Source organism: Patagioenas fasciata, chromosome 11, assembly GCF_037038585.1.
Source record: "Patagioenas fasciata isolate bPatFas1 chromosome 11, bPatFas1.hap1, whole genome shotgun sequence".
Classification (NCBI taxonomy): domain Eukaryota; kingdom Metazoa; phylum Chordata; class Aves; order Columbiformes; family Columbidae; genus Patagioenas; species Patagioenas fasciata.
This window is the reverse complement of record NC_092530.1, coordinates 7,713,417-7,781,641: the sequence shown is the minus strand read 5'-3', so window position 1 is coordinate 7,781,641 and position 68,225 is coordinate 7,713,417. Positions and strand designations below refer to the sequence as shown.

General features: G+C 51.8%; 3 protein-coding genes and 1 long non-coding RNA gene across 8 annotated transcripts; 3 read left to right on the top strand and 1 right to left on the bottom strand.

The window, feature by feature from the left end:
* The first annotated feature begins 15,143 nt into the window (after window positions 1-15,143).
* Window positions 15,144-32,850, top strand: TMLHE (trimethyllysine hydroxylase, epsilon). 3 transcript variants are annotated; one of them, XM_065846503.2, is made up of 10 exons: window positions 15,144-15,279; window positions 15,500-15,725; window positions 17,201-17,323; window positions 20,534-20,717; window positions 22,348-22,524; window positions 23,220-23,499; window positions 24,616-24,735; window positions 27,815-28,051; window positions 28,749-28,887; window positions 29,964-32,850. In XM_065846503.2, exons 3-10 carry the CDS (start codon window positions 17,321-17,323, stop codon window positions 30,093-30,095), a joined length of 1,272 nt encoding a protein of 423 aa, XP_065702575.1. In that variant the 5' UTR covers window positions 15,144-15,279; window positions 15,500-15,725; window positions 17,201-17,320; the 3' UTR covers window positions 30,096-32,850. The 3 variants fall into 3 exon arrangements, with proteins under 3 accessions (XP_065702575.1, XP_065702577.1, XP_065702576.1); XM_065846504.2 differs by lacking the exon at window positions 15,144-15,279 and adding an exon at window positions 15,293-15,364; XM_065846505.2 differs by lacking the exon at window positions 17,201-17,323.
* Window positions 32,851-42,118: 9,268 nt separating this feature from the next.
* LOC136106329 (uncharacterized) lies at window positions 42,119-49,853 on the top strand. Of its 3 annotated transcripts, none has more exons than XM_065846641.2 (5): window positions 42,119-43,565; window positions 44,251-44,658; window positions 46,060-46,164; window positions 46,849-46,886; window positions 47,718-49,853. In XM_065846641.2, exons 1-5 carry the CDS (start codon window positions 43,511-43,513, stop codon window positions 47,901-47,903), a joined length of 792 nt encoding a protein of 263 aa, XP_065702713.1. In that variant the 5' UTR covers window positions 42,119-43,510; the 3' UTR covers window positions 47,904-49,853. The 3 variants fall into 3 exon arrangements, with proteins under 3 accessions (XP_065702713.1, XP_065702710.1, XP_071669485.1); XM_065846638.2 differs by having other exon boundaries at window positions 46,843-46,886; XM_071813384.1 differs by lacking the exon at window positions 46,060-46,164 and having other exon boundaries at window positions 46,843-46,886.
* Window positions 49,854-57,160: 7,307 nt separating this feature from the next.
* Window positions 57,161-65,101, top strand: LOC136106094 (uncharacterized). The gene is made up of 10 exons (XM_065846161.2): window positions 57,161-57,485; window positions 59,202-59,546; window positions 60,536-60,805; window positions 61,320-61,436; window positions 61,996-62,097; window positions 63,157-63,279; window positions 63,497-63,589; window positions 63,893-63,985; window positions 64,260-64,317; window positions 64,936-65,101. The coding sequence occupies exons 1-10, from the start codon at window positions 57,437-57,439 to the stop codon at window positions 64,985-64,987; spliced, it is 1,302 nt and encodes a 433-aa protein (XP_065702233.2). The 5' UTR covers window positions 57,161-57,436; the 3' UTR covers window positions 64,988-65,101.
* On the bottom strand, window positions 61,699-66,283 carry LOC139828830 (uncharacterized). Its single transcript, XR_011740828.1, has 2 exons — window positions 65,710-66,283; window positions 61,699-65,092 (listed from the first exon to the last, which is right to left on the bottom strand). It is a non-coding gene; the product is annotated as an uncharacterized lncRNA (long non-coding RNA).
* Window positions 66,284-68,225: the final 1,942 nt, after the last annotated feature.

The window sequence follows — 68,225 nt, the reverse complement described above, 5'->3', positions numbered from 1 at the left end:
AAAGAGGGATAAGCAAGTAGGAAAAAAATCCAGCCCTTCCTTGTGTTTTCCTTTTCAGCCTTCCCTAGTCTCTGGAAGGAAAATGCCCTGCAAGAATTCTGACCCCAGGACATCTCTTGGTCACTTTGGTGTAAAACCCCACTGTTCGCAGCGATGCAGCTTCACAGCAATCTGAGCTGAGCCCAACCCACCGGGCCAGCCAGAATCTGAGCTCCTCACTCAGCCTGCAGCACCGCGGAGGTGTAGTCATTGACTGCAATGTGAGTTTTTCTCTGAAGATGGAGCCAGGCAGCATAAAACATCAATAAAGAGCTCAGGATGCATCCCTTTAATGAGCTGAGATTGTAACACGCTGACGGAGCTCACCAGAAGCTGCCCATTCTGTCAGGAGGAGTAGATCCTGCTGGAGAAGTGTTAAGTGGGTCCTGCTGACTCATTGATGCAGATGGTTCCATCCTCGCATGGACGGCAGCAAGGCTGGAGATGCCATCTCCAGGGAGAGCAACCAGCACAGCGCCCAGGTACCTGATGTGTGAACCCAGCAGGAGCACAAGCAGAAAAGCAAATATATATATATATATACACATATATATGTATTTATTTTTCCCCATGTTCCATTGTGTATAGCAAATGCCAAGTGCTGGGCAAAGTTCACGGCATCCCAGTGCATCAACGAGCTCCCTGTGCTTCCACAGCAGGTTTTCTTCTACAGAAAACAGGTTTGTCCCCTCGAGGTCCCCTACAAAAATCCACATTGCCCTACCAGCAGAGAAAACAGAGCAAAGACATGATTAAAGCAGCAAGTGCTGCTCAAAGTGTGTGACACAGCGACCCCGACCCTGAGCCCCTCGGGAACCTGAGCAGGGCAGGGAAAGCCAGACGGTGCGTTGGTTGTAGAGATATTGGGGGATCTGTCAACACAAGCATTTCCTCACTGGGAAATTGTCAACTCCATCTTCCAGCTCCCTGGAAGGACTGGTAGATGCCTGTGCACACATTCTGCCAGTGGTACAAGGTCTGGGAGCTGGATCCCTCACACCGTACCAGCCAGCCAGCTGCCTGGGACCCATCCATCAGCAGATGAAGGGTGCAGAGCTGAAGGCTTCTCATTCCCTTTAGGAGCAGGCTGGCTTGGTGAGCCAAAGCGGGAGCTCTGTGCAGGGTGCCATGGGTGGGTGATGTGTGTTTTCCAGCCCAAAACCCATTGCTACACCCACCAGGGAATCAAGTACCAAATGGTTTGCACCCTCCGGACCCTGAATGTCCCCAAAAAGCCCGTGGAGCACCACTTCCTCTTGCCAGGTCTGACTCTGCATTCGCAGAACACGTGGTTTCATCTAACCTGTGTCTATGTGGCACATTCAGCCGCTGGCTTGATGGTGACACGATGCTCCCACAGCCGTCTCTTCTGTCCCCAAGTCCTCAGGGTCAATTCTCTCCCTGGTTCCTATGTCTCACGCTCACAGTGATGCTTCTCCACCACGCTGATCTTTTCTAGGAGCAGTCACCAGCTACTATTCCAGATCTTCTTTGGGCTTTCCAGAGGTCCCAGACCAAGCTCTACCACTTGTATCAGGTATCCCTCCTGCAGGTGATGAGCCCAGATGTGCTCAGCTCTCCACAGACCAGCCGGCCCATGCACCCAACAGCAGATCTTCCACCTCTTGTCCCCGTCCAAGCCCAGACCTGAGCATCCTCCCACGCCCAGGTACCACTCTTCCCACTCCAGAACAAGCCTTCCCCTGCCCCACTGAGCAAAACTCATTCCCCATGGAAGAAGGCAGAGGGAAGCGAGGCAGCTCCCCACAATCTCTTCGCCTTCAGCACTTTGAGTTCCCGTTTCAATGTCACTTTAACTTGAGCGCACGCGAGCGCAGGGGAGAAAGGCTTGGTATTAAATTGCCAGTCTAGTCACATGTTGCCTGGGATTTGGCCGTAGCTAAGCAGCATCACCCCCGCATTCACTTTTTTGGCTGGTGACTCCTCTGCTCGGCGTAAGGCAGAGCCAGCGAAGAATAGGAGAAAACGGAGGGGGAAAGATAAAAAAAATAAGGCGAGTCATGGTGAATGTCAGGAGCTCCTCGGCTGCGGGTGTGACAGCGATCCTCCCCCTCCAAACTCGCTCCGGGTGAGAGCCAAAGAGAGAGGATTTCATTAGGATCTGGTAGCAGGCTATTTTCAGAGCTGACATCCTACCCACAGCTAAAAATAGCTGGTCCCCTCCACGCAAACCAGGGTTTCTTTTCTGTTAAACTTTAATAAACCTCAGCAAGGCTCAGACCTTGCTTTCTCCCCACACTTTGCTCCATTGCTTGCTCCACTCCCTTCCATCATCCCTTTCTTCCCCCCTTTGCCATCCCTCATTTCCTGCTGCCCAGGTGTCCTCTCCCATCTAGTCCCGGCTTGCAGAGACCAGAGCGGAGATGTCACCGCAGTGGGGCTGGGGAAGCAGAGGGCTGGGTTCAACTCCTACCCAAAAGCAGCATCCTGCACACAGACCCAGGATTTTGGGAGGCCAAGCAGGCAGCAAGGGTTTGAGATGCCTCCAGCATCCCTCCAGAGCCCAACCCCGCTCCTGGATGCACATCAGAGCACCCCAAAGGGAGGGACCATGCGCTGCACCCTAGGAAGGTGCGAAACCGCAGACAGAACGAGGACAGAGCCAGCCAAGCTGCAACCCCCATGGCATCATCTCCACCAAAGGCGAATGCTTGGCTTTGGTGCCCGATGCTCACACACAGAGAACCCGGGGTACACCTCCAGATTGGACCCAGAGGGTCATGGCATGAAGCTGTCCCACCTGTAGAGGCCAGCGCCAGCCCTCAGCCACAGTCACCTCCAAGAGGGCTCTCCTGAAAATGTCACCTAGCCTAAAAACCGCGTCCCTCCCCTGAGCCCTGGGAGCCACCGCTGCTGCTGGCCCCCCTCTCTGAGGGGCTGCTAACAATTCCCTCCCTTCATTAGCACCGCCACCTCGCAGGTATTTATAGGAGGTATTTATAGCCAATGCACCTATCCCCTCCTCCCAGCTTTGTTAAAGACAACACAAATTTAACACCTTCCCATGCTCCTCTTGACTCCAGCCCAGCCTGATGGCCCAAAATCCCGTGGTTTGGAATATCCAACCCATGCAGAGACCTTCCCTGCTAGGTGCATGCACCCTCCCTGTCCCAGTCCCAAATCTTCCGTCTCTCTCCGCTCCTAGCAAAGTTGAGCCCCAACAGAGTCTGCAGCTGGTCTGGGCTCTGCTGCTATTAGGATGGAGCGAAGGTTCATCAATAGACGCTTTTTCGCCTTGGCCCAGCTGCCCAAATCAGCCAGGAGTGGGTCCATCCCTGCCACCTCAGAGCATCCCTTGCTCTGCTTCTCCAGACACCCCAGCACCTCAGGGGCACGGGCCAAGCTGCTGGGGGACATCCTGGCACACCATGGGGACATCCAAGATAATCAGGGCTGGTCTGATCGGCTCAGCCCAGTGCCCACCAGCACGATGGGGTCCGCTCTCCTTCTCCCTCTGCTCCGTGCCAGGCGTGCGCCGGCCCTTCGGAGGCTCTGGCCGCCGGCCAGCCAGCCATTTCCTGGTAATCTAATAGCTGCAGCAGATGAACTCAAAATGCATTTCCTGCCACCGTGCTGTAAAATTTTTATTAATGTAAGGAGAGAACACAGCTTTGGCTCTCGCCGGCCAGGGCCGCAGCGGGGAGAAGAGCAGCGGGGGTCTCAGCAAAGCGGCTGGGGCCAGGGGCCACAGGTATGGCAGCAGTGCCGAGGGGATACTGCGGGAAGGTGGAGGCACGGGGCTGTGTTCCCCACCCGCAGCATGGGGAAACTGAGGCACAGGCAAGGGCAGTGCCTCACATGGTAGTGCCCCAACTGCCTTCCCAGGCCGAAGGACCGCTGCGGGAGGGTTTTGCAAGGCAGGCTCAGCCCACTCCGATTGTTCTCACCAGCCACTGGACCCTCTATCCTTGAAAGCCACCTGAGACAGGACTGTTGAGCTGTGGGTCCTTCTCCCTTGTGGTCCTTTCCCTGGGGGCACCTGGCTCTGTGAGGATCCCAGCCAGCAAAGACAGCACAGAGGGGATGGAGGCAGGGTGAGAGGAGCTGGTGTGCCCTAGATGGGCACCATGGTGGTAGACCTGCCCCACATGCCTGCCTGTCCTCCATGCAGCAGCTCATCCACCTCCTGCCTCCCTTCATGGCCTGGGCTGACCCCTTCCCGGCTGGTAAAGGGACATCCCAATTAAAATCACCCATTAAGGTGCTCTTGGGTAAGGAACAGCCTCTAGTGACCAGTAAATAGTGGTCACCAGCTGCTGAGTTTGCAGGGGGAGGGAGCAGGAACGCTGGCTGGGGAGGAGCAGGGCGCTGGAGCTGGGACACGCGTGACCTCACGGCTCTATTTCAGCAGCGGTCACCAAGGGCTTTGCGAAGGACCTGCAGGGCCAGCAGCCATCTCAGCATCCCCTCCCCATCCCCTTCAGCATCCACCTCCACACTCACCCCCAGCCCCAACACCCCACCCTGACCATGTCACCATCCCAGGGTGCCCGGCGGGTGACATGGTGACATCCCTGTGGTGAGGGGGAGCCGGCAGCCCTGGGGCCGTGGAGCTGGAGCCGTTTGCACAGCCTTTTCCTCACTCGGAGCCTGCTTCTTGCGCCAAGGCAGAGCTAAATTGGAAAAACACACACAATGACCTCTTGTGGAATGTAGTATGAATATTTGATAGATCTAATGTAATCATATCCAATCGATACAGGCAGGAATATCTCTCTCCCCCTCCTCCGTGCTCTCACTCTGCCCTGTCCCTTCCTCTCTTTTCCTCTCTCTCCATCGCTCTCTTTCATTAATGCATTCTCCACTTTACATTATTTATTAACTTCCTTCCTTTTTTTTTATTTAGAAAAAATAAATTAAATAACAGTGGTTATGTGGAGGCTCGGACGCTCCTGCCTAAGCGCTTTTGGGCCAGACAAAAACTTTGCTGACCTTCTCTCCCCTCCTTGCCTTCCTCTGACAAGATGGAGAGGCTCTGCCCCATGGCCATGATCCCCTGACACCCCGTCTCCCACTGACCCACAACACGGCCCGTTTCCTACCTTCCCATAGGCACCTGCTCTGGTGTGAGTCCCAAAAGTCCCCTGGATATGACCCGTTGGACATGGCACAGCAGAAGATGCTCAGACCCTGTAAGCAAGGCCCTGAGGTGCAGGCAACACCTTGGAGGTTGAGGGTCTCCAGGTCGGGCCAGAAGGGTGGCTTGTTCCCACCTCCAGCACAACAGGGGACAGAAGATTGCTCCCACGGTCCCCAAACTGAGCCCGGCTGGAGCCAGAGAAGCGGGGAGGGTGATGGTCAGACCCATGGTGAACTGGTGCTCTGCTCCAGGGTCTTGCAAACCCGGCTCATCCATCCTTCACTGTGGTTCCCAGGAGAAGCATCTTCCAAGACAGGTTTCAGGCCCCCACCGACAATACCCCCCAAAAAACCCCACATTTCTGCAGTGACTGGAGCTCGTCCAGCTGCAGATCCCACCCACTAGGACTTGGTGTGGTGGGACCCACAACCAGGAGGAAAGCGGGGCTGAGCACACAACAAGGAGGGATGTTATTGCACACTGACACCAATAGGAACCCCAGCACCATGCCCCCCCTCCTCGGCAGCCCCAGAGCTGGTGACAGAGAGCAGAAAAATGCTTAAAGCCCCTGAATGAGCCGGGAAAGGGGAGGAGGAAGATCCCCATACAGGGCTGAGCTCTGCCCCAGCTGTTCCCAAGGCTTCCCAGAGCAGCTGGGCAGGTCCTGGCAGTCCATGGATGTTCCCCAGGGATGCTGTTGGTCTGTGCTGTGTTACCGGGGCGGGCTGAGCACAAAGGTTTGCCTGGGTGGGGACAACCACACTGTCTGTCTTTGTGCCAAGCGCCCCTGACACCAAGACCCACCCCCCCAGGGCCACTTATTAGGACAAAGAGACCCTGGGCTTGGAGAGCCACATTCCTCTGCTCCAAGCCAGACCCAAGGGGCCATGGAAAGGCTGGGGCAGGGCCAGGCTCTGCTGCAGGCAGTGGGAAAGTTGGGGCAGATGGGGAAAGGGGTTGTGCAGCAGCCAAAGCAGTGGCCTTGGGGGGAAGGGTATCCCTGGAGTGGTGGAGGGAGCAGAGGGGGTGAGGCCAGGGATGTCCCGAGCGGGACAGAGCAGAGGGGGACAGTTAGCAGGCAGCTCTCCGCAGTCATGCTGCCTTCAGTGTGGGCAGAGCTGCCCTTGCTCCAAAAGACAGCGACTGGTGGAAAGGGGGACCTCTGTGTGCCACCCCTCTCATCTCCTGCCTTGGAGGTGGGTGGCACTGGGCTGTCCCTTGCTCAGGGATCACATCCAGCAGAGTTGGACACCTTGCAAGGAGAGACCACAGCGTTTTGTTGGGCAGTTTGAGCTGGGGAGCTCTGCTCAAGGCTGTGTCCCCTCAGGGTCCCTGCAGGCTGGGAAAGGAGCCACAGCCTGAGCCGCCAGCACAAGGGATCAGGCACAGGGATGATGCTGGGGAGCCTGTGCAGAAGCTGTGGGGCAGAGCTGGGGAGACGGGACATGGCTCCTAGTGAGGCTCCGACACTCAGCTCGGACGCACGGAGCCACTGAAGTCCTGGATTAACTGGCTCAGTCTCTGTGTGGCTCCACCTGACTCATCTCACCTTCTCCCACTCACCAATCCCCATCCTCCCCAAATCTCTGCTGTGGGGAAGCACTCTGGCACAGGAGGGCAAATTTTGGCTGCGTAAAGGCTCACCTTCCCTGTCTCCGTGCAGGGACTTGAGACAGTGCAGATGCTGCCCCATCCCTGCACCAGCACCTGGGGTGTCTGTCCCTCCAGGGACACCCCATTTCCTAGGGTGGGGGCGACGCGAGGCTGAAAGTTTTCTTACAGGGTAATGTGAGGCTGAAGGTTTTATTATTTTCCATGAGTGGAGGGTGTGACAGCAGCCTGGGAGAGGGCCTGCTGCTCCACAACAAATACACAGGCAACAACGTTCAAAGGAAGGACGTGTCTTTGCCCACACTGGTCCACTCCTCCCTTTCTCGAGGACATTACCAAGAATGTGTTCGTGGAAATCAGGAAATTAAGTTGTTTTGCAGTTCCTGACGCAGTTTAGCACTTCCGATAGGTGCAATGGCTCATCCTCAGCCTGCAGTAATTTGGGAAGGATTCTTCCTGTTCCCATGCTATAGGAGATGTGAAAGATCCCCAGGGCACAGCCAGAGGAGGAGGTTGGCTGCTGCTCTCCAAGACACCACAATCAAAAGCATCTTCGCCTGGGGTCATCACAAGGAGGGTGGTGATCCAGCCGCAACGGTGGACATCGCTTCTCCCCCACTGCCGGTGTCCCCAGGCAGCTCAGGGGGATGTGTAGGATTTCAGCTGGGAATGGGCTTGAGAAAATCATGGGGTCCCTGGGGAAAGCACATGGGTCTGTTTGGAGACAGCAAAGGACTGCTCATCCCCAACACAGCGAGGGCTGAGGATTTCCTTCTTCCCCACTGAAGGGTTTCCAGAAGGATCCCATGGGGAACCTACTTTTCCCCACCACTGGATCTTGTGAACCAGGGCTGTTCAGGGCACAGGGGAGGAAGAGCCACCCACATCTCCCAGAAAATCAGACACAGCACTGGCAGGCACCTGGGGGACTGTGGCAGCTCTCCCCAGCCAGCTCCCCCATCACCCTCACGCCCGGCCTGCGGATGTGACAGCGCTGCCATTGTACGTGTCACCTCTGCCTGGCTCCGGCTCGCACTCCTCTCGCTGCTGGGTTTTGCTGAACCAGGAAAATCGATAGCAGCTGTCTGCTGATGGCCAGCCTGGGGCGAGGGATCAGCCGGAGGAGAGGCAGGGGCTCAGGGGAGGAGAGGAGACAGAGAAGGAGCAGGAGGACCCCAGGGGCTCAGGGAAAGGCAGCAGAGCCTCATGGCAGGAGAAGGTTTGGATGGAGAAGACCTGGAAGGATTTGTCTCCCATCCCTGGAGGGTCTGGAAGACTCATCCTGCTGACACAGCCCCCTCTTCCCAGCCCCTGAGCAGAGACCCGGCTGCCGTAGACACACGGGAACCGACAGAGACTCGGCTTTAATGCGAATCACTTATTGACCCTGCAGAGCCGAGGGCGGAGGAAGATTGAAAGGAGGAAGTGTAGGGAAAGAGCTCCAATTAGCAGCATCAAAGCTATATATTATCTGCTGGAACGAGTGCCTGGGCCAGCAGGCAGCAAGCCAGCGTGGTAGCTGCTGCACTGTATGGTGCTGGGGGTGACCTGGCTTTGTACAGAGCCTGGGGACCCCCCAGAGCATCCCCAGGAAAGAACCCCACTCTGGGGACACCATGGAAGGGGCAGGGGACATTGTGCCAAAGGATGTGCAGAGAGAGACCCTCCTCCTCGGCCCCTCATGCCTCCTTGCTGGACTCAGATGCCCACAGTGGTGCTCTGCATCATTTGAGTCATCCTTTCCAGCTTTCCCAGGGCACTGAGATGCTGGAACAAAGGAGGGAATTTACCGGGAGCCCAGGAAAACACTGTTCCATGGCAGAGGACCAAGAGGCAGATGAGCTGCTGGGATGTGGGGCACAAGGCAGGAGGTTTGGGAGACGCTGGCATTGCCTTGGCTGGGAGAAGTTCAAGTCTCCTGCGTGAGGACACCAGCACGATCTGGGTGGTGGGGAGGGACATCCACGTTTCCTACTGCCCTCCCTTAAGGAGACAACACCCAAAGCACCCACAGGGCATCTTCAGAGCTCTGCACTGCTGCAAGAAAAAGACCACTGAGAGCAAACGCACAATTTCTAGCAGAGACACAACCTCCTGTTGCCTTCTTGCTCCAGTGTTTTCCACCACTCTCCCTGCAGTATCTCCAGCACCTTTCTTTATTCTGCCAGGGTCCCAGGGACCCATCTCCTGAGTCCACCCAAAAGTGTCTCTGGCCCCGGGGATCCTGCGTGATGAGGCAGGGTTTCACCTCCCCCAGAGCCACCCCAACATCCCTGGGTAGATGCTCTTCCCAGAAGAGCTTTGTAAGTTTCCTGCGCTGGTTGAGTCCCTGTGGCATATTCCTCTTTCCCTTGAACCACATCCCTGCCCTCAACAGGGAGCAAGAGGACCATAAAGCCTCCACTCCCCCACCCATCGCTCACCCGTGGCACATATTCAATACCCCGTAAATATTTGCTTCTTAGGAGCCATGCTGGGCACATATTCCAGCTCAGAGGGAGGCTTTCCAACCTCATGGCTCACGTCAGGAGCTGCGGGATGAGGTCCTGGCTGATTGCTCAGACCCACACGCATCCCCCCTCCTCTGCATGGGGTCTGTAATGGCCTTGGACACCACTGTGTGCGTGTGCTTGGGTGGGATCTGCCTGGATGAAGAGTGTGAAGGTCTGTGGGATGAGTACAGCTCACACCCCAGCCCAGATCCCTGGCGGGCCCTCCCCTTCCATGGTCCCACAGCCGTCCCAGACACACCGTGGGTCAGGGGCTCAGCAGATGCCACCAGGGCAGGGTGGAGGGAACCTGGATGGTGGGGAGATGCTCTTGTTGCAGACATCCCACCGAGAGCTGTCTCGCCAGCTGGTGACGAAGGAGCTGCCTGTTGGAGGTGGAGTGGAGAGAGCGAAGGCAGCTGGCAGTACACAGCCCCCCCGGCCAAGCTAATCGGAGAGAAACCATGATGTAAGGGCGGGGAAGCAAGGTCCCGGCCTTTCCCAGGCTCTGCCGTGCTCCACGATCCGGTTCCCTGCCAGTTTATCAGCCACTGGAGCGTGACCAAGGGAACATCAGCCAGGACAGAACAAACAAACATCTGAGTTTGGGCTTCCTTCCTTCCTTCGAACAACTGGAAAAAAAGAGAGAGAGAGGGAGGGGGGGGAATTAAATTAAATTAAAAACCAAATACTGAAACAAGTCAAATAAATAAGCATTTGTGTTTCCATGGGGACATGGTGCATTTTTGGGAGTGGGAGCTTGTCCTCAGGGAGAAGCAATGCTGGAGCAGCGAAGCTGGAGACGGAGGAGCGGCCGTGTGGGCAGCTCAACACTGCGCCCGGCGGGACCCGGCGCCTGTCCCTCAGCTCCGACAGCCCTTGGATCAAGCGCTGCGCAGGCGGCCGCGCGCCACAGCCAGATCACAGCCGCAGCAGGGGCTTTGATTCAGTTTTTCGCTCGTTTTCTTAACATGGTTGTGCGCTCCGGGTTTTCCTGCTGGGCTGTGTGCCCTCAGGCCTCTTGAAATCACTGACCAACATCACCGTAAGAGACAGATGTCCAGAGGTGACTTTAGTCCTATTAAGTGTCATGAAAGGAGAGAAGTTAACAGGAGCAGAGAGGCTCAGCCCCTTACTAGACACCAGAAAATCCCCCTGGTCCCTCAGGTCCCCAGCGCTCAGCCACGTTTCACCACTTCATTACCTGTTTAGAGGGGAAGTCCTGGTGGACCGAGGTTGTTTTGCTTTTTGTGTTTCATTACAACAGCCTTGCAGGAGGGGTAGGTCAGGACCAGCCAGCTCCAGTCCATGGACTCATCTCTCCTTGACCTTTCCTAAAGGTCTTCTGGATTTTCCTCCAGCCTTGCTGTGCTGTGTCATCCATGATGGGTTTGGTTGGGTTGAGTTGAGACAGGTTGTATCATTCACATTGGGTTGTGTCATTAAGGTTGGGTGGGGTCATTTGTGTTGGGTTGTGTCATTTCACTTTAAATCTTAGAATCACTTAGGCCGGAAAAGACCTTTAGGATTATCAAGTCCAGCCATTAACCCAGCACATCCAAGTCCACCACTAAACCACATTCCTAAGAAGCTCATATCCATCTGTCCAGCCCTCCAGGGATGGTGACTCCAGCACTGCCCTGGGCAGCCTGTTCCAATGCCCCACAGCCCTTTGGGGAAGAAATTGTTCCCCACATCCAACCTCAACCTCCCCTGCAGCAACTTAAGGCGGTTTCCTCTCATCCTATCACTTCACATTGGGTTGGATTATGCCATTCTCATCGGGTTGTGTTGGGTCATATGTGTTGGGTTGGGTTGTGTTGGGTTGGGTTATTTTGGGTCACTCAAGCTGGGTTGAGGTGGGGTTGGCTGCATCACCCAGGTTGTCTTGAGTTGTGCTGTTCAGGTTTTATTGGGTTGAGTTGGGCCAGACAGTGACACTCAGGTTGGGCTGGATGTGTATCAAAATGAAACGGTTCCTACACCCACGCTGACATTTTTCAACATTTTTGTCCTACGAACCATTTCCAGGAATATCACCTATCTGCTCGGCCACCCTTTGTTCTTGCCGCTCTTGGGGAAATTGCCGCATTTCCTGTAAAATGCAAATTCTCTGTCCTGACCTGAGGAAATATCCCCCAATTTTTACCAGCGCAGAAGTCACGTGCAGAGAGAGACCCGCGTGTGGCCTGTGCGTCACAGAAAGCACCACGCAACACCAGCACCGCACCCTCCAAGAAATCCCATGAGCGGGAAAGAGACCGATTTCTTGCAGACCCCTCAGAGGGGAACGAGCGAGCCCAGCAGAGGATGCATCTGTAGGATGCGGAGTCACTTTCCTCCACACGCAACGATGACCTTGGTGGCGCTGGAGCTGCCGGCAGGGACTGGCAGGGCCGTTCCCAGGCCGAGGGCTAATTCTGTGTCCCCCAGGCCGGATGCGGTACCTCGTCACCAGCACCCGTTAGGGAAGAGCATTGTGTGGGATGTTGCTTTTTTTAAAAACGGTTTGTGACCCCAGGAGTAGCATGTGAGTGAGAGCCACCACTGGAGGAAGGAGGGGAGAAGCGGGGAGCAGAAAATTCCCAGGTCTCAGCTCTCCCTGGGAAATCCCAAGGAGCTCCCAGGCACTCTCTTTCCCAGCACACGAGATCCCCCGTGCCGGGGACAAGCAGCAGGTGCCTGGCAGAAGCACCAGGCATTTGGGGGAACCAGCAGCTGGCAAATGCAGCTCCTAGGGGGCTGGTGCCGCAGCACCGCCTGCCCCACGACCAAGGGACAGGTGACAGGCACTGCCAGAGCATGAGGAGATGGGACCACCCACCACCCATAGCCGCTGCCTCCCCTCGGGAGCTGACACCAGGGCACACTCGCACCCCGGCAGCCCAGGAAGGGCCTGTGACAAATTCTCATGGAGGCTGGGATGCCTCTGCTGTGAGCTCATGAAGTGACTAACTTGTTTATGTCCCCTGGGAGATGCACTGAGTTTTTGGGAAGCAGCAGAGCCCCCTCAGCTCCTCTGCCTGTTCCAAGGACCACCCCCATCCCTTTCCTGAAAAACACTCTTGGAAAACAGAAAGCTGCGGTGACGCGGCACCACGTCCACTCACTGCATTCACAGCAAGTGGCTGTTCTGCCTCCTGCCAGACCAGTGCACCCAGGAGCGTGACAGCAGGTAGACCGAAAGGACTAAAAAGGCCTGAATTTTCACACAGAATCCCAGAGTGTCAGGGGTTGAAGGGCCCTGGAAAGCTCATCCAGTGCAATCCCCCCATGGAGCAGGAACACCCAGCTGAGGTTCCACAGGAAGGTGTCCAGGCGGGTTTGAATGTCTGCAGAGAAGGAGACTCCACAACCTCCCTGGGCAGCCTGGGCCAGGCTCTGCCACCCTCACCCCGAACAAGTTTCTTCTCATATTTAAGTGGAACCTCCTGTGTTCCAGTTTGTACCCATCATCCCTTGTCCTATCACTGGTTGTCACCGAGAAGAGCCTGGCTCCATCCTCCTGACACTCCCCCTTTCCATATTGATCCCCAGGAATGAGTCCCCCCTCAGTCTCGTCTTCTCCAGCTCCAGAGTCCCAGCTCCCTCAGCCTTTCCTCACACGGGAGATGCTCCACTCCCTTCAGCATCTTGGTGGCTGCGCTGGACTCCCTGCAGCAGTTTCCCTGTCCTTCTGGAACTGAGGGGCCACAACTGGATACAATATTCCAGATGTGGAATTTGGAAAACTGAGCATGGAAATTACGGCACAGCACATATACCACACTGGGGAAAAGCGCTGCGCACTTGGCCTGGAAGATTTGTCCACTCAGATACCAGGAGGCACAACTGAAACCCATCCTGCCCCAACTCCACCATGAGACAGTGCAGCCACCTGCCAGGGCTGTGGCCCCATCCCAGAGAGACCTGCAGCACCTCTGAGGACAGCAGGGCTCAGCACCCCTCAGAGGATGCCCCACATGATGGGTAGCAGCTGGGTTAGCTCACTTCAGGAGGTTCTGCCATCCCCAGAGCTTGTCCCCAGCTGACAGGATCATCCTGGTACACGCTACGGGCCACAGACCTCAGACCGGCTGCAGAAGAAACTGGCTCTGCAGGGGCTTCTCCTCAGCACCACCGATGGGGCAGGGACAACTGCTGAGCAGACAATGAGGGGGGTGCAGGGGGAGGGCGCTCCACTCCTGCAGAAAAAGAAACGTCACGTTTAAGCACATGACTGACCAGTTAAAGCTGCCCCTGTGTAACGAAACTTCAGAGCTCCAGTGCCACCATGTGTCCTGTATCCTCACCCCACCTTCCAGCCGCGTGTCCCCAGGTTCCAGTATAAGTTGGGGAACGACCTGTTGGAGAGCAGTGTAGGAGAAAGGGACCTGGGGTCCTGGGGACAGCAGGGTGACCATGAGCCAGCACTGGGCCCTTGTGGCCAGGAAGGCCAATGGTACCTGGGGTGGGTTAGAAGGGGGTGGTCAGTAGGTCAGAGAGGTTCTCATGCCCCTCTACTCTGCCCTGGGGAGACCACACCTGGAATATTGTGTCCAGTTGTGGCCCCTCAGTTCCAGAAGGACAGGGAACTGCTGGAGAGAGTCCAGCGCAGCCACCAAGATGCTGAAGGGAGTGGAGCATCTCCCGTGTGAGGAAAGGCTGAGGGAGCTGGGGCTCTGGAGCTGGAGAAGACTGAGGGGTGGCTCATTCATGGGGATCAATATGGAAAGGGGGAGTGTCAGGAGGATGGAGCCAGGCTCTTCTTGGTGACAACCAGTGACAGGACAAGGGGCAATGGATACAAACTGGAACACAGGAGGTTCCACTTAAAGATAAGAAACTTGTTCGGGGTGAGGGTGGCAGAGCCTGGCCCAGGCTGCCCAGGGAGGTTGTGGAGTCTCCTTCTCTGCAGACGTTCAAACCCGCCTGGACACCTTCCTGTGGAACCTCAGCTGGGTGTTCCTGCTCCATGGGGGAATTGCACTGGATGAGCTTTCCAGGGCCCTTCAACCCCTGACACTCTGGGATTCTGCCCCCAGTGCCGCCAGCACGCTCCCGCTTTTGGATCCCTCTGGATCTGTGTCCAAACGCAACTCGGTCCCACCATCCTGCCCTGAAGACACTTCGTGTTAACGAGGATCCCGAAGCGCCCGTGCCTGGAGCTGCCGGCCCAGGGAACCCCGCGGTGTCCTCTGCTCGGGCAGGGTGGACGGCGGGTCCGGCTGCGCGATGCTCCCGGGAACACGGCCCGGGGGGTACGGGCTTCAGAGGACGGACCCACTGCTCGCCTGATTCCGCCGCCTTTAGATGAAAATCAGCATTTTATACCCCAGAAGGTCGCCTCTGCTCGCGTCCGGCCCCGCTCTGCTCCCGCAACCACCGGCACCACAGCCGCCCCGCCGCCGGCCCAGAGCGCAGTGCGCATGCGCCGCCTCCTCGCATTACCAGCCCTCCAACCACGCCCCCGGCGTTCTAGGCTGCACAGTGCCTCTCTATGGTATTCCCCCGGGATGCTCTTACGATTACAGCCATAAACCTCCACTTCGCGCTCCCGGTAACGCCGCTTATCGCCTGCCCCGGCTGCTCCCCGGAGACAGGTTCTATGCGCGGAGGCTCTTCGCCGCCTCCACGTTCTGGGGACACCCAGGTCCCTATGCTGCGTGTGGCGCTCTAGCCGCGTTCTCAGATCTCTATGGTGCGTGCGGCGCTCTATCCGAGGGCCTCCCAGCTCTTTATTGCTGCTGGGTCGGCGCTTGGTCGTGTTTTCTGCCGCCGCCCGGTGCGGACCGCCCTTTGCCCCGCTCCCGCAGAGGCAGTGCTGTTCCCGTCTGTGCTAACCCCTCGGACTGCTCATCCCTTACCCCCTCTATGGCTGCAGACGCTCTACCCCGCGCGTCGCTCTCTATGGCGGGCGGTGCTCGGTGCTGCGGCCCCGCCCCGGGGCGGCCCCGCTCCCGGCCCGGCCCGGCCGCTCCGCAGCCCCGCGGGTTTGGGGCCCGGTGAAGCCGCCCAGGAGGAGCCGGGGCGGTTCCGAGCTCCAGGAGAGTTGCGGAGGTGGGTCGGGGGCGGGGCGGGGTGGGGGCTCCCGGTCCCCTCAGCGCCCGGGGCGGCTGGAACGGCCGGGCCCTGCGCTCCCCAGGTCTGTCCTCCCCACAGAGCCCGCCGGGCTGCGGGCAGTGCAGAGGCTGCTCTTGGGCCGCCTCCGCTGAGGAGCCAGGAGCTGCAAGTGCAGTTTGTAACGTGGCTTTTTTTTTCTTTTTGTTTTCTTTAAAAGGTCAGCGAGACCCCGATTTCAGAGCCTTTGGTTCCTGGGGCAGCACCGGCTTCCTGAAGCGCGACCAGCAGTAAATGTGTGAAAGGTTCCGAGCGGTGTTTTTGGCCCGGGCAGGACGGCAGAGCCGTGACCGCAGCCCCAACCCTTTGTCACTTGTTCAGCGTCCCGGGCCCGTCTGAAGCCTCGTTTCGCCTTTTCCCCCGGTTCAGCCTCATCCTGGTCCCAGGTAACGCTGACTGACCCCGAGTCCAGACCGGGGGTGAGACACCAGATCGCTCAGTCTGTGGGTGGCAGAGCTGTTTTCTCTCTTTCCCTGAGAAAAAGCAACTCCCCCCTGCCCTGGAGAGCTGCCTGGCACCTTTCTGCCATGATAGGACCCAGAGCCGCTGAATGAAGTGGTTTAATAATAGGACTTCACTGCAATAAGAATCCCCGCAGGGGATATACCACGAGGGCTGGTTGTTTTGCTTTGCTGGGGTGGGGAAGAATTAGAGCTTGTTTCTGTTAAGCTGTGCAGCCTGACAAAGCTTTGCTTGAGACAGACGAAGAAACTGCGAACGGGAGATGGCAATAAGGTTATGGGAAGGGGGGTCTGGAGTCAAGTGGTTGGTGTTAAACATGGGGTGAGCAGATAATTACCTTTACTTCTAGACATAAAATGAAGTAGCTGTGAAGTTGGCAGTGTCTGGAATGTCTTTATTAGCTTCTTAATTTAATTGAAATCCCTTGTGGGGAAGGGCTGGAAGGCGAATCTGATTCCTGACAGCTGAGATCTAATATAGCTGTCTGCTATGGTGCAGTCTGCAGGGGGGCAGGAGCCTCTCTCAGCGGGGGAACAGCCAATTTGCCTTTTGTTTCTTCTGTAATTAATAGGTAAGCGAGGTCAGCTCAGGCTGTTAAACCTTTAACTCTGCTGGCAGTGGAGTGTCTGTGCCTCAGAGGTGGCAGCCATGGGGGTTTGTCACCTGGGTTAGTGTACTTGGCTCTCTGGTCCTACACAGCCCTCTCGAGGCAGCAGCTCTGTCTCAGCCTTTGCAGCGCTTCGCTTTTCATCCACGTTCCCTTCGCTCCAGCAGTGGCACGGGGTGGCGTTTGGGTACGTCTTCCAAAGCAGATGGAAATGTCAGATTAGATGAGCTGTGTGTGGCCTGTCTGAGATTTGCAGATGGAGTATTTCTCAGGCTGCCTTGAAAAACAATTTCTTTTCGCTCTCTTTTTTTGAAGTGTGAGGCCTGTTGTGCTCCTGAAATTTTCCTCTCACTTATGGATCAGAAACGTTTGCTTTAGCCAGATGCTTCTAGCAATAAAAAAGGATGTGTGAGTGTCAGCAATATTTGGAAATTAATGAAAAACACATGGTTGTTTTTTCAGTGCTAAATAACCTTGAAAAACAGGCTGGACATGCTCACATAGAGCAATGGAACAGGTCTGCTCCCAGCCCCAACAGACAGGGCATCAGAGCAGCTTCCCTAATTCCAGCAGCCCAGGTCACCCTGTTCCTGGAAGATTTTGGCTAAAAGTTGGCTAAAGACCAGAGATTTGTGTGGTTTCTCCTTCCAGATATGTTTTCATTGCTGAAACTGCTGGATTACTGATTTTTCCAGCACAGTATTTTTCTTTACTCAAAATGTGAATTGTGGCTTTTTATCTAAGAGCTTAAAACCCATTATTGGTGACTTTAAATGCTTCTTGTGTCTGCAGTGTGACCAAGTGCTGAAGGGCCAGGCGGGAAGTCTCCTGGACAGATGAGCCACTCCTGAGGCCCCTTTTCCTTCCTCCTCCTTTCACAGCCTGTCTCTCATCTTTTCTCTCAAGAGACTTATGGTAATTCCTCAAATCACAATATCTTTGTGTTTTCTGCATTTCCCTCCCGCACCTGCAGCTCTGCTCCTCCTGTTTCACCCAGTCACTTCTAACATACGTTCTGTGTGTGCTCCTGTTTTTCATCCACCATGTGGTGGACAGAACGAGCCACACAGAAAAAAATATTCACATCTAATGTCCACGTGGGATTTTGTCTTGTTTTGGCAGACTTGGTGACTGAGTATCTCTCCTTTCCTAAAGTCCACTTGTGTTTACGTGCAGGGTAGTTTAATGTTTTCTTCCTCCTGCCCTTTTTTGTTTAAATTTCAAGGGAAAATTTGTCTTGAAATCTCTGAGCTGCTGCGTTTCACTTCTGCCCAGGTGAGCTGCATGTGGGCTGGACAGCATCAAGATGAGAAGCATAGAGGTGAGGTCAACAGGAGGACTGAGGGAAGCAGCTGTTCACAGAACTAATTCCAGCCAGGAAAGAGCTGTTGGCTCTCATTAAACAAATGCAGAATGTAAATCCTCTCTAATCATATAGATTTTTCTGTTGTTGTTTTCAACTCGTCTTAGTTTTAGTACCTCTTGGAAAGATTGAATTTCAGGCTTCTTTGGGAGCTGTTTGTCGTGTCTGCTTCCAGCAAGAACAGCAGAGAAGCAAGAGGTCTCATTGATTAGATTAAATATCTGGGCCACTTACCATTACCTGTGTTTATTCTCTGGTGAGTTTTGATATTGGAAGAGGATGAGATAAAAGGAAGCATGTGCAGAAAGAGATAACTATGGCTGGAGCTGCCCCAGGCAGAGGCCACCTCTAAATGGGTTTGTAGATGAGGTTTTCCTATCAGTTTTGGGCCCTGTGTGAGGAGATAGCAGGAATGTGCAAACAGCCTTGCTGCATTTCCCCCCTCCCCGTCCCATGTTGGGTTAGTGGAGATCCTTGTTATCCAAAAGCCAAGCTGGACAGAGTCTTCCCTCTTGTGTGTCTTTTTCAAAGAATAGTCTTCAGCTTTGTAAGTCATAATGCTTGGTTCAGGGAGTTAAAAATTTCTTTAAGCCTTGTAAGGCCAGTAAATATCATAGTAAACTCCTGGTTTTCTATAGCTGCAGATCTTCTTTGCTTATTGGTTAAGTTTTCATATCAAATTTGGCTGATTCTTTTTTCCTATACTGAATTTTGAAAGCTTGCCCAGAATTTAGCAGTGGGTTTTCTACAAAACCTGACGTTCTGCCTGGAGACCACCGACGGGCACAGTGAGTGTTCACAAGTGTCCTCAGATGCCTGGCAACTCTGGCTGTGTAAGTTCTCTAGTGCCCCAGTTTCTCTGTTTGTAGTGGGAATGCTGGAGTCTTTCAAGATGTTGCAGCTCCGTCAGCACCTATAGAGAGTTTCCTAGGCTTTGCAGCGGTGTTTGAAGCGCAAGGTCAGTTGTGTTAGTGGAGACCTTGGTCACTGCAGGTGTCAGGCGGTGGGTAAGGAGCTCCCAGTGCCTCCCCTCCTGCTCTCTGGAGTAAAACCTTGGCTTCTGATCTGGAAGCAGCTGATGTTCAGGACAGCCTGATCGCCTGCAGATTGCTGAGGAGTGAGTATTGTGTCTTAGCAGCCGCTGAAATTTTTTTGTGGTGCTAAAGCCATCAGTGACTTGTGCACAGGCCACGAACCTTGCAAAACTTGATGGCTGAAAAGTGTGCATCTGAATCTCAAACCGTGTCCTCTTTATAAAAATGCTTCCACTTTTTTTTGTTCCCTAGAGCTGACTGGCTGTATTTTCCTTTTTTCTGCTTAGCAAGTTGTTGTCTGGGAATGTGGCACCTGTTGATTTTGTTGTTATTACCAACTTTTGAGATCTCTGCACTGAGTCAACTATGAAGTGTAGAAGCAGGTTTGACAGCCAAAGCATCAGTGCTTGTACTTTTCAGATAAGAAAACAGAGGAAAATCAGAAGTCTAGGATAAGAAGTGCTTTCAGAGTCTGTCTTATCCAGTGATACTGCATTTCTATGCACTTCAGACCAAAGCACTGTTAAAATTCTGCTGAGTTTAGACCTGACCTCCAGAAATTAATAACCATGACAGGGTGTTGCTTCACTTCTTAAAACTTGTAGTGGTTTTGCCCTTGCTCTTCGTGGTGAAGAGTTGTTACAAGTCTCCCTCCGAGAAATCACCTTCTAATCTCTAGCCTAAAATTAACCACAGTTGGTTTCTCTTCATGCCAGCTGTGTCCTTCAGCAGAACCAGACATCTTCCTCCTCCTCATTGTTTTTCATGCTTTTTCTAGAACTGACCTAATTACTTGATTCCTCTAGTTCTTGCTTCTCTAACCAAGGTCGCTTTTCTCTCCGTCACTGATTCTTGTAGTTCTGTCCAGGAATGATGAATTCAAACTGGGAAGGATGACACCTGCAGCAGATGGGGCTTTGCTGGGATTTTGCATGAGACCGCTGAACGCACAGCCTTCTCTTCTGGAATTGCTGATAAGCCCTAGGATCTCATTTTGTTTCTTCTTGGGACTATTTTCTGCTGTACTTTGTGGCGGTCACAAAATAAGACACCATTGTCTCTGCTCCTTCTGTTTCCAGCTGATGTGCGTGGAGTGGATTAGCTTGTTTGTTTAAAAAATTCATTGACCCCCTAAAGTTTAATTCCCTGTTGCGTCCGTTGAACGCAGTTTTTGAGGGCAGCCAGTCTTCACACGCAACTTCGTGCTCTTCCTCCGAGATGTTGGTGATATCTGTGAAAGTAACTACTGCAGCTGACCTGAACAAGGGGTAAAGCACCCAGTTCTGAGGGGATCTCTGCATCCTCTGTGTGTCGTTAACAATACGCATGGATTCCAGATGCTGGAAGCAGTTTGGCAGCGGGCCTGCTTGCGTTGGCCCTGTGAGGATGCAGAAGTGACGCTGGTACTTGGACGTGGCAGTGAAGGTGTTTAATATGACACTCCAAACTCTGCATTTAGTTATTTTGCTTGTCCAGATGCTGCCTGGGACATTGGTGACTCTCCTCTCTGGCCAGGCTGCCAGGTATCATGACCACTTCTTTTCTTCCTTCTCAGTGGACTAGTTCTCACTTGCCTCTTTTGTTAGTAAGCTATAATTGCAGGGATTGAGACCAGCTCTCCTGGAAGCGCTTATAGTGCCTGGCATACGAGTGCAGAGCTCGGAACTGGGACGTGATGCGGTAGCACAGCCCAGTCACCTTGTTCTCTCCTCTCCCTCTCTCCCACAGCTCGGGATGTGGTACAGGCGGCTGCCCCGGCTGTTCGTGGTGCCGCACCGGCCGACCGGGAGCACCAGCCCTCGCGTGCCGTGGCTGCCCCGTGACAGGGCTGTCCCTGCTGCTACCACTTGCTGGCATCACACGGCCCCGGAGTCCCTGAAGTGTGCCTGGCAGTTACACGGTGATCACCTAGGTGGGTGTTTTGGGTGCATTTGTACCTGCTTTGGGGTCTGTTTGGAGAGAGGAGCGAGATTTTCTTGACCTTGTCCCCCTGGAAGTGTTTTGTTTTGTTCTTTCCCCCCCGCCTTGTGGAATGGCCTGTTAGAGGGATGCACACTGGAGTCTGTGTTTCGTGCTCCTTTTGGGAATTCCTAAAGGCACGTTGATGCAGGTTTGTCTGCTAGTGCTAAGACTTTAATGATAACCGAGGCAATGCTAAATCAGAAATCAAGGGATTCCTGAGCAAGAACTGCATCTAGGCCTTGCCCTGTCACTCACTTATTTTCTCTGTAATGCTCAGGGCTCTGAGTGGCAGGTGAGATGGCTGGTTTGGTGTTTGCCCAGCTCTTTTTGCCTCCATTTGTGCAGGTTTTCCTTAAAACTGATGTGTGAAACACAGTTGTTGAGGCAGGTTTGCAAGCAGCCTGTCTGTGTGGCTGGATGGCAGGAGCAGCAGGGGGGCACAAAAGCCTTTTTGATGCAAATTGTACCTCACTGAGAGACTGCTTGAAGAAAAAGCAAGGAGAGTGTGTCTTAATGTGAAGCAATACAGCAAGCCAGTTATAAATGCTGTCTGACACTGATTTTTGTCATTTTGGAGGTGACTTGGCAAGGGGTTGGTATTCTGAGTCACTTGGAAGCAAAGGGACTTGCTGGATACTTTGTCCAACACAGCAGCCCAAAGAAAGGATATTGTTGTTTTCACACTCCAAAGTGACCTTGGATATTCTGATTTCAAAACTGAGCAGAGCTGGAGTAGGAGGAGTAATCCTGTCACCTCTGCTGGCTCCGACCCCCTTCTGAGGGGCTTTGAGTGTCCCTAAGCTGTCCCAGGGTGGAACAAGGAGGAGAGGCTTTATTGTCATGGTCCATGGATGTCAAAACTCTGTATCAAGGTCTTGGTCATAGAATCACAGAGCAGTTTGCGTTGAAGACACCCTCAAAGCTCATCCAGTGCCCCCCCTGCCATAAGCAGGAACATCTTCACCAGCTCAGGTTGCTCAGAGCCCTGTCCAGCCTGGCCTGGGATGTCTCCAGGGATGGTTCATCCACCACCTCTCTGGCCAACCTGGGCCAGGCTCTCACCACCCTCAGTGCCAACAATTTATTCTTAATATCTAGCCAAAATCTCCCCTCTTTTAGTTTAAAACCATCACCCCTTGTTGTCTATAGTGTTTGTGTAGTTTGGATGTTGGTGTGATTATTTGGTTGACTCTTTTGTGTATTTCTGTGCTGGGGTCTACAACTATGTTACACACAGCAGCTGCTGTACTGCTCTGAATTGAGTACTTGTGAAAGAGAGATGATAGAGGTAAGTATGTTTGTCAGCCATGCTCCTCCCTGTTGCAGGACAAGGTTGCCTGCAGACTGGGTAAGAAGGAAGACCATGGTGAGATCACTGACAGCCAGGCCTCCTAAGAAGATATTCTGCCTTGTCTTCATCTGACAAGCTATTTTAATTTACGTAAAGGGGTGCTAAGTCTAACAGCCTTACATCCCCTATAAGTGAGATCATAACTTGTGGGCTCAACATTTCACTTCTTGGCTTTGTTTTTTCTCGCTGTTCACACCAACACATCTTCTGAGCCTGTCCATCCTTGCAGAGCTCAGGTATGCGAACACCCTGATGCGTTTTGATTTCGTATGGCTGCGGGACCACTGCCGCTCAGCTTCCTGCTACAACACCAAGACCAACCAGCGCAGCCTGGACACAGCCAGCGTGGACCTGGGGATCAAACCCAAGGCTGTCCGAGTGGATGAGACCACGCTCTTCCTCACATGTAAGTAGCAAAGAGATTGTTCTCTGTACAGAACACCAGCCCTGCTTGGAGGGAGCCTTTTAGGTTTGCTGAGAGAGGGTGGCCCTATCTCTAACTCAGTAGCTGTTTTGGGAAGAGATTTAGCTGTAAGCAGATTTTAAATGCTGCTCTTCTGAGCAGGCTATTGCTGTATACATACTTCAGTCTTAAATTTGTGTCTGTTTTTCCTCCCTCTCTTCCCCAGCCTTTTTTGGGTAGAGATGTGTGTATCTTCAGTGTCTGGTTAAGATAGGTAGTGAACAGATTGATCAAGACATGGTTGATTTTTTTCTTTTCCTTATGCTGTCCTCTTTGAGCTGGTATCCCTGATCAGAATTCATATTTTCTGTCCGTTCTGGTCAGCTTCCTGACTGCTTTCTTCCTTTTGTTGTCACTCACCTTTATTTATGGGCTTGTCTTCAGTGCTTGGAGTCCTGTCAATAGAAAACAAAACCACTGAAGTTGTAACACTTAGTTCAGAATCTGGAGTTGTCACAGCAACGCTTTTAGGACTTTTGGCCTTAGGCAGGTGATATTTTGGATGGCATCAGGGTGCAAAGAGTCTGTCACAGCCAAAACTAAAAAGGTGGGGACTGTCCTAGAGCGATGGTTGCGCTCTACCACGATCTTGGGCTGTTCAGTGCAGTTGTGACTGTGACTCTTCTCCCTTGTCAAAGGGCCGGACGGGCATGTGACGCGCTACGGGCTGGAGTGGCTGGTGAAGAACAGCTACGAGGGGCAGAAGCAGCAGGTCATGCACCCACGGATTCTCTGGAACGCAGAGATCTACCGCCAGGCCCAAGTTCCTTCTGTTGACTGCCAGAGTTTCCTGGAGACAGACGAGGGGCTGAAGGAGTTCCTGCAAAACTTCTTGTTATACGGGATTGCTTTTGTAGAGAACGTCACTCCCACCAAAGAGGACACAGAAATCTTAGCAGAAAGGATCAGCTTAATCAGGTAACGAGGGCTGCCCTGCGAAGGCCACTGACAGCTTTGTAGAGGAACCTTGAAGGTTAGGCTGTTGTTTTCTTTTTGTTTGGAAAGATGCTGCCCTCCTATCCTGTGTATTGTGCGGTGTGGCCTGGTTTGCAAACAAAAGGTCTGGGTGTTCTACAGCCCCAACAGAGATGCAGTGTTGCACTGGGGGATCTGAACTCTTTTACGGGAGAGCCTGGAGTCGCTGGGTTATGGAGCTGCCTTGGGAGCATGTGATGACTTTTGTGACAGTGGGACTGTGCACAGAGGAGTGACTGAAGGAAGGAGCCTGTCTGGGAAGACGAGAGCTTTGCAAGGAGAGACATTTCCTGTTATGACTTGAAAGGTTAAGAGGGCAGCCCTGGCCATGGGAGCCAGGGAGATCAAAACCAGTTTGTAGCTCTTGCTAAAGAAAAATATTGAGGAATGTTTTTTCTTTGTTTGTGTGAAACACACCAAGAGCATGGCAAGCTGGGGTTTGAGTTTCAGGTTTTATCCAAGCTGCAGAAACTGTTTAGCTTGCTTTGTGCATTTGGAAGAGAAGGGATTTCTTTTAATCAATAGTCACTCCAAATAGAAATGAAGGGCTCCAAGGAGTATCCAGCTCACTGTTTTTCTCCAGGTACCTTCACCCTGTGTATCATTTGTTTTTGTCTTCTGTCTGTTCCCTTCTATGCACGTTGTAGCAGGAGGTGGGTGAAAATGCAGGATCCTGAAAACAAAAGATGGGGAATTATTAGGCAGCCCTGTGGTGGGTACAAGCAAGGGCTGGCTTCACACTGGCAGCTCCTCATGTCGCTTAGTGGCTTTCTTGATTTGACTGGAGCTGATGTTTGGTGTGGAAAGATGACCTTGTATTTGTGGAGAGGAAGCAAGACTCATTGCCATCAGTGTGCTCGGGAGCAAAAAGAGAAGTTTAATACTGGATGACGCATAAGATGTGCCGTCTCTTGAAAATGTGGATTTTGTTAAGTTGTCCTGTTTAAATTTACTCTGTACATAGGATGGAGGGGAGTATCTTCAAATGCCAGAGAGGATCCGCTTTTCTGCCAGCTGATCCCTGCAGCACTTTGTGATAACCGCTTGCCTCTTTTACAGGGAAACCATTTATGGCAGAATGTGGTATTTCACCTCCGACTTCTCTCGGGGAGACACTGCCTACACCAAGCTGGCTCTGGATCGTCACACAGACACAACGTACTTCCAGGAGCCCTGTGGGTGAGTGTTTTTGCTGGGTCACAGACACACGGTGCGGAAGGCAGGAGGAATTCACAGTGATGCAGTTACTAGCAATACAGCTTCATTGTCTCCAGTGCTGCTGATGGGATATGTTTCTACAGTCACACGGCAATGGTTGGTCCTGTCTGATCCCTGTGGAGCAGGCTGGTCTGTAGATGACTCTTTCCTGTGCCTGAAAGTCCTAGGCCTTGCAGAGTGAAGGACTTGGCTGTGAGGTCGCTGCCTGCTGCTTGGTGTTGCTGTGGTTTAAGTTGTCTTTGCAGCCACAAAGGTGGCTCAGTGCTGTAGTCATTTCTGTGCCACCCTGACACTTATCTGACAATCTGAAATCAGTCTCTGAAGTGACACACAGCGTTTAACCTCACAGAAGTGAGGAGCTGAAGTTATTTGTGGTTTTATTTGTGGCAAGGCTCAGCTCCTCCTGCAGCAAGTGCCACTTTATCAGCCGTTGTAGAAGGTTGCTCTGAAAGTTTGCTTTGACCCTGCTGACCCGGGGCAAGCCTTCCTCACCCCTATCAGCACCGGTTTGTTTTGCTGGCTGAGCTCTGTTACTGGCAACCTTCAGGGAAACAGGGAGAGCAGCTTGCCTTGGCACAGCCTGCGGTAACAGTCTCTCTGCCCTCCCAAGCTGTGAGTGGTGACTGACGTACGTGCTGTGCTCACGTACATGCTGCGCAGTCACGCTCCTTCAGTTCAGACAGGTTGGGCTTTGCATTTTGGCAGTGGTGCAGGCCTGTAGGTAGTCAGAAACCAGGATTCCCCAGCCCTTGGAAGTTCATGCCTGTCTGTGCTTTTAAAGGCAGTTTGTAGCTACAGCACTGTTTCCCAAATTCTAGTTTGCAAACTGCTGTTCCGATACAGCCTCTGGGCTGTGAGTTTTACAGAGCGCTGGAGAAAGGAAGAGGCAGCAGCCCTGGTCATGGTTCCCAATGAAGTGCAAGAGACTTAGGCTTAATTTTGAGCTTAATTCTTTTTGTCTGCTTTCGTCTAAATCAAGAGGGGAATCATCGGGAAAATGGCCTGGGGGAGAAGCAGTGTAAGTACCGTGATCTCTTACGGAACCACGGCTACAAAGAGAAGTCATTGGGTCCCTGCCTCCTGCCCCAGGGCAGGATTAGCTCTTCCCCAGTGAGGCTGTTAACTTGCTAAACATCTTAACAGGAAAGCTCTGTGGTCCAGAGCTGTGACAACCAAAGCAGGGGTGGGATCTGTTGACTGCATGAGGATTTTGGAGCAGCCCATCAGACTCAGGGGGCTGTGCTACCCAGGTAGCACCCAGAGCAGGTACCCAACCAGGCAGGAAGCTTCTGGGTATAGTGCTGGTTTTAAAGCAGCTCAGTTAGTGGATTTCAGTGTGCTCTGTGGAGATCATATATGCATAAAGCGTACGTCCTGCCACACACTTCAAGCCAGATCAAGTTGACTTCCCATTGTAGGTGAATAGCTGACTGCAGAGCCCATGTGTTTTCATGACCTGCACATTGTTACCAGCTTGGCTGACTTGTTTTAGGAGCTCACAAAACCTTCCCCAAAAAATCAAACAAAAAAAAAAATTAGTAATCAGAAATTCAGCTTACAAAAGAGACTTGATTAAATTGTTCCATGCCACAACTATAGAGTTTGTTAGCTATTTCTATGCTTTTCTTTTCCACTTTAGAGGGTTCCCTTTGGGTAGTTGTATTCTCATCTGCGGCCAACTGGAGTGTATCAGGCAGTGACAGCATGGACTAAATTAGCAGGGCTAACCATTTATGATTTGCAATTCTGCAAAACCATAGTTGTGCAGGAAGAACGTGAATTTCTGGCTCTCCTGAGCCCCTGTCTCTGCCAGAAATCCCTTCTTCCCAAACTGTTTCAGACTTGCTTCCAAAACACTTGAAACAGTCTTTGACCTGCTACTAAATGAAATGAGGTGTTTTTCAAGAAAGATGTGTTCATTTGAATGTCTGCTTTGCCTGAAATTGCCAAATCTGACAAGTCTCAAATTAAACTATTGCAAATTGAAGAGGATAGAAGCTCCCAAAGCTATGGGGAAGACTGCAACATTGTCTTGCTTGTCAGGTACCAAAGATCCTGCCCTCAGAAGAGGTTTTCTCAGCACCCCAAGCTTCAGGAGCAGGTTGTTGCCTTTGAGGCACAGAGTGTCCTTTGCTCCAGTGCTTGTGGAGTGACTTTGTAAAGCTATCCTGAAACTGTTGTGGGTATATAGGGTGGTTGGAGCACCCAGGTGAAAAGGTGAGGGTGAAGCTGGAAGGTCCTGCCACATCACTTGCTGTGTGACTGGGTTAAGAGGCCCTGAAGCAAGACGAGAAGATCGAGGCTTTCCCAGAAGGTCACAATGAATTTTCTGCCAAGTGAATTTGCTACATTGAAAACTTGGAGTAGGTGGCTCAAGGCAGCTCCTGTGTGTTTGTTCCTAAGTACAATGCCTGCCTTGCTCAGATGAAGGGAAGGAGAAGTAAAAGAACGACGAAAGCTGAGTTGGATGGCTTCCCTCTAGGGACAGGGCGTCCCTGTAGGTGAACTTCTCTTTGGGGACCTCTCTGCTCCAGGTTTTCCAAAAGGTCTTTAACATGTTGCCTCGAGGGACTTCTCCTGACTGTGTGTGGGAGACCATGGCGTCTGTGCCTTTCAGAATCACCCCGGACTCCCGTTGTAGTTCCTGGAGACCCTCAGCAGCACAACCAACATTTCTTTAACTGTCCTTTTGTTCAGAGGTGTTGTAGGGAAGTTAATTTTATGTTTTTGAACCTCTGCATCCTACTGTATGGGTGGACTTTGGGTGATACGTGCCTGATCCTACACGACTTGAAGTCTCCCAGACTCGCAGCCCTCGATTTGGGAGGCGGTGTAGGCAGTTAGCCCTCTGCTCAGAAAGCAAAGTATGTGAGATTGGGCCTGAAGAAATGGCAAGTACAGCCAAGCAGGTCTTAGCAAAATGAATTGTATTACAAATAAGCATGTCACAACCATCAGGGAAGTGTGCTGCATCCACTACATCTGTCTGGGTCCCTGGGGACCAATGTCTTTTGTGCTCTGGATTCTCTCGCCCATGCAGCATCCAGGTGTTTCACTGCCTGAAGCACGAGGGCACGGGCGGGCGGACACTGCTGGTGGACGGTTTCTACGCGGCAGAGCAGGTTCTCCGGCAAGCCCCTGACCAATTTGAGCTGCTCAGCAAGGTGCCGTTGAAGCACGAGTACGTTGAGAACGTGGGAGACTGTCACAACCACATGATTGGAGTTGGGCCGGTCCTCAATGTCTATCCTTGGAACAACGAGCTTTATCTCATCAGGTAACATCAACATGAGGCCTCTTGCTTCTGGGGAGGAGAAGGGATTGTGGCAGGCAGTAGTGGTTCTCCAGAAGATACCATAAACTAAAAACCAACGTATGTTTTAGGGGCAGGAGTGAAGCCACAGAAGCACCTTGTGTTTCCTCCTGGGCTGTGCTGCTTTAGAGGAAGCGTCAGAACCACTGACACAAAGATGGGTGTCAGTGCTAAACTTTTATTTCGCTCTTGTCATCCTCCTTTCAGCTCCATGCCCTCATCTCACTTCATTTGCGAGGCAGTAGAATTCAACCCTTGTCTGAAAAAGCCTCTAGAAGCTAGCCTGGCATACGGGGAGCAGGGAGAGCACGGACGGGTTGCCTTCCAAAGGAAATTCACGCTGCTTTCTGCAGCTCTGGCTCAGATTACTGCAGGAGGCTGTCCAGGACTGCTTCACACTTTTATTCTCAACAGCCCTCAGTCTTGCCCGTTGCTGTGGCACATCCTTCAATGGAAAAAGGTTTTACACTTGGCAGTAAATTCCTCCTTGCTCCCAGTGTTGTGTAAACACCTGAAAGTCCTGCCTTTGTGGCATAACCTCCCTAGTCATCTTCATCTCTGTAGCCTCCCTTAAACACTGACTGATCCTGCTGGCTCCTGAGGTTCCCTTTGGAAATACTGGAGCCACATGGGCAGCCTCTTCTCTCTCCTTTACTTCCAGATACAATAACTATGATCGTGCTGTCATCAACACTGTGCCTTACGATGTTGTGCACCGCTGGTACGCTGCTCACCGCACACTCACCGCAGAGCTCAGGAGACCAGAAAATGAACTGTGGGTCAAACTGAAGCCGGGCAAGGTAGGACTTGGGAGGCTCGTGTGTGTTTGGTCCAGGCAGCGTGACCCTTTGAATGTGCAGGCTTGTTGCTACTAACGTAACTGCTTCCTGTGCTGCAGTTTTCCTCTTTACAGCTGTTCTGAGGTGCCATCTGTTACAGTACTGGCATCTGTCTTGTATGTTCCTGCTGTCCTAAAACAATACAAGGTTCCAGGTAAGGCAGAAGTGTTTAATTCGAACGTGGCCTCAGATTAAAGTTAGTCTTGACTAGGGGAGAGGAGATCTTTCCAGTCACTGAAATGAGGGCACTGAGAAGCAGGGAGGCTGGAAACAACCCAAACTTCCAGAAGAAAATGGTATTTTGAGAGAAATCTAAAGATTTGGGAAGCTGAATCGACTTCTGTTCTGAAGTTGTATTTAAACCCTTACATTTCCAGTGGAACGCAACAGACTTAGGCTATCTTCTCTGTCCCAGAAATGGCCGAGGTGCCTTAGCATGCCTTGGTATTAAAAGGAAAAAGCTCTGCCCCATGTTTGAAAGGCTGGTGCAGCTTTGGAGGATCTTAAAGAGCTCGAGCCACAGTTGTAGACTTGAAGGTGTTATGGTGCCTGGCGTCTTCCTTCAGCTGTGCCTGCTTGAAGGGGGTTTTGTTCCTACAGGGTCTAGATACAGCCGGAGCCCAGGGCCCCAAAAATGAAAGAGTCCAGCAGGGAAGATGATCACATCAGAGCTCCTACACCTCTCTGTTCCCAAGGAGGCAGAATTGACACTGTAGAGGCAGGAGAAGGCCAGTTGCTGTTGCTGGTGAACTATTGCTCAACCAGAAAAGCAAAGAAACAGCGCAGGATGTATTTCTTTGCTTTGCTAGCTGTGGTTAGCAGCGGAGCAGAACTGCTGGCCTCAGGTAAAACAGCTGTGCTAAGTCAGGTGAAACATCTGGCTGTGGTCTCATGTGTTCTCTGGCGGTGTTGAACAAGAAGGGTCATGCCCGCTCTGGCAAACCCTTACGTGCTCTCCCAATCTGCAGGGCTCTCCAGCTCCAGGACAAGGTCCTGGCTGCGGTGGTGGCCCTTCTGACAGCCTTTTTTCCCCGCAGGCGCTGTTCATAGATAACTGGCGCGTGCTGCACGGCCGGGAAGCGTTCACAGGGTACCGCCAGCTCTGCGGCTGCTACCTGACAAGAGATGATGTGCTGAACACCGCACGCTTACTGGGGCTGCAAGCGTAGCCCGGACCACCCTCTGTGGAGAGACAGCCGGAGCTCCAGCACCACCGTGCCCATGTGTCACCATGCCGAAGATGTTGCACATACCTCGGACACCTCCACCATCTCCAAGCAGCTCTTGGTGCCTGCTCAGGAGAGGGAGCGGGTGGAAGCCAAAGGTTTTGGGAGCTTGACGGGACCATGTTCTGCCTTGGAGCATGGTCAGCTCCTCCTGGTCTTTGCAGCCAATCTGTCTTGGCTCTGCCAAGTGAGGGTTAATCACACCATGGGAAGTGCTCCTCCAATCAAGTGCCTTCAGGATTTGAAATCTTTGCATTTTTCCCTGTTTTCAAGCATTTTTGTCAGCCGGCAGTTCCAGTTTCTTTTTTTTTAGCAAAGCAGAATGGAAGTCTTTGGGGTTTTGTCTCACCCCGGGCTGGACTTTTCCTCCTCTAGAGAAGATGAAAATCCATGGTCCCTATTTGAAAATGCCACTACGCAAACTGAGGGCTGTTGGCATATCTCAGCGACTTCTTAAACCTACAATGTACCCCTGTAACAGTCCCTGACAGAATCCATGCTGCTTGAGGGGTGGCGTGGAAAGACAACCTGGTGTAGTTAGGGTATTTCTGAAAAGATTAGGTTAGAAGGAAAGGGGGAAGTAGCAAGATCCGCATGTTGGGAAGGAGAGAGGACTGTTAGACAAGGGTTGTATTTCTCATGCTTCCCTGACTTCCAGTAATGCTTGTGTTCTTTCTGCCTGTTGCACTGTACTTGTATCAAGGATGAAGGCTCAGCAGCTACAGTATTTGGTGACAAGTTTCCTGCTGTGCCTGCTCTTTCCTCTTTTCTGAAGAAGGAATTTGTCTTAGGGCAGCTTTACTCTGACCTTTCATCACCCAGTTCTCCTGCACACGAAGGTAATAAATACAGAGGTGCCTTGTGGCTCCTGGGAGGATAAACCAGAGTCTGGCATGTTGCAGGGCAACAGTGTAAGGAACAAAAGCAAATCCTGTCATTATTAGAAATACTGGAGTTTTAGAACCAGGAGGGGATTTTAGGATTTGTTTATTTTTCTTTCTTCCATATTTTTGGAAGTGCTCCCTCTGCTCTGACCAGACTTTAAAACAGGGCTGGTCCTTCTCACTCCTGGCTTTCCTGTGCGAGCAAGGTGCTCTTGAGTCCATGGTACAAGTGCAGCGCAGATGTGCTAAACTTGCTGCCCTCACTTAATCTCAATACTGAATATATCGATCCTGCTGTTAAAGATGCTCTTGAAAGCTTCTCTTCATGTGGAAGGAGCTCTCCGATGCCTTTCGTGGTGTTTCCAGCCTGCGGGGAGCTGCGGTCATGGGGAGTCGAAAGGGGTTTGGGAGTGAAGGCTTGGCAGGAGGGTGCTGATCAAAGGGTATGTGAGGAAGTGAAGCATGAGCAATGGTGACAGGTGACCCAAGTTCCAATGGAGCTGGCTTCTGTCAGGTACGTCTCCCAGGGCCTGTGAACAGCAGCCTCAGACACAGGCGGGAACTTGAATTTTCCTCTCGGCTGAGCCAGTGGGTTCCTTGAGCAGCCTGCAGTGTATGCTCTGTTACTTTCTTTGTCAGACCTTTTGTTTATAGGTTCTACTTAGGTTACACTAGCACAACTTAGATGGGAAGTTTTACAAATCCTGGTTAATAACGTTGAAATGACAAACCACAGCGGGCACACGTGCTGTCCTGCACACAGCCCAGCTCAGATGCTCTGAGCTTGGTTTTTCACCCTGTGCTGCTGGGCGAAGCTGCGGCTTGGAGCATGGGTGCCATAAAACAACCTCTGTGTTAGTTGATTCTGATCAGCAGTTGAAAGAAACCCTTGAGCAGTGGAGCCTGCCTTCCAATTATTTGAGGATATTGAGGGTTCCTTAGCTCTCTTTTGCCCCCGGGATACAAGGGAAAGTGTTTGGGTGATCTGGAAATGTACCTTTAGTCAATGAGATCAACTTTACCTCCCCCTACTCAGGGGACCTCTGTCTTTATCAGCTGCAAGAAGCTGAAAATCTGCCACCACCCCGAGCTGAGGGTGCAGGATGATGGCTGGCGCAAGGGAGAACCGACCAAAGCGTATTGACGACAGGTTGTCGCGACACAGGTGCCTTTCCGACAAGCAATGTGGTGACTGTAGCTCTGCCTCCCGCTGCAGTGTCCTCAGACACCAACCTCCTCTTCTGAGCCCACTCCAAGCCAATGCGCTCCTCAAGCCGATTGTGTGATCCGTTCGTGGTGAATGTAGAAGAAAAACGTTTCCTCGTAGGTATTATTCAAATCAATTTAGCCACCCAAACAATAAAATGGGGAGTGGAGGGAGCTTTGTTTAAATCTTGTGCTTCTCCCCACTTCCCAAGAGGGCTAAATTCTTCCTAAGAAGCTTCTGAGTGTCAAAACTTCGCATCAAACCAGGACTTCTTGGCACTTGCTGCCTGTCTGCTATGGGCGTTTGTTGTGCCGTGTTACGGACCAGGCTCTGTTTGCTTTAATGATACCAAATCAGTTTTTGTAATCAAACTTTTTTTGACTCTTTCAGCCAATAAATGATGAACTGCTTCCTTCTCCTTCCCATTACACTGGTGATCCCATGTATGTGTTTCAGGAAATCAAGTCTTCAAATAAATGATTTATAAAGTGGTCACCTTAAAACAAAATACATATTCCAAGGAATCATGAACTTGAAAATAAGTATATATCACCTATTAAAGGTGGAATAAACCCAAGGAGCAGTTAATAAATGAGTTTTTGTTGGCTCTCATAGTTCATCCTTTCCCTGGCCACACGGTGGCAGAAGATGCAAGTTTCGGACCAGTCCCATCCCAGTGATGCTGGTTCTCTTTTTAATGTGTCATATCCATTTATTTGGAGAACCCCAGGAACTGGTGTTCAAAAGCTTATATGACTGAACACTTTTAAAGAGCTGCAGGATGCGATGGCCGTGGTGACAAGGGTGGAGAGGGGAATGGAGATGATGTGAGGGGACGTACAGAGGGAACCTGAGAGCACAGTGGGGGTGATGGGGAGGTGTGGAGATGAACGGTGATTCGGAGGAGGTAGGAAGCTGAGTGCGGTCTGAGGGCAAATGTTGCAAATGGGGCTCTTAACAACATGGTTTATTGCTAGAGTTAGGTTAAATTTGGATTCGATTATCTTAAGGATCTCTTTTAAGGAAAATGATTCTGTGATTCTAATCTGGTTGTACCCAACGAGGCAAGGAGCTTAGGGGGGTGCTCTTGGAGGGAAGTGTGTACCCTGCGGCCCTCGGTTCCCAGCTGTGGACATCCCAGGGCCCACGGTTTGGTCCCTTTTGCTACTGGGGGCCATCTCAGAATCCCAGAATGTCAGGGGTTGGAAGGGACCTGTAAAGCTCATCCAGTGCAGTCCCCCCATGGAGCAGGAACACCCAGCTGAGGTTCCACAGGAAGGTGTCCAGGCGGGTTTGAATGTCTGCAGAGAAGGAGACTTCACAACCTCCCTGGGCAGCCCGGGCCAGGCTCTGACACCCTCACCCAGAAGAGGTTTCTTCTCAAATTTAAGTGGAACCTCCTGTGTTCCAGTTTGCACCCATTGCCCCTTGTCCTGTCACTGGTTGTCACCCAGAAGAGCCTGGCTCCATCCTCCTGACACTGCCCCTTTCCATATTGATCCCCATGAATGAGTCCCCCCTCAGTCTCCTCTTCTCCAGCTCCAGAGCCCCAGCTCCCTCAGCCTTTCCTCACACGGGAGATGCTCCACTCCCTTCAGCATCTTGGTGGCTGCGCTGGACTCTCTGCAGCAGTTCCCTGTCCTTCTGGAACCGAGGGGCCACAACTGGACGCAATATTCCAGGTGTGGTCTCCCCAGGGCAGAGCAGAGGGGCAGGAGAACCTCTCTGACCTACTGACCACCCCCTTCTAACCCACCCCAGGTACCATTGGCCTTCTTGGCCATCTCTCCCTCACCTTGTGCACCTGAACACATTGCCCCACCCCGTATGCACCCTCGGTTGCCTCCACTTGCCCTCTGGTCCGCTCCAGACCACCCCATTTCCTTTCCGGTGCCCCCACATCCTTCATTTGGTGTCTTGTCCCCCCAGGATCCCCTCCCATCCCCTTGGGTGTTCCCTTTCTTCCCCTCTGGTGCAGCCAGGAGCCCTTCACTCCTCACAGGACTTGCATGAAAAAGGAATAAGCTGCTTTCAACCCAGCCAGGTTTGATGGAAGGACTAGCAGGAAAGGAAAAAGAATGTTCTCAAAACCATTTGATCCATGCTTCCCTCAATTATAATCTACATGTAGTGATTAAAATCCTTTTCTTATATTTAAAAAAAAAAAAAAGAGCTTTAATTCTGCATTTTCTATACTGAAATTATTCTCAGCTGAGCTGAAAGGTCATTTTTAGCTTTACTTCTCATTTCTTTCCTTTCTGGCTACTGGAAAACATAGAAGCTCTTTTAATAGGATCCTTCAGGTAAAGTACCTAAAATGTATTACCTAAAGTTAATAATTAACTTAATTAAAAAAACCTTAGTTCAAACCTGAGCTGTCAGGATTGGAGAGACAAACAATTTTACCATGGAAATGGAGCAATATGATTTCACAGAAAAACAAGGAGGAAGCAAATTAAAACGTGGCAATGTTTAACTATATCGAGGAAAGACAGATGGTGCAAGCGAATTTCCACGTGATTAACCTCAGAGGCACGCAGGTGGGTCGGATCCTCTTTATCATATGTGAAATATTAAATGTAACATGCAGAACACACAGCAAACCTCCCAGTGACAAACTCTCCCTTACACCTCCTGCTCTTCTTAAATAAACCGCAGCTGTTTGGAGTCGACAGTTTTGAGCCGGAACATGTGAGTTCTCTTTTCCATATGCAAACAATTGGAATCGGCTGATTTTACCCAGCTGCTCTTTTCTCCTCACATTTCTGTTTGAACTGTAAAGGTGTCCCTCATCACTAGCCGGAGAAATTACGTGTTCATTGACCGATGTGGCAGCACCGCTGATGAGAAGTACCCATTTCCAGTTCATTAACTATTGTTAATGCACTTTGAGCCTCGGGCATGGAATACGATAAATACATTAGATGAGGGAGGGCAGCAAATGATCACCTGGTCCCCCTTTGATAACTTCAGTAGATTTAATAAAGGGAAAACCGTAACAAACCCATAGGAGTGTGGTGATTATAGCACCAGACCAAGATTTGCCGAGTGATTGATTATTCTGCTGTTATTTCACACCAACCCGTCTACCAGGTAGGTACAATTGTGGTTAATGAATCCCTTGCAGCATCTCTAAAGCCTTTAGGTTGATCACAGCACCCTCTGCCCTCCACCCCAAAAAGGAGCAAAAGAAGGGGGATTTTATGTAAAAACAGCCACTAGGGCTCACCATAGAACCTGTTGCTCTGAAGCAGTTTGGTTTCTCAGAACAACCAAACTTCAAAATGTTTGACAGATGAGGAATTATATTATTTTGCTGGGGGAAAAAGAAATCAAAAAAACCCCAAACAAACAAACAAAAAACCCACATTGTGGGTAAATACCAGCAGGGAATGCTAAGAAAGATTTAGATGAAGAATTCAAGCTTGTAAACACAAGCAGAGAGGAAAGCAGAAGCTGCAAGAGGCAGGAAGAGGCGAAGAGCTGTAAGGAGAAGTTGTGAAATAAAAAGATAGTAAAGATTTCCAGAACTCAGAGTTCAGAAAATATTGCACATTTAAAGAAATGATCACCACCCAGCACTGGCTAAAGACTCTTCAAATATATGTGCGCAAGCCCTGGTGAAACAGCAGCAGAAGTTTCACTGTCAGCATTTGCTGAGTCAGACTTCAGTGTCACAAAAGAGTCAAAACAAGGCAGTTGTCAAAGAGACAACACAATTAATCGGTCTGAACACAGGAAAAAACATGAGCCCTTTCTGCAGCATCAAATTCCTTCTGTTAAAACACTGGTTGTGCAGGAAAGTGATATTTTTTTGGTGACAGAACACTGGCCCAGGCTGCCCAGGGAGGCTGTGGAGTCTCCTTCTCTGCAGACATTCAAACCCGCCTGGACACCTTCCTGTGGAACCTCAGCTGGGTGTTCCTGCTCCATGGGGGGATTGCACTGGATGAGCTTTCCAGGGCCCTTCAACCCCTGACACTCTGGGGTTCTGTGATCCTGTGAAAGCGTCTGTCAAGCAGCACATTTGTTCTGGTGCCTCCTGCAAGCACAGAAGGGGTGTCACAATCTACAAGCATTTATATTGCTCAGAGGTTCGTATTTAGCTGATGTGCATATTATAGAATCACAGAATAGTTTGGGTTGGAAGAGACCTTTAAAGGTCATCTGGTCCAACCCCACTGTAATTGATGAACCCAACAACATGACCAGCAGGGTCCATAGTCTGCACTCACTACTGCGCTCAACAAACAGCAAGAAATAAAAACAGTGCTTGTTATTAAATAAAAATTATATAAACCAAGAATTCCATCCACTTCCTTTAACACCATATTCCAGCAGATGTAAATTTGATTGGCAAATTTAATATTATTAATGATAGATAATTAATGATACATATTATATTTCATCTTATTAATGATATATAAGGCAGGAGGGCTCTGCAGAGGGATCTGGATAGACTGGAAAAATGGGCCGATTCCAATGGGATGAAGTTCAACAAGGCCAAGTGCTGGGTGCTGCACTTTGGCCACAACAACCCCCTGCAGCGCTCCAGGCTGGCACAGAGTGGCTGGAGAGCAGTCAGGCAGAAAGGGACCTGGGGGGACTAATGGACAGGAAGCTCAACATGAGCCAACAGTGTGCCCAGGTGGCCAAGAAGGCCAATGGTGTCCTGTCCTGTATCCAAACCAGCGTGGTCAGCAGGACAAGGGCAGTGATCCTTCCCCTGTGCTCTGCATTGGGGAGGCCACACCTGGAGTGTTGTGTTCAGTTCTGGGCCCCTCAGGTCAGGAAAGAGATGGAAGTGCTGGAGCGGGTCCAGAGAAGAGCAACAAGACTGGGGAAGGGGGGAGGCTGAGGGAGCTGGGCTTGTTCAGTCTGGAGCAGAGGAGGCTTAGAGGTGAGCTCAGCACTCTCTAGAACGACCTGAAGGGCAGTTCTAGCCAGGGGGGATTGGGCTCTTCTCCCAGGCAGTCAGCACTAGACAAGGGGGCATGGGCTTCAACTCTGCCAGGGGAAATTGAGGCTGGAGATGAGAAAGCAATTCTGTGCAGAGAGAGTGGTCAGCATTGGAATGGCTGCCCAGGGAGGTGCTGGACTCACCGGCCCCGGAGGTTTTTGAACTGAGATTGGACATGGTACTTAGTGCCATGATCTGGTCAATGGCCTGGAATTGGACCAAGGGTTGGACTTGGTGACCTCTGAGGGCTTTTCCAGCCCAGTCCATTCTGTGATTCTGTGATTCTGTTTGATAGCTACATTCATTCTGGCTCTAATGCAAGAATGAAGAAATATGACTTCTCCTGCAAAACTCGTATTTTAGGATGGAAAAGATAAGATCATCCTCTTTGACAAGGCAAAGCAATTTTCCACTCTTTTAAAATTCTATCTTTGATCATATAATAGTATCTTCTCCCATGGAAAGTATAAATGTAAAAAGTAAAACAACTTGTTCTCATGACATATTGGTTTTAATCTAAAAATACAGTAATTTATGCTAAATAAATAAAGGGAATAAAGATGTGAAAGTGTAAAAACTACAATGGTAAATGCAGGAGTCACAGGTGGTGACACTTTGTGCTCAGCGACGTGCAAGAAGGGGCAAAACTATTCCCTGCAGAAGTTTAGGTAAGAAAGAAATCAGTGTATTTTGGATGATAGGATTATATATGCCCGAGCCCTTGACTTCTAATTTAGCTTGTCTGGAAAAGCTCAGCCGGGATGAGATCTCCAAAGAGCCCGACGCCACTGGATAAAGGATGCACATAAGCTTTTTCCTCCAGTTTTCAGGTTTAATCTCGATTTCCACAAGATTTTCATTTTATTTTGGTGTCCTTTCCACATATTTGCAGCCATTGTGTTTATCTTTCTGGACATTCCTTCAATGTGGCCCCAAGTGAAGAGGATCTGAAGGTAATTAGGTAAGAAAAGGGGCGTCTTTTCCCATGAGTGTGTTGCTGAATTGTGGTCCATAAAATCAGCCTGAAAGCTTTTTCTAGAGGAACAAAGAGGGGTTGTGGTGTTTTTCTGTGCATGAAGTAAATGGAAAGTAAGTGTTGTAGAAGAAGGAGGGGGAAAATGTATTTTTTGTGATAAGCAATAATTATCTGGGCTCTCTGAAATGTGGGGGTGAGGGATTCTCCACTATAACATTTTTGAGCCAGGAGACTAAATACTGCAACCCCAAATTAGGTGAACCTCACTAGGAAAACACACTGGTATATCTCAAATACACTAGCTGTTTGCAGGCTAAAAGCGAGGGGAGGGAACTTTGCTCTTTCCAAGTTCTCCTCCCCCAAAAGTGGGCATTTTTGGTGACATTCAAACGTGTTGTCTGGCAGGGATGCTTGCTTGAGTTGGAGACACCCCAGCATGTACTTGGGGGACCAGTGCTAAAGAAATCCCGTAAGCACTGCCAATTAGAAAGGAGGGTGTGTTTGTCACGCAGACAGATGTTAATGAATACAAATAAATTCTTAGAGGGTGTAACTCTTCAGATGAGATTTGCACACACTGTGGCATGGGAGGATGTAGATGACGGTTACCTGGCAGCTGCTGCTACAATCTGTGATTATACAATGATTTCTTCATATTAAAGTATAAGGTGGAATAGTATTCTTTCCTTTACTTTGAGTATTTCCCAGCTATACTTAGATTATTCTTCCATTTCTTTATGCTTGTAACCCCTGAGGGTTTTGATGTAGGTGGCCTACAACACATATCTGGAGGAATTCTGCAACATGGCTGTTAAGTCCACCAGAGTGAAACAGGCCATAGGCAACAAGTGGTGCTGAGCGCTGTGCACAGGATTGGGATGTCACAAGGCTTTTGCAAAGCAAACCTGAATTTTGTGATGCACCTCATGAGGTTGGGGGGCCTTTGGAAAGTAAAAAGACACTTGAGCTCACAGAATCAATCACAGAATCACAGAATGCCAGGGACTGGAAGGGACCTGGAAAGCTCATCCAGTGCAATCCCCCCATGGAGCAGGAACACCCAGCTGAGGTTCCACAGGAAGGTGTCCAGGCGGGTTTGAATGTCTGCAGAGAAGGAGACTACACAACCCCCCTGGGCAGCCTGGGCCAGGCTCTGACACCCTCACCCCAAACAAGTTTCTTCTCATACTTAAGTGGAACCTCCTGTGTTCCAGTTTGCACCCATTGCCCCTTGTCCTGTCACTGGTTGTCACCAAGAAGAGCCTGGCTCCATCCTCCTGACACTGCCCCTTTCCATATTGATCCCCAGGAATGAGTCCCCCCTCAGTCTCCTCTTCTCCAGCTCCAGAGCCCCAGCTCCCTCAGCCTTTCCTCACACGGGAGATGGGAGGGAAAGAGGGGAGACCCTTACAGAGCTTCCACCTGTCCCTCACTTCATCATTCAGAGCTCCTCTGCTTGGATTTGGTGGCAAACTGAAGCCCCTATAGTCACAACATTTGATGGTTCTGTGGCTAAGGAGATATCTAAGAAGATTTCGAGACAAAATCCACCCTAATTAAAGGCAAGTTCTGAAGCTTTTACGGGCTCCAGAAATGCTGCCTAAGCCCTCTCCTCTGGTGCTGAGAGGGGTAGTATATGCATGGAGTACATACTGCAACCTTTAAATATATATTTTTTTTATTATTATTTTTTTATAATAATAAAAGATAAACAAAACCAAAACAACAACAATAAAACTTTCAGAAATTGCTCCGACATAGTGATAGCTGGATAATACCTTATGCCCACTGGAATAAGGGTGCCTTGGCTGCTGAAAATACATTTTTGAGTGTTTACATGTCAAGCAAGAGTTCTTGCTCAAACCTGATGTACTTTCACCTCTCCATCTCCCTACCCCAGGCTGGCTGCACCCACCACCTTAATCCTTGTGTGTCATGACAGCGGGTGTCATCCTTTTGAGCTGAAGAGCCAAGGCACCAATGTGTGGCCAGACGTCAACAGGGCTGGCTTAAGGGGTTAAAACCAGTGGCCCAGGGCCACTGGCCACTTATCTCCTACTTGAGACATGTCCTCATGCAAATTCTGAGTCAGCACAGACTGCCTTTGCTGCACCTCCAAGGCAAGCAAGATGCGATGTCTCTGCAGAGGTGCTGCACCCTCTGCTCCATCCTGACGCTCGACAGTAATTCTGGGATGGGGCAGGCAGAGAGCAAATTGGGGGATGTAATAGCTGGGACTGGGATAATGCTGAGCTGATTTGATAAGGGGAAGCAGCTGGTAGTGACAATGTAGTGCTCTCCTGAGCTACCACATTGAGTGGAAGCGTGACAGCGTGGTGCACACACTCACTGCCAAGCATCTGCCAAAGCCACCCTGCGATGGCAGAAGCTGCATGGACCCTGAACAACCGGTCTGTGCTCCTGCTCACTGCTACTGTGTGAGTTACTGCTGGTGGTCTCTGGAGAGCCCATGGGTCAAGAGAGGTTCTCCTGCCCCTCTACTCTGCCCTGGGGAGACCACAGCTGGAATATTGTGTCCAGTTGTGGCCCCTCAGTTCCAGAAGGACAGGGAACTGCTGGAGAGAGTCCAGCGCAGCCACCAAGATGCTGAAGGGAGTGGAGCATCTCCCGTGTGAGGAAAGGCTGAGGGAGCTGGGGCTCTGGAGCTGGAGAAGAGGAGACTGAGGGGGGACTCATTCCTGGGGATCAATATGGAAAGGGGGAGTCTCAGGAGGATGGAGCCAGGCTCTTCTCGGTGACAACCAGTGACAGGACACGGGGCAATGGGTGCAAACTGGAACACAGGAGATTCCACTTAAATATGAAAAGAAACTTCTTCCCAGTGAGGGTGTCAGAGCCTGGCCCAGGCTGCCCAGGGAGGCTGTGGAGTCTCCTTCTCTGCAGACATTCAAACCCGCCTGGACACCTTCCTGTGGAACCTCAGCTGGGTGTTCCTGCTCCATGGGGGGATTGCACTGCATGAGCTTTCCAGGTCCCTTCAACCCCTGACATTCTGGGATTCTGTGATTCTGTGAAGGGTGTTGCTGAGAACCTGCTTCTGTGTGTGGAGCTGCAGCACACGGGCTGGTGGGGTGACGTGTGCTGGGGACACAGGGCTGTGCTGGAGAGGGGACAAGGCAGCACGTCCAGCCCATGCTCTCGTGTCACTGATCTGCCTCTTCCCCTTCTCTGCAGGGGAAACCCTGGGTGTCTCCATTGAAATCCATCAGGATTCAGTCACTGGCACCGTGGGTCAGTCCGTGCTCCTGCCCGTCTCCTACAGATTTGCTGGTGCCCTGAGCAAGAGCTGCAGCTCGGGGCAGGACCCTTACAGCGATGCCTGGGCCATGCCTGGGCAGCTTAAATGTGGGCAACTCTTTCTTGAGGCTGCTCGTCCTTGTGTCACCCGCTCTGGTTTTTCTCTTGCTGGTGGAGCAGCCCCAGGGGCTGATGAGTGTTCTGCACTGGGGCACCTCCCGCTCACTTGGCATGAGCAAACTGCTGTGCCTGGGAAATGCCTGCTGAGGAGGCAGAGGCCCATGGTTTCCCCAGTATAAAATGGTCTTCTGATGGCCCCGCACGCCTGGCACATCTTTCCTTCATGGGAGCTGGCTTGTGCTTCAGCTCGTGCCCAGCCCCGGGGGCTGCTCCACTCCAAACAGGTCCCTGCACAGCCCCAGGCAGCAGCAGCCACCCTGACCTGCCCATGGGGACACGGTAGAGAGCGCCTGGTCCCCCACCCTCTGTTCCTGCAGGGCAGCAGGACCAGGGTTGGGTCTCAGCAGGTGCTTCCCACCCTGGCACGTTCCCGTGTGCCAGTGATGATGTGGACACCTCCCCAGCAGCACTTTGTGTCTCTCCTCCTCCCCTGGATCAGCTCTCCATCCCGGTGAGGGGAAAGTGCCCTGTTTGTTGTCAACCAGATACCTGTGCAGGACTGGTCCCTAGGCTCAAACACCCCTCTCCCCATTCAATACCCTCTCTCCAGGCAAATAAACTCCTCCAACAGCTTCTTCCCCACAAAAGCAGAGGCTGCATCTGCAGCATCACTTTGGGCTCTTCCAGCAGCCAAGCAAGAGGGGAAATAATTTTCCAAATCTTGCAGCAAGCCCAAGGTGATCAGAGCACCTCAGTATGGGGCTGCCAGGGACCAGAGCCTGCTTTTGCTGAGTGTTTGCTGATCATTCTCTGAAGGTAAAAGAGGGGGCATGTGGGCACCCCTTGGCATTGTCAATGCACTATAAACCATGCTGAGGTTTCCACTGTGTGTGTCCAGGCGAGATGAGGAGCCCCAACACATCTTGTAGTGCTGTTGCAGCCGAGAGGGCTGTGGAGCCTCGCAGCCCCATCCCTGCTGCACCCCTCCCGACACCAACCCCCGTCTCACATCATGGCCATGCAGCTGTGGTCAGCTCTGAACACCAGCGACCAAGATCAGACAGACTGACAGGGCTCTGCTTCCCCTCCAGCTGCCTCTTGGAGGGGGCATGCTGCATGCAAGAGGCTCCAGACCCAGCACCTGGCCCCCACCCTCACTAATGAGGCGCTGGCAATCAGTAACCTGGGGAGCAGGAGCTGTGAAGAGGTGCAGCCCCGAGGAGCTGGCATGGGGGCACAGGGGGCTGGTGGTTCCATGGGTCAGAGTTGTCTCCTTGCTACCGTGTTTGCAACTCACATTTCTGCTTCCCAGGCTTCCCGTTTCTGCTTCTGTTCCCCAACACAACCACTGCCACACCTGGGCTCCACCAGGCCCCGCTCCAGGAGAAGCACATCCCTCTGTGCAGCCCCAGAGCCTCCTCTCAGCCCTGCCTGCACCCTGCCCACACCCTGCCTGCACCCTGCCTGCCCTCCTGCCTGCACAGCCAGGGCGTGGGCAGCTCCCCTGTCCTGCACAGAACCTGCCTCTGGATTTGCACCTCTGGCTGGGAGCTTTGCAAACCCTTTTTGCCTGGGCGAGGACAAGCAGCGCGCAGGGCAAGGGAGTGGAGCCGGCTGCTCCTGGGACCCCAGCGGCCAAGCCGCGCCGGCCTCGGGCTGGAATCGCACTCTTTCCTCTTCCACCGCCAGCTCTCGTAGCAGCTCAGGAACTGCAATTGCAGAGCACAGGAAGAAAGCCTGGGCTCGCCCGCTCGCAAGTAAACCCCACAGCACGCAGGGGACTGAGCAAGAGTCACCGACTTCCTCCCCTGCTGAGGCAACAGCTTGGAGGTGCTCACTGGCCGCCTCGGCACAGAACCTGGTGGCTCCAACCCCATGCCGGAGGTGGGGTGACCAGCTGGCCAAAGCGCCCACACCAGCTGCCCTGCCAGGGCTGACCCCCAGCACCCAGAGATGTCATCCAGCCAGCGCTGCTGGAGCCTCGGCTCCCTCCTGCTGCTGCTGCTTGGTGAGTATGGGCTGAGCGCGGGGTCCGGGGATGGGGTGCACCTCTACAACACCCCAGATGAGGGGTGACATGGAGGGTGATGCCGGTGCTGGTCCTTGGCCGGGTGGTGGTGACAGCTCTCCGCTGGCCCCCAGGACCTTCTCCCCACGGTGTGTGCCACTGGGGACATGTGCCAGTCCCAGGCAGAGTGGTGGTGGCAGAGGCTGCTCCAGCCACTGGTAGATGAAGAGCAGGAGAGGGCTGAGCCTTTGCCTGCCCTGTTCCTATCAGGGCACAAGGCTGGGAGCTGCTTCAGGTGTAGACGGACAGAGAGCAAACCCGGCTGTGGAACAGTGCAGTGTGCTGAAGTGCCAAGGGAAAAATAACACTGAGGGTGCTGGACATCTGGAGCCCATCTCTCAGCCCTGTCTGGGGATGCTGCCCCAGCTCACAGGCAGGCTCAGCCTACACAGCTCCCTGCAAGCCCCAGAGAGGCAGAGCCCTTCATTACCAGAGCTTGAGACCCCCATAGAATCCCCCCATGATGGATGCAGAAACTACATGTTGCTGATAACCAGCTTCTGCAGCACACGGGCTGGTGGGGTGACGTGTGCTGGGGACACGGGGCTGTGCTGGAGAGGGCACGAGGCAGCAGGTCCAGCCCATGCTCTCGTGTCACTGATCTGCCTCTTCCCCTTCTCTGTAGGGGGAAACCTGGGTGTCCTCATTGAAATCCATCAGGATCCAGTCAATGGCACCGTGGGTCAGTCCGTGCTCCTGCCCGTCTCCTACAGATTTGCTGGTGCCCCTCACTTCCCAGTGTCAATTTCCTGGACATTCAATAGCAGCCTGGACAAACTCGTCACCTGCACAGTCCGGAACTGCTCCCTGGGTGCCGGGGGTGCTCCCAGCAACTGCTCAGCAAATTGTTTCCCCAAGCCTACAAACAACAGCCGTGCTGAGCTCTTCCCCGAGAACGGGTCCCTGCTGCTGCGGGACCTGCGGCTCAGCGACAGCGGGGTGTACAGCGTCACCTTCGGGCAATCATCCCAAATCAAGAAGGTCTTCCTGACCCTGCGCGAGCAGCGTGTCACCCCTCAGCATCCAAGTGAGGGTAAGTGTGCGTGTGCTCAGCACAGACACCTGAGGCAGGGCAGGCGCTGGCAAGAGCATCTGTCACTCCTCCCAAAGGGATGAGCTGCTCTGGTGAAGAGAGGATTTCCAGGGATGTCTCATATGGTGCTTTAGGTCTCATCTCTTCCTGGCAGGAAACCCACCCTGTCCTGCACTGCCAGCTTTATCGAAGTATAAGGGCTTCCTGTGCAGCTGGTTGTCTCTAAACGATAAATGCTCTTTGACCAGCCTTGTGCTTAGCCAATGTGAATGGCTACAGCTGAGAGAGATGCACTGAAAGACCCTAAGCACTGGGTTTATGTTCTGTGCTGAAGGAAACCCAGTATTCACTGGGGAGAATAGGGTGCTCAGGGGTAAATCTGTGGCTTCCTGGGCCAAGGAAAATACTCTAAATGATTGTTACTTCTGCTTTTGCAAAATACATATATCATGGGGCAGGGGCAGTCAGTCAAACTGGCAGCTTTGATCCCTTTGGCAAGATGGGTTCCTCCTTTAAGCTGCTTGAGTCCGGCATCTCTATCCAAACTGCCATGTACTCCTGATGATGTCATTCACATTCACCTTTCTTTCTGTGTTTGTTTCTTGCTGTTCCCTGGCCTGGTTTATTGCTTTGCACAGTGACCACAGGGGTTTTGAAGTCCTAACTTTACGTTCCCAATTCCCTCCCTGGGTTCTGCCTCCTCCGAGGGATCTTTGCCCCATCTCCAGATGCAAAACAGAGCACGCTTTCTTCACACCGGTGATGACTCTTCCACAGCTCTGCTGCCACCCTACATACCAAATACATGCGATAATCTCCATGGCAGTATCTGGCACGGTTCAATACAAATCATTATATGTATCACCTGAACATCTGTGCCTTCTGTGCTAGGACTGGCAAGCTCTGTCCCTCTGTGCAGATGACGTGTGATTTCCAGGAGATGAGCCACCATGGGGTGATGCTGTCAGATGTCTTCCTGTCAGTGTGGACAGGGAACCCTCCTGCACAGCCTCTGTGCTTCTACGTGGTTTTGGGGGCTGGGAAAAGGTGCCCATCACAACCCAGGGACTGGTTACGGGTCTGAGCCCTGTGTGGCTCCACCTGCAGCTCCTGGGTCTGTCACCTCCATGGGTTTCATAGCCACAGCAACCCCCACGCACAGTCCGTGCAGCCCAAGGGGTGCACACAGCACGGGCAGACGCGCAGGAAAGGAGATTCATTAACACCTGAGCTGCCATCATGGGTGGGCTTTTTGCAACGCAATATTTCCATTGACCCGTGTGTTCGTGGTGCTGCTCTCCAGCCCCTTGTGCTGCAATCAGCAGGAATGCTCTAGAAAATATGGTGAAACCACTGCAATTGCTTGTTTAGAAAACACGCCACCTGTTTTCTCTCAAACAGCAGGCACTGTGGAGCAAGACTACATCCATTACTGTATAATTGGAATTTGTTCCTTAATCTCCATCCTTCTGCTATTCCTGCTCTTCTACTACATACGGCGCCGGGGTGAGTGGATCTGCTCTTCCTTTTTGCCCCTCCAGGTTGCATCCATCAGCTCACCCAGGCGTATTCTTGAGTGTTAAAGGTAACGGAGGGCTTAGGATTTGCCTGGGTTCACATCAAAATGATTCCTTCTGTAAGAGCACCTTTCAAATGTGCCACCTCCTTCCAGTCGTAAGAGCTGCTGAATGCATTTCATGTTCGTAATGCAGCTTAACAAAGCAGAAGCAAACCTCAGGTCTGTTCTGGAGAACTCTACTTTCTGGTGCTGAGATCAGAATCAACAGATTGCAGCATATCTAGTCTGTAAAAGAGGTACAATTTCATGGACTCTGAAATGCATTCTCTCTGTGTGGCCATGACTATTCTGTTGTATTTACTTTAAAACCCCAGCTGGTGAGAATATCTTGGAGTGTTTCCCCTTCAAAATAAGCCAACAGGGTGCATATCTACACAGCTTCCAGCAGGGATATCTTCATAACTTTCATCCCTGAGGGTGCCTTTGTCAGGAAACAAATTCATTTCCTTCCAAGTGGGAAATCTCAGAAATCTTTGTCTTAAAGGCAAAATCCACATCATGCCCCTGGTGAAAGGGCCTATAGAGTAATCCTGGTTCTCCAGCACTGCGAGACCAGTTTGGACCATCAGTGTGTCTGCCAGACAATAAAACTCTCTCTTTCCTAGGTGCAGCTGAGAAGCAGAAGAGAAGAGTCATTAAACAACATCAGGTACAGGAGAAAATCCAAAAGCTCTTGGGCATAGGCACGTGGGTAACGGCTAACTGCTGGCTTGAAAGGTGTGCTGAGCTGCAAGAATCAGGTGCTGGACATAAAATTAGGAAGTTAATTCATTATTGTAAGGGAAGGCTGCAAAATGCCTGCGCTTTCCTCAGCTGCACGGCAGCTGCAAACTTCTCCTCCATCTTTCCCCCAGCCAGACCCCAGCCAACATGAACTTTATCTTCATGGCTGAGCAGCTTTGGCCAGCAGCAGCAAGGAAAGTGCAGAATGGTTAAATGCAGAGAAATGTGCAGATAATTATCCCTCCCTGCTTCCTGGGCTCATGAATTGTTAAAGCATTTATTAGGGGATCAGTGTGGACAATCTAGGGACTCATCTCACATACAGTTATACCCATGAAAAATAAATAAAGTAGAGAGAAAGAGGCAAATAAACCCAAGAAGGAGAAGAGAGCAAGCTCTGCTCTCTGATCTGGAAACCACAACAGAACTTCAGCAAAGGTTTCCATCCCTGTTTCCAGTGTCCATCCCGCTCTCCCATCTACTCTATAGGCTGTATCTGTTTTGTCCAAGAGGTCCCTGGGCAAAGTAAATGTCCCTCTCCAGTGTACCTGATGGGCTGAGCCAGTTTTGCATCCATGGGCTGGGGGAGCTGGGACCAATGTTCCCCCACCATTGTCACGGGTAAAGCCATCTGGGCTTCACGTAGCTCCTGCCCCAACAACTCCTCACTGTGTGCAGGCAGTCCGTAGCCCTGGACCCCTCCTGGTCCCACCACAGCCTCTGGAGAAGGGTCTCATCTTTGCTCTTTGTTCTCTAGGTCTCAAGTGTGGAGGAGTCCCACATGGACAGCACTGCGGAGGGGGACATGACAACCATTTATGCCAGAATTGGAGACACCTTTGAACAGCCACAGCCAACACCAACAGCACAGTCTCTGTATGCATCCGTAACTTCTCCTCGTCCGCCAGGACTGGACACTAGGCCCTTCCATCACCCCGTTTGACTGTGGGAGCTGCCTCATGCGGGAGCTTTGCAGAAGGTGGTCAAGCCTCAAACCAAAGAGGTTGTTTTTGTCACTGACGCTGCACCCTCGGGGCTCCCCCTCCAGCAGCTCCGCACACTGAGCCCAGCCTGTAAAGCATTTGGAGCAACAGAGTTCAGAAATGCACTAGTTTGCCTTGAGCTGCAGTCTCTCTTGAATTTGAGGCATGAGCTGGGGTTAGTTTCTCCTTGAGGCTTCCTGAGAGCACAAAGACAACCAGCATAAGAGGAAGATGCTTAAGGCAAAGGCAAATCAGCAGTTTGTCCATGGGGAGCTTGCTTCCATGGATTCACCTTAATTTGAGGGGTAACAGAGAGCATTAAATGGATTTTAATCATGTGCCTCACGTTCACTGCCAGTAGTCTTGCCACATTAAAAGAATATATGAAGATCCTTTGACTTGAGAAGTTGTCCTTATTTTCATAAGTATGCCAAGTAATTGTTCAGCAATCTCTTCCTACAATGAACTTTGCTTGAACTCAGAGTGCCAGGGGAACAAGTTCCTCTGTTATTTCAAATGTCCCTTTGAAACACAAGGAGATGGCACTTTCTGTACAACGGATTTTATCAAATTTCTGTGCATGGGTGGGAGAAAACTGAGCTGTGTAATTCTAGTTTAAAATTAAAGGGCCACATCTCCACCAGCAGCACCAGCAGTTTCAGGCATCTTTAGAATGCAGGGAGGGCATAAACTGATTTTGTTTCCCTCTGGGTTTCATGGAAAGCCAGACGGTATGTATAAAAACGTGGGGTCCTGTCACTGAAAATAAATGTATGCTATGAAAGGATGAAAGCCCTTGGAGTTTCCCAACTGCAGCCGCAGTCAGCATGTGCAGTGATGCCAGGCTGCGGGGCAGGAATCGCTTGGACAGAGCATGGAAGCTGCAGCTGCCTCTCTCCCTTTTTGGGTGCTCCTCTGTCTGCTGGGATGATGCTCGTGAGGGATGATGCTGAAGATGATGTTCAAAGCGCCAAGGACAAGGGGTCTACTCCCACCAGAGCTGCCCATTCCCTCCTGCCCCCTTCCCTTCAGGCAGGAAGGAAAAAGCACCCAACACCTCCAGCCAAACAAGAGGCTGCCTCCAACATTCCTGCCTGCTGTCAGCAAGGGAAGAAAAACCTTCTTCTGGAGAGATACATGCAGTGGTACATGCAGCTTTCGCTTTCTTCTCACCTGCATCTCCAGCTGAGTGTTCTGCAGCCCTGCTCCTGGCTCTGGGTCTCAGAGCTGCCTCACGGCCTGCCTGCTCTGCTCTCGCAAAGCCCTGCCGGTGTTTGTGTTGGCAGAGCTTTGCTCCAGAAAACAGAAGTGCCTGTGGTTCAATGAAGTCACAAAAGCTGAACACTTGTACTAGGTAAAGGCAGAGCTGCTGCTGTGGTTGATGTGACACCTTAAGTAGCAGGAGAGAGGAAAGTACTAAATAAGTAAAGCAGCAGCAAGTAAGTACACAGAAAATATGGCTTTCACTTTTCAGGCTAATGCATGTATGGTCACTGCCTTACTGACAGCCCTCTCTGTCTCTGCCCTACTGCTGAAGGACTTTGGAAAAGGCATCTTTGGGGATTGTGGAAGGGCAAGGGAGGATTGCTCAGGACACAGATCTGGTCCTCGACACCTGCCAGCAGCCACACAGCCCATTGAAAGAGTCAGCAGAATCACCTCTTGATCTTCCTCCATCTCTGGTAAGCCACAAAATAATCTCAGCCCTGGAGCAAAATGAAGACCTAGAACTGAATTCCTGCATCCGCTAATCACCCAGAAACACAACTATCCCATTACCAGCTGCTGCGTCTTGCAGAGCAGCCTCTCCCTCCTGGAGAAGACACCTCTGGGGAGTCCAGCCCATGGGCTGTGCTATGGAAACACCCCAGGCTGAGCTGCTACTCAGAAGATAAAACCAAGAGGCAGGAGCAAGCCCTGATCCCCTGCAGATCTGTGAGTCTGCAGTAAAGCTTCGTAGCTCCCTCAGGGCACACACACTTTGTGTGCTGCTGGAACTGCTGGGAGTACAAAAATGGGATTTGGGTCAAGCAACCTGCTTCCTGGAATGAAATTATACTTCAGTGATCAGCAGAAAGACAGATCTCTCCCTAATTGTGTCTGAGACAGACAGAAAGCAGCCGAAAGTTTTGCAAGAGTTTCCAGGATTTTGCTTTATCCTTCTGCTTTTTGCTAAGGTTGAGAAGTAAAGAGGAACTGAGTATGAGTTCAATGCAGACCAACTGCTGCAGCTCTGTGTGAAAATGTATAGGAATGTGACAGGCCATATAGATAAAGGAGCCCAGTCTGGGAGATTAGCCCACCACTGAACTGTTGTGCCAACTTGGAAGGTCCATTTAATATGGATTTTATTTCGGGCTTGGAAAACAGAGCTATCTAGCAAAATTCATCTGGTGGGCTGGCGTGTTTCTGTGCACGAAGGACGTGTGTGACAAGGCTTAAGCCTGAGCACTATGCTGGTGTGGGGCTTGATCGGTCATAGAAGAAGGTGTGATGTGATTCTTGTGGCTTACTGACCCTGCTCAGCCTGGTTAGAGCCATTTCTGCGAACGATCCATTACCCAGGGGTGAGATCTGCTCTCTCTTGGGGTTTAAGTCATGCTGCCCTCCCTGGCCGGGTGAGTGGGCGATGGTGTGGAGAGGAGGGCGGCAGAGAGGTCTCAGTGAGCTCACATAGAGACAAAGTGGAATTGCAGCAGCTTCCTGGACATTTCACAGAACTGCAGTTTTCACTTTTGTTTTAAAATGGCCATAAGAAGACTGAGCTCAGTTTCTTTCTGGAAACTCATTTTCTTTTTTTTTTCCCCTCTTGTTTTAAGCTAAAATTCAATTTCTGCTACATTCTGCCTGGTTTGGATATGACTAGTGGGAAGGCTGCTTTTTGGCTGGACCAGAGGTCCGGTTTTCAGGGTGATGGGTTTAATAGGAACTTCAGTGCCTGATTCTGGAAGTGAGGTGCTGCTTGCACTCATTTTTTGCCCAGTTGAGTGATGTGCATGTCATTTGCCAAATGTGTCAACCAGGAAAAACAGGCTCTTCTATCACAAGCTTGCTCTGGAGCCCCCAGGCTTTGGCATATTCACTTTAACCCATGCGTCCCTGCCATCAGCAACTGCTTTTCCCATCATCTGACCCGGGTTGTGATACATCCACACACCTCCAGAGAGAGGCAGGTGCCGGCTGGTGGTTGGCAAGGTGCTGCCTTAGTACTAATTACACGCAGTTTTGTGCTGTTGAGGTTTGCCTACACCTGCCCTCCATGCTGGCCGATATGTTAACGGGATAGCTGCATGTGTGGCGTTGTGCTGTTGGAACTCCACACTTTGGCAGGCTGCAAGTTCAGCCTCGGGGAGGAGGCAGCAGCCCCTGCGCCTGCCCGGTGCAGCTGAGCAGCTCAAGTCAGGCCACAGCTCCCCTTGCAGCCCCGGAGACCGAGCGCCCGCAGGGTTGCAGCCAGGGTCTCACCTCTGCAGGATGGAGAGCAGCTGCGTGCGAGACTGAGAGAAACTGCAGGAATTAATGGGGAGGGGAGAAAGTGAGAGCAAACAAGGCTGACCACATCTGCTCCATGACGTTCTTTATGCTTCCCTGTTTCTAACTTCTTCTTTCTAACTCTTTGCTCACCCTGAGCTCCCCACCACAGAAGACATTTGGTTTTCACCTATACTGTGTCTCCTGTCCCTGCCTCCAACCCACACCACAGCTGCCTCCGCCTGTTCATTTCCCCCCAGGGCTTTCTGTGTTTGCACGTTGAAGCTCTTCAAGGTCAGTGTGGCTTTCCTTGTGCCTGCAAATGGCTCAGTGCTTGCAGACCTCAGGTGCTTGCTGGCTGCATCTCAGGGCAAGCTTCTTACTCTGTCCTGGGGAGACCACACCTGGAATCTTGTGTCCAGTTGTGGCCCCTCAGTTCCAGAAGGACAGGGAACTGCTGGAGAGAGTCCAGCGCAGCCACCAAGATGCTGAAGGGAGTGGAGCATCTCCCGTGTGAGGAAAGGCTGAGGGAGCTGGGGCTCTGGAGCTGGAGAAGAGGAGACTGAGGGGGGACTCATTCATGGGGATCAATATGGAAAGGGGCAGTGTCAGGAGGATGGAGCCAGGCTCTTCTCGGTGACAACCAGTGACAGGACAAGGGGTAATGGGTTCAAACTGGAACACAGGAGGTTCCACTTGGATATGAGAAGAAACTTCTTCATGGTGAGGGTGTCAGAGCCTGGCCCAGGCTGCCCAGGGAGGTTGTGGAGTCTCCTTCTCTGCAGACATTCAAACCCCCCTGGACACCTTCCTGTGGAACCTCAGCTGGGTGTTCCTGCTGCATGGGGGGATTGCACTGGATGAGCTTTCCAGGTCCCTTCCAACCCCTGACATTCTGGGATTCTGTGTGATTCTTTCTGCTGCGTACATGTAGCCTGGGGTTTTTAAGATTTCAAGTGTCACGTTGGTCTTCTCAATGGCCTTGCTACCTATCATAATTTATTCTTCCACATTTCAATCCATCCCAGGCTCATGTGGCTGAATATCATCCTTTGAGACCACTGCTGAATGCATGGGGGACCTGGTGACAAAGATCATGGCCAAAGCACTACATGACTTCTTCACTTTGGTCTTTACCAGTAAGACTGGCCTTCAGGAATCCAAGGTCCTGGAGAAAGTCCACAGCAAGGAGGATCCCTTCCATGGGAGATGATCAGGTTAGCTGGCACTTAGGCAAACTGGACATGCCAATAGACCCTTCTCCCTCAGGACTCATGGATGCAGCCTGACAAAACTGCAAGACCACTCTTGATAATCTTTGAAAGGTTGTGGCAGCTGGGAGAGGTGTCCAAAGAATGGAGAAGTCCTATCTGCCGAAAGGGACAAGAAGGAGGACCCAGGGAACTACAATGCCAGCAGCTGCATTTCAGTCCCTGGGTAGGTAATGAAGCAACTAATCCTAGAACCATTTCCCAGGACATAAAGGACAAGAAGGTGATAAGGAGGAGTCAGAATGGATTTATGAATGAGAAATCCTGCTTAACCAACCTTATAGGCTTCTTCAGTGAGTTGACTGGCTTTCTGGACAAGGGGATAGCAGTGGATGTTGTCTACCTTGATTTCAGTAGGATGCTTGATACCATCTCCCATAGCATCCTCACAGAGAAATTGACAAAATATGGCTTAGATAAGTGGATTTATCAGTTTTGTGAGTTGAAAACTGGCTGATCAACTGAACCCAGACATGGTCCTGGGCAACCTGCTGTAGATGACCCTGTGTGAGCACAGTTCATCTCTAGAGGTGCCTGCCAACCTCAGCTATACTGTTGATCTGGGATTTACCCACACTATTTGTTTAGAGGGGAAAAGTGTCACAGTTGTCCCTCGTGCAGCAGTTGCTCAGAGTCTATGTGATGTGCATCATGGTTACTTGGGCTGATTTCAAGTGATGAACCCAGCACAGTCAAGATTACTGTTGTCTGCCAAGGCTCCAAGCTGCCACTTTTCACGTGTTAGCAGGCTTGAAGAGACAGTGTTCCCCTGGTTTCCCAGAGCCGGGTCTCCAGAAAACACCTTCTCCACTGGGACTGAACAGGTGAATCTGATTCCTTTTTACCGATTGCTTTTTTTTCCCCTCTCATTTAACCCTATGCATAGAATTTCAGGAACCTTTCCCATATGCAAAGCTATGCACAAACACCTCCGCTGAGCTCCCACATGGATATTGGTGATAACCAGGAGCACACAGCTCACACAAAAACCCTCTCCTTGCCCACTGCTCCACCATGCTACTGAAGTTTTGTGGGCAAGACTCCTGAGTCTTTCCCCATTGCCCTTGACTGCAGAGGGGTGGCAGTTTGTTTTCTCCAGCCTGGGGACCACAGAAGGGGTTGAGCAGCCACCAACTGCTGCATGGACCTGCCTGCTGTATCCTGAGCTTGGTCCTGCTGGGGTGGAGGGGTCTCCAACCTCTACCTTCTAGCAGAGATGCTGGGATCAACCAGAAAATGCAATTCAGTTTTTCATCCACACTCTTCTGATTTCTAGCAGAGACCGATGACCGTCCCTGCGTGACTTTGGGGTTGTGGCAGCACAGGAGTGGGAAGAGTGAGGGACCGGGGGCTGTGCTGTCACACAGTCTGTGGCACGAGTTTCATGTCTGCTTATGGTCACCTGCTCCTCTCATCTTTTTCCAACCACAATAGAAGTGGTAAGCATGCAAACTCTTCCTCTCAGGCAATATTTACAGGCTTGGTCTCCTCCAGCCTCTCAAAAGGTGAAAGGTGCAATGCAAGTGCCAGAAAAGCTTTTAGAATACTTGAGAAAAGGAGTTAAGCACTAGCAGCAACCTGCCTCAGTTTTTCATTTAGTTCATCTGAGATTAAGTGGAGAATATGTTTTTAAAGCTTCCTCCAGCAACCTGGAAGGAAATGAATGGAAGGATACATTTTCTTCCAGGAAGGATTAATGAGTGGCCTGACCGATAAAAATAACTCTTTGGAGCACTTATATGAAGAGGTTTATATGGATGATGGGGACACAGTGGGTGCAGTGGGTGGGCAACATGCATCTATGGCAGCTCATCCTTTGTGCAAGCAAATGAAATTTCTGCCCAGAGAACAAAAGCTTCATCCTTGAGTGTCTTTCTGAAGATACCTTCAGGTGAATGGTTGGTGTTGTACCTTGATGCATCCATTGCAGCTGCCAAGGGCTACCCAAGAAATGTGCTTCTCCAGGGAGGGAATCTCCCTGGGAAAAGGACAGAGGGTTGTTCCTTTTCACAAATTGCATTTGCACTGCTTTCTGTTGATTTTAGCTTCTCAGACGTCCCAAGCTCAAGTGAACTGTATGCAGAATGTGGCAGCTCTTCGCTGTGATGACAAATGCCAATGGACTTGTGACATGACCCTGCAAATACCCAGCCCTGCATTGGGGAACTAGGTGGATGGAAACAGAAAACCTGCACTGGGCATGGGAAGAAAGAGAAGCTAAACTAAAAATGAAAACGTACAGCTGACCACAAACCAACATGAAAGGCAGAATCTGAGTGGGAGCAGCCTCCGCTTCAACACATAAAAAAGAATAAACAAACAAACATAAAGTTTTGCTTGACATACATTTTGTACTGAGCTAGTTGTAAGCTCCACTTATCTTAAAGTTCATCATCCTACCTGTCCGAAAATGTCTGTCCTGCCCACTGGAGCTGCACATAAATGACACAGTTACTGTCTTGACCCTAGCTTAACACTAAGCAACCTGACCAGTGTACAGGAAACTACTGAAATCAGCAGATGTGACAGATTACAGTGTGAAAAGCAACAAAACTGATGTGTGAGGTGTGGCTGGGTTTCGCAGCGGCCGAGGTGGGGGAAATGAGAAACAATTGACTTTCTCAGATAACGATGGGGAGCACTGGGAACCTCTTGGGGAAGACACCTGCAAGGCCAGTGTTGCCTAAGTAAAACCAAATGGGCAATACCAGCTAAAGCTGAAATTGTCTGGGTAATGGTGTCAGGACTGCTAAATTTGGGGATGGGTGTAGGAAAATGAGGACCAATGGGGGGAAAGTAATTATGGGCTTATTTATTTGGAAGGAGACAGGTGGAGAAAAAAAAGGGTCAAGAAATGGTAAAAGAGATGGCAAGGTCAGCATCAGGCTGGACCTGCTTTGGCAGGTGAGAGGTGCGGGTTGGGTGCTTTCCCCAGCTGGCAGAGGGCACGTGGATGGGGTTGATGGAGCTGATGGGTATCACTCTGTTGGTGCTCTGGACCTGATGCCATCTGCATCCACCCACCTTTCCTTAATGCTTTACACACAGCGGTCCTGTCCCAGCATCCGTCTCACTCTGGTTTTGATGGCCCATGGGAGTCAGTCGGGGCCAGCCGAGCTCAGCAGGGCAGGAAAGCTTTCCCCAGTGCTCTGGGGCAGAGCTCAAATGTTCCCAAGTCTCTTATCCCTCTGTTCTTCAGTCTAGAGCATGAAACTTGGTCCCCAGGTCATCCTCTCATCCCAGGAGTGTTTCTCCCATAAACTGAAATTCCCTTTGCAGAAAGCTTGTCAGACGTGGGTGATCCCAGTCCACATCTACCTTGGTGAAGGAAAAAGCTACTCACAGTGGGAAAAGTGTTTCAGAGCCTGCTTGAGCCCCTGGCCACCACTAGAAACAAGCTGGAGGACGAGCTCAAGCTTTGCTCTGCTCAGGGAGCTGGGCTCCTCTCCCAGGGGAGGGATGGAAGATGACTGAGCTGTGAGAAAGGGATGGGGATGCATCTTCTGGCCTCAGGGCATGGAAATTATCTGGAACATCCCCTGTAATTTATATCACTGCAAGAACTGAAATAGGAAATCCCTCCTAGAAGCAGAGTCAGGCAGGTTATTCTCCCTGGTTTGGCCTGGCAATCAAGCTGGCGAGGGTTTAGATTTTGGGGTGACAATAAAACCCTGACAGATGTATTGTTAACCTCCTCTCCTCCCCCTTCAGCCCCTCCCTCTCCCCCTTCCCACTCAGCACAGGCGATCGGGAGGAAAAGAAGCACAGAGAGAAGAAAAATTAACAATGTTTTACTAATGCTACTGATAAAATAGAGAAAATAATACAAAATATACAAAACCAATCTTGAAAGTCCCAGCAACCGCAGAGCTGGCGCCCGAAGTCCTGGACTGGACTCTGCAGCCAACCGGAGCTGGATTCAGTCTGTCACTGGGCCTCAGTTCGCAGGGACAACCAGCAAGGTCCTCTCCTAATGTCAGCCATGAGGAAAAAGGAACGAGATCCTGGTGATCTCCCACTTTTATCTGAAGTATTCACATGAATGGGATGTTATACACAGTTGGTCAGTTTCTTGGTCACCAGTTTCTCATTGTCCCTCTCGCGAGATGTCCATCCGTGCTTATCAATAAGTTTGCATTCCACTGCTAGGTTACCAAAACATGTACCTGGTTCTCCAGAAAAATGCAGCTCATATGAACCTTTAGCTGACAGGCAAATTCACTAAAAGAGAAACTTGTTTTTAACAAAACCAGGACACAAGCTCACTGCTTCTTGTAATGGGGCCACTCCTGGGATGCATTACAGTTCTGCCCATGTGCCCCTGTGGGGATACAGTATGGTCCCTTTGAGGTCCCCCTGTCTTGCCCTGGCTGAAAGGACCACTCGGAGTCTGTGCTGCTCCCAGACGGGGCACAGGGAGAGAGCCAGGGGGTGAGAGCCAGGGGGTGAGAGCCAGGAGCTGCTGCCCATCACCAGGAAACCTCCCAGGAAGGGTCCCCGAGCAGAAGGGCAGAGAGGAGGCAGCGAGGAAGGAGAGGAGCAGTTGGCAGGAAAACAGTCGGTCTGGAGCCAGTCCAGGCTGGGAGTATCCACGGCGCTGACCTCACAAGCATCGGATATCCAGACCTTCAGACTGCAAAAACTCCTCGCACGGCACAGCCTGACCCGTTATTCTCATTGCAGCGTGAGCTTTTAAGGGGCTATTTTTCAAGCGTGGCAATTTTTGAGCCATTTTTCCCTGACAGAAGCTGATGCGCCATCCCATGGAGCTACTGGGGACCAGCTGGGTGCTCCTTGCAGGTAAATTGTCCTGAGGGTGGATGAGGTACCAAACCTTGCCTGTTGCAAACTCATGGAGAGCCTGAGGCTTCAGCAGAGCTTTGCAATGGGGATCTCTGGTCCATATAAATTAGACTTTTTAGATGGGCAAAATGCTTAACCTGAAAGGGAAAGATGCTTCTGTTTCACTGTCCAAAGACAGAGAAGGTAGAAGCAGCTTAAGAGCTTGGATTGGGGCTGATATATGTAATAACACAACATTTAATGTAGTTATACTCCTGTGCACAATCTCAGTGTGGTCCTAATATATGCACTGGCTGTCCTGAAGCAGAAATCTGCGAAGATTTTCAGGGCAAGCATCTTAAAATAGAAAAGAAACTCATTACAATATACCCAGAGTTTCAGATGCTGTGGTGTTAGTGAGCTTTGTTTGAGTGTCTGTTGGATGAACTTTGGATGTTGCAGTTGTAAAAAGGTGTCTGTGCTAAAGTGTTTTCTCTTATCTTCTGCTAGTGGTATTGTATGTTCTGTATAAATAGCGTTCTCTCAGAGCCAAGGGGATTTTCAATCGTAAGATTGTACCTCTTACAGTTTCAGGGGCATGAAGGCACAAAAATAAAAACCAATAGAAGTTTCTCAAGGTTATTAGAGTGAGAAATGAAAATCAACAGATGAGCTTGATTCACTTAGATTGTTAGACCTATTTCTTTCCCACCTGCACTGCGAAGTTGCTAAGAGAAATCACCGGTCAGAGCATAAGGGACAATTTTCAGGATTGTTTGCAAAGACGGCGGGCGGCACTGTAAATGCACATGAACATCTGCTTATCGGGGCAGGAGCTGAGACACGGTGGAGAGAGCAGCAAACACAGCCTGCGCACCGGTGGTTCTGCGCCAGGAGCAGATGGCTGCCCGAGGTGGGAGCGTCCGGCCCGCTGAGCATCCCTCCGCCTCGCTGCAGGGTGTGCAGGGCCACCGGTGCTGGAAATGCCTTTCCACGATGCCTCTTTTGTCAAGAAGCATGGCTGCAGTTGCTTGGTGGCCGGTGTCTGGGGATGGGCTGAGATCACTGCTGCTGGTCCCCATCTCGGCAAGTCTCAGACTTGACGCACCTGTGCAAGGATTAAGCTGACAGCTTTGGTGAGGAAGGCTGTTAGCAGAAATCATAGTGCCCAATTCAGAGCACCCTCTAGGATTACCGGAATTACCACCAGCAATAATTAGAACTCTGCCTAGGTAGATAAATACCCTTTCTTTCATCAGCCTAGGGCTGGCTTCTTCCTTTAAATTCTTGGGCTAAAGCCCAAGTCATGACAAGCCCGAAAATTGCCATGTGTTTTAGAAAGAGGGATGCATCCCACTCTGCTGGGAGCGTGTGGATACTTTCAGCCCCAAACAAGACCAAGAATCAGGAATGAGCCATGGAAATTACATGAGGATTAGCAAGCACTTTCTGGGCACAGACTGGGAGGAAACGCCACGCAAATGCACACAAAACTCAAGTAGAAAAAGCTCGTAGCTGCTATCTCCAAGCACCCTGTGCTGTATTTAGGTACAGGTACCAGCTCTGTCTGGGATGTCTCCCTGCCTGGCAGCACGATGGGCAATGGCAATGGCTTAGTGAGCGAGTGGTCCGGGTACCACGTGTGTCCTTGGCATGGGAGCTACCAAAGCCTCTCCCAAGCCATGCTGACTTGCTCCATATCCCTGACTTGAATTCTCTTCCCCTTCCACCCAGGGCTGCTGGTGCCTTTGTCACAGGCTCCAGAAGCAGTGGGACCCCTTGAGAGAAAAACCGTTGCTGTGGGATCCTCAGTGCTGCTTCCTGGGCCGGGTAATGTCACACACATCTACTCCACACGGTGGGAGTACTTCAATGGCCTCAGCTCCTTCACCATCCTGCAGTACTACAGGGGATCTCACAACCCAGCCATCCATGCACCCTACACAGGACGAGCCATTTTCCATCCACTTAATGGATCTCTCTTGCTGGAGAACGTCCAGGAAAGCGACAGTGGCACCTACAAAGTGACTGTCAATGTGGGAGACAAGGAGAGCCTGAAAATCCTGCTGGAAGTCCTTAGTAAGTGGTGGGCATGGGAGGGAGGAGAGGGGTGATGGATGCAAGCAGAGCAGTGGCTTTATTTGACTGTCTATGGACCATCAGCTGGACAAAGAGATTTGGAGAAGTGATTTGAGCTTAGTCTAATAGGACAATCATGGGTTTGTTTAAACCTTCCATGCATGGAGACATCACCAGGGAGGCTTTGGGAAGAGGTTCCCAACCTATCCCAGTGGAGAAGATCTGGTGGTGCTGCCCAAGGAGACCTTCTAGGGTGCCTGGCTGTGACAGAGGCCTGGGCTCCATCCTGGAAAGGCTATTTTCTCCCTGGCTTTCTACTCCCAGCGCAGGGGTGGAGGGGCTGGCAGTATTCTGTGTATCCACTGCCACCCGCAGAGAGCATCTCTGGCACTTTTACACAGGAGACCAGGCAGAGCCGATGGAGCTAAGGCCAGCAGGGTGGGCTTTATAGAGAAGACACCAAAAATCTCCCTCCCAGAGCACACTGACCGATAGTTTGTTTGCAATTTGCCGGCGCCAGCCGCTGCCACAGAGATAAGAGCACGCTTTGAATAACACAGAAGTTCCTCCTCAATATTGCTCTCGGCAACTCCCTTAATTTGTTTTGGCATTTATCCTTTCTCTTCTGTAATAATGTTGTTGCCATAATGCTACCACAGCTCTTACCACATGTTTCTCCTTTCCACCACACATAAAACTGAAAGGGATCTGCATCCTTTTCCTCTTTCTCATTTCCTGACACATTTTAAAATGCCCTGTATTTACCCAAATGTAATAAAAGCAATGACTCAGTTTAGAGAAAAAAAAGAAGCCCAAACCCTGAAAGCACAGCTGCCCTGTGGAGCACGGGACTTTCCAAGGGAGAAGCACCTGCAATCGCACTGTTGCAGACTCAAGGCTGTGGCGGTGACACATACAGACCCATTGCCCATCACAGATGCTACAGGTCACATCTGAGAGAAGTGCTGGTGTTTCTGTCCCTTTTCCAGAGCCCGTGTCTCGCCCCCAGCTCCAGACCAGTGCTCTCGTTGCCCAGGCCAGTGGTGAGGTGTTCTGCGATGTGGCAGAGGGCAGGGTGGACACCATCGCCTGGAAGAAGGACGGGCAGCCTCTTCCCCCGGACAGAGGTTTTCGCCTCTCCAACAGCCTCAGCGTTTTGTACCTGAGGCCAGCGAAGAAGTCGGACTGTGGCTCCTACTCCTGCAATGCCAGCAATGAGATAAGCTGGCAAGAAACCTCCCTGAACGTCACCATTGCAGGTGATTGCTGCTGAGGTTTCACTTCCTTCTCTCCATCCATCTCTGGGGATCTCTGGGTGGTTTCATTCCCTCCCTCTGCCTCCATCCCCCAAGGTCTGGCTGCCCTCTCATGAGGTTGTGGCCCATGCGCCGTTGACAGGAGCTCCCCATCCTAAGACAATCAGCAGCAATTCCCATTTTCTGATCCCACCAAGGCACAGCCTTTGGCAGGATGGGCAGCAGGAGATTGGCTCTTTTCTCTTGGAGAAGGTCCCAAGTGATGGGCTTTGGCTGAGGCAATGGTGAGCAGGACATGGGCACAGCGGTGGTGCCCAGGAAGCCTGTGGACAGCACACATCCCAGGCTGGACATTTCATGGACCACAGATTGCAGCAGAAAGCACTGATGTGGCCATCAGCTAGCAAATAAATTGAATATATCCTGGTGAGGGAGGAGCTCCATGGCCCACCAGAGCCATCCATGCTGGTCCAGCCAGTGGCCTGACTCCCGACCCCTCTCTCCTATTTTTTTCCAGGTCTTTCCCCTCCCTTGCAGGATGTGCTGAGGATTGCGGTGGTTGCTGTGGTCTTTGCTGCTGTCTCAGGATGGGGATTAATATTTCCTGTTTGCCAATCTGAAAAGCTGAGAATAAGTGAGTCTGCACTTGGGGGCAGCCAAACCCTTGTTTCTCTTGTCTGGTGGAGGACAGTGAGCAGCATTGCTGTGGAAAGAGCTGGTAATCAGCCGATTTGCTTTCCAGTTGTATAAACGTATCACATTCTCCTCATCCGACAGGTCTTTATAAGAGTAGAGAAACACTCCTTGGCAAATATTTTTTACAGCGAAAACTGATTTTACTCTGTTTTCAAGCTAGGTTAGATCTGCTACTTCCCAGACATTTTTGTTCTAGAAAGTTGAGGTGATTGATTGACACTTTAATTGAAAAAAATCTTCTCAGGAGCATATTTTTTCATTACAAGGCTCTATTTTTAAGAGAGTATGTTTATTAATACACTGTACTGGGGGGGGCACAGAGCTCTTTCCAGATACACACGCTAAAAAGTGGGTGAAACCCACCAGGCCCTGGTCAGGGATACCCCACAGCATCCCGGGTGGGGAAGGGCTGCATTCCACCCTGAGGAAGAGGTGGGGGCTGGTGTGGGACATCATGAGGGGTCACAGCAGTCACCCCCTCTGCTCTGGGTATCTAGGGGGGGAACTGTGGAGGTGGCTGAGCGCCTACACCTGCGGGCTGGTGTGCATCGCCTCCATCCTGGCTGGCACCGCCGGGATCCTCTGGATGCGGGAAGAAGGTAGGACATGGATGGGGGTGTCTGGGGATGGGGGTGGTGCTGTGCACCTTCACAGAATCCCAGAATGTCAGGGGTTGGAAGGGACCTGGAAAGCTCATCCAGTGCAATCCCCCCATGGAGCAGGAACACCCAGCTGAGGTTCCACAGGAAGGTGTCCAGGCGGGTTTGAATGTCTGCAGAGAAGGAGACTCCACAACCTCCCTGGGCAGCCTGGGCCAGGCTCTGACACCCTCACCCCGAACAAGTTTCTTCTCATGTTTAAGTGGAACCTCCTGTGTTCCAGTTTGCACCCATTGCCCCTTGTCCTGTCACTGGTTGTCACCCAGAAGAGCCTGGCTCCATCCTCCTGACACTCCTCCTTTCCATATTGATCCCCATGAATGAGTCCCCCCTCAGTCTCCTCTTCTCCAGCTCCAGAGCCCCAGCTCCCTCAGCCTTTCCTCACACGGGAGATGCTCCACTCCCTTCAGCATCTTGGTGGCTGCGCTGGACTCTCTCCAGCAGTTCCCTGTCCTTCTGGAACTGAGGGGCCACAACTGGACACAACATTCCAGGTGTGGTCTCCCCAGGGCAGAGTAGAGGGGCAGGAGAACCTCTCTCGACCTTTTGCTGGTGCAGGGTGCAGCATGGAAAAGCAACCCTTGCTGTGCAAACAATTTGGGGTGAAGGCCTCATGCGAGAGGCAGAGTTTCATGGGGGTCAGAGCAGAAGGCAATGCCCTGGGGAAGGAGGGTCACGCAGGTAAACATGTGGAGATAGACCCAGTCAGAGACACATGTGTCTTCCCTGCGGGTGATCTCAGCTAGTCATGGTAGCCTGGACCACCGTATCAATTACTCACCTATCCATACAATCAATATATTTATTTCCCTTTACTCAGAGCCCTTACCCAGAGTTAACTGCAGAAGAAAATTAAAATGATCCAGGGATGGAGAGGCTGTTTGCAAGGACAGATTGAAAAGGCTGGGAGTCGGGATAGGGTGGGAAAGGGTTACAAAATACTGAAGGTGACAGGCAAGTGCAAGAACTGGTACTCTGCCTTGTCCTGTTTTCTTTCAGGCCCTTCAATTGCCATCATATTGCCAGAGATTGCCCTTATGTACGTGATGGTGATAACCTTCCTGGTCTCTGCCACCGTGACCTTCCAGCCTACAAAATTCATCCAACTCAGATGCAAAACAGGTGAGCTGTGTTACTAAGGATTGCAGGGAGTAAGGTAAAACCAGTCCATGGCAGTTTTATTTTGCCTGACAACTCATCCTTTTTAAAATAAATTATTTCTACTTCTGTGCTAACTCAGGCTGGTGGATTCCACACCAGACCATGGGTGAGAGCAGACCCCCCAGTCCACGTCTCATAGTACACATTACTATTACTTTGTCATCTTTCTGTTGGCCAGCACAGCGCACGATGGGCTACGCTGCTCCCGGAGGAGTGGTTTCGGTGGTGCTGACAACCAGCTTCCTCATAAAGAACATCCACAATCGCCATGGTGAGAGGGGATGCTCCAGGGACCACCCCAAAGATTTGTCACGCTGAGGTTAAAACTTGATCACAATATGTAACCCAAATACCCTTTCAACTGGGCCATTTGGAGTTAGACCTGCTCTAAATAAAATTTTTTTAAAAATCCAACAAATTGGGGTTTTCAAAGGAAAGAAATTTTGGCAAAAGCAAAGCTAGTTTTCACCACCCCACCTTTTTGTGCATGTTTTCATGGTGGCAATTTGCATTTCTCCTTTCTCTCCTGCTTCGGATGGTGCTTTGTGCTGATGCTGGGTTTGTCTGACCGCAGAAGAAGGATGCACAGAGTTCGTGGACGTGACCACCCTCGCGGTCAGCACGGCAGCCGTGTCGGCCCTCCCGCTCCTCGCCATCTTACTCTGCTGTAAGTCTCCCTGCTCCTTCGTTTCCCTGCACCTCCAAGTGCCTTATACTCAGTGAGCTGGTTTCCCTCTATCCCCACACCATCAAGCAGCCATGTGAATTATTTAAAAAGTATTTATCAGCTCTTGTGACAACCCCGGGACGTGCCCATTGACCGCTTCCCTTCCCCAGTGAACACCAGACACCACCCCCCGAGTAGAACACCCTGTAGCACGTGTTTGATGACTCTCATGTGCTTCCTCCTGACGCCTTGGAACAGATTTGTCCTTTTACAGATCACACGACTCAGGGATGGCTGAAGGGACATGAGTCCGATTGGGTGGACAAGGCAAGGTAGACCCTCTATTACCTTTTTCTGTGTAAACTCATACTACTTAAAGTGAAAAGAGTGGGATATGGAAACTATGCCATGCCTTGTTTTAAGTCCCAGACTCCAGGAAAGGCGCAGTCCGGTGCTGCCCTCCCAGCCTCTGATTTCACTCTGGGTTCAGAGCAGGTAGCTCTGGTGGAGGTCCCCATCCAGTGAAATGCTTGAATACATCCTCAAATCTCCCCACACATTTCTCCCTCATGGCCTCAGCCTGAAGCCGTTAAACCTTAATTCCTGCTGGTTTCATTCCAGCACTTTGGATTTCAGCCACGCTGTGGGTACATTTGTGTTTAAACAACCTGCGTGCCTTGCGGGAAAGCCCCCAGGGCATCACAACCTCATGGGCCTCAACCAGCTTCTCTTTGCCCCTGCCAAAGCCATCCTGAGATACCGAGGAATGAATAACACACCCACAGCTGCTTGTAGGGTCTTGTTGTGTCTTTGTGCCACGCAAGGATGGGTGTGGAGAGAAGCCACCACAGCCCTCACCTCTGCCTGGTGCAGGGGGCAGGTCTGGATGGGTACACCAGAGCCCCTGGCTTCAGCGATGCTCAGCAAATCCCTACTCCTCTTCCCTACAGGTCCATTGAAATGTCTCAGCCCAGCAGCAAGGATGCCATTTCCATGTCTTAGAGGTCAATTGGGGTGTTCCTTGGTTGGCAGAGTCAACTCAGTCTTTCTCCCAAGTTTGGTGGGTCGACGGTTCTCAATTTCACCCAGTTTGAGCCTCTGCAATACCTGTAATAAATGGCAACTCAATGAACTCATTTCTGCCTTTTTTTTTTCCAACACAGAGCTGGGGGAGGCCAAATACACGTTCCCCTTTTTTTCTCTTTAGAACCAGGCCCTAAGGTAGAGAAGAACCTTTAGAAATAGTTGCAGGAGTCTCACTAGTTTATCACAGAATCACAGAATGTCAGTGGATGGAAGGGACCTTGAAAGCTTATCCAATCCATCCCAGAGAAGGCTGAGAGATGGGATCCAGATGTCCAGCACCCTCAGTGTTATTTGTCCCACCGCACTGTTCCACAGCCGGGTTTGCTCTCTGTCCATCTACACCTGAAGCAGCTCCCAGCCTTGTGCCCTGATAGGAAAAGGGCAGGCAAAGGCTCAGCCCTCTCCTGCTCTTCATCTACCAGTGGCTGGAGCAGCCTCTGCCACCACCACTCTGCCTGGGACTGGCACATGTCCCCAGTGGCACACACCGTGGGGAGAAGGTCCTGGGGCCCAGCGGAGAGCTGTCACCACCACCCGGCCAAGGACCAGCACCGGCATCACCCTCCATGTCACCCCTCGTCCAGGGTGTTGTAGAGGTGCACCCCATCCCCGGGACTCCCCACTCAGCCCATACTCACCCAGGAGCAGCAGGAGGGAGCCGAGGCTCCAGCAGCGCTGGCTGGATGACATCTCTGGGTGCTGAGGGTCAGCCCTGGCAGGGCAGCTGGTGTGGGCGCTTTGGCCAGCTGGTCACCTCACCTCCGGCATGGGGTTGGAGCCACCAGGCTCTGTGCTGAGGCGGCCAGTGAGCACCTCCAAGCCGTTGCCTCGGCAGGGGAGGAAGTCGGTGACTCTTGCTCAGTCCCCTGCGTGCTGTGGGGTTTACTTGCGAGTGGGCGAGCCCAGGCTTTCTTCCTGTGCTCTGCAATTGCAGTTCCTGAGCTGCTACGAGAGCTGGCGGTGGAAGAGGAAAGAGTGCGATTCCAGCCCGAGGCCGGCGCGGCTTGGCCGCTGGGGTCCCAGGAGCAGCCGGCTCCACTCCCTTGCCCTGCGCGCTGCTTGTCCTCGCCCAGGCAAAAAGGGTTTGCAAAGCTCCCAGCCAGAGGTGCAAATCCAGAGGCAGGTTCTGTGCAGGACAGGGGAGCTGCCCACGCCCTGGCTGTGCAGGCAGGAGGGCAGGCAGGGTGCAGGCAGGGTGTGGGCAGGGTGCAGGCAGGGTGTGGGCAGGGTGCAGGCAGGGTGTGGGCAGGGTGCAGGCAGGGTGTGGGCAGGGTGCAGGCAGGGCTGAGAGGAGGCTCTGGGGCTGCACAGAGGGATGTGCTTCTCCTGGAGCGGGGCCTGGTGGAGCCCAGATGTGGCAGTGGTTGTGTTGGGGAGCAGAAGCAGAAACGGGAAGCCTGGGAAGCAGAAATGTGAGTTGCAAACATGGTAGCAAGGAGACAACTCTGACCCATGGAACCACCAGCCCCCTGTGCCCCCATGCCAGCTCCTCAGGGCTGCACCTCTTCACAGCTCCTGCTCCCCAGGTTACTGATTGCCAGCGCCTCATCAGTGAGGGTGGGGGCCAAGTGCTGGGTCTGGAGCCTCTTGCATGCAGCAACCCCCTCCAAGAGGCAGCTGGAGGGGAAGCAGAGCCCTGTCAGTCTGTCTGATCTTGGTCGCTGGTGTTCAGAGCTGACCACAGCTGCATGGCCATGATGTGAGACGGGGGTTGGTGTCGGGAGGGGTGCAGCAGGGATGGGGCTGCGAGGCTCCACAGCCCTCTCGGCTGCAACAGCACTACAAGATGTGTTGGGGCTCCTCATCTCGCCTGGACACACACAGTGGAAACCTCAGCATGGTTTATAGTGCATTGACAATGCCAAGGGGTGCCCACATGCCCCCTCTTTTACCTTCAGAGAATGATCAGCAAACACTCAGCAAAAGCAGGCTCTGGTCCCTGGCAGCCCCATACTGAGGTGCTCTGATCACCTTGGGCTTGCTGCAAGATTTGGAAAATTATTTCCCCTCTTGCTTGGCTGCTGGAAGAGCCCAAAGTGATGCTGCAGATGCAGCCTCTGCTTTTGTGGGGAAGAAGCTGTTGGAGGAGTTTATTTGCCTGGAGAGAGGGTATTGAATGGGGAGAGGGGTGTTTGAGCCTAGGGACCAGTCCTGCACTGGAGGAACAGGTATCTGGTTGACAACAAACAGGGCACTTTCCCCTCACCGGGATGGAGAGCTGATCCAGGGGAGGAGGAGAGACACAAAGTGCTGCTGGGGAGGCGTCCACATCATCACTGGCACACGGGAACGTGCCAGGGTGGGAAGCACCTGCTGAGACCCAACCCTGGTCTTGCTGCCCTGCAGGAACAGAGGGTGGGGGACCAGGCGCTCTCTACCGTGTCCCCATGGGCAGGTCAGGGTGGCTGCTGCTGCCTGGGGCTGTGCAGGGACCTGTTTGGAGTGGGGCAGCCCCCGGGGCTGGGCACGAGCTGAAGCACAAGCCAGCTCCCATGAAGGAAAGATGTGCCAGGCGTGCGGGGCCATCAGAAGACCATTTTATACTGGGGAAACCATGGGCCTCTGCCTCCTCAGCAGGCATTTCCCAGGCACAGCAGTTTGCTCATGCAAAGTGAGCGGGAGGTGCCCCAGTGCAGAACACTCATCAGCCCCTGGGGCTGCTCCACCAGCAAGAGAAAAACCAGAGCGGGTGACACAAGGACGAGCAGCCTCAAGAAAGAGTTGCCCACATTTAACCTGCCCAGGCATGGCCCAGGCATCACTGTAAGGGTCCTGCCCCGAGCTGCAGCTCTTGCTCAGGGCACCAGCAAATCTGTAGGAGACGGGCAGGAGCACGGACTGACCCACGGTGCCAGTGACTGAATCCTGATGGATTTCAATGGAGACACCCAGGGTTTCCCCTGCAGAGAAGGGGAAGAGGCAGATCAGTGACACAAGAGCATGGGCTGGACCTGCTGCCTCGTCCCCTCTCCAGCACAGCCCCGTGTCCCCAGCACACGTCACCCCACCAGCCCGTGTGCTGCAGCTCCACACACAGAAGCAGGTTCTCAGCAACACCCTTCACAGAATCACAGAATCCCAGAATGTCAGGGGTTGAAGGGACCTGGAAAGCTCATGCAGTGCAATCCCCCCACCGGAGCAGGAACACCCAGAT

Coding starts and splice junctions, on each gene's coding strand:
- TMLHE (XM_065846503.2), top strand. Junction 28,052..28,748: donor AACGAGCTTTATCTCATCAG/GTAACATCAACA, acceptor CTTTACTTCCAG/ATACAATAACTATGATCGTG. Junction 28,888..29,963: donor TCAAACTGAAGCCGGGCAAG/GTAGGACTTGGG, acceptor TTTTCCCCGCAG/GCGCTGTTCATAGATAACTG.
- LOC136106329 (XM_065846638.2), top strand. CDS start 43,511: ATGTCATCCAGCCAGCGCTGCTGGAGCCTCGGCTCCCTCCTGCTGCTG. Junction 43,566..44,250: donor CCTCCTGCTGCTGCTGCTTG/GTGAGTATGGGC, acceptor CCTTCTCTGTAG/GGGGAAACCTGGGTGTCCTC. Junction 46,887..47,717: donor GAGTCATTAAACAACATCAG/GTACAGGAGAAA, acceptor TTTGTTCTCTAG/GTCTCAAGTGTGGAGGAGTC.
- LOC136106094 (XM_065846161.2), top strand. CDS start 57,437: ATGCGCCATCCCATGGAGCTACTGGGGACCAGCTGGGTGCTCCTTGCA. Junction 60,806..61,319: donor CCTGAACGTCACCATTGCAG/GTGATTGCTGCT, acceptor ATTTTTTTCCAG/GTCTTTCCCCTCCCTTGCAG. Junction 63,590..63,892: donor GAACATCCACAATCGCCATG/GTGAGAGGGGAT, acceptor GTCTGACCGCAG/AAGAAGGATGCACAGAGTTC.